General features: G+C 47.3%; 1 protein-coding gene across 1 annotated transcript; it reads left to right on the plus strand.

Moving 5' to 3' along the window:
* The first annotated feature begins 15,717 nt into the window (after window positions 1–15,717).
* Window positions 15,718–38,384, plus strand: LOC146202334 (juvenile hormone acid O-methyltransferase-like). The gene is made up of 4 exons (XM_084588106.1): window positions 15,718–15,806; window positions 26,994–27,628; window positions 33,260–33,425; window positions 38,091–38,384. The coding sequence occupies exons 2-4, from the start codon at window positions 27,086–27,088 to the stop codon at window positions 38,267–38,269; spliced, it is 888 nt and encodes a 295-aa protein (XP_084444232.1). The 5' UTR covers window positions 15,718–15,806; window positions 26,994–27,085; the 3' UTR covers window positions 38,270–38,384.
* The last annotated feature ends 27,969 nt before the right edge of the window (window positions 38,385–66,353 follow it).

The raw sequence follows: 66,353 nt of genomic DNA on the forward strand, positions 1-66,353 counted from the left end.
ATAATTAAAGACAAAGTAGAAGAAAAAACAACGTGCCGATGGTGGGGACCGAACCCACGACCTCCGAATATCGCGTCCGGTGCTCTACCAACTGAGCTACATCGGCCGCTGTCTCCCCTGCTACTTGCTTGGGTATTTATGTTGTCTGTATACGAAGCTTGAGAGTGTTCACCAGCGCCACCCTCAGCCATAGCGGCGGACGTGGTACGTCCTTTGTTACCGCCAGCGTCACGTAGAACGTGATCAAGAGCGAGGGCGAAAGCTGTGCTAGAACCCTCTTACTCTACCTATGGCTTCAAGACTGCCAGAACCGAGACCCCCGTAAGCTACAAGCAGATCAATCAAGGGGAAATGAGGGTGCTCGTTATAATGCATGAAGGAAAGAAGCCAACAGTCGGCGAGGCCAAGGAAAGCGTTGGGAATGATACTTTTTTTTTTAATATTTACTTGGATAATCACAGGAATTAGTATGTAATCTGTTTTAGGGGAAAGATAATTAAAGACAAAGTAGAAGAAAAAACAACGTGCCGATGGTGGGGACCGAACCCACGACCTCCGAATATCGCGTCCGGTGCTCTACCAACTGAGCTACATCGGCCGCTGTCTCCCCTGCTACTTGCTTGGGTATTTATGTTGTCTGTATACGAAGCTTGAGAGTGTTCACCAGCGCCACCCTCAGCCATAGCGGCGGACGTGGTACGTCCTTTGTTACCGCCAGCGTCACGTAGAACGTGATCAAGAGCGAGGGCGAAAGCTGTGCTAGAACCCTCTTACTCTACCTATATATATATATATATATATATATATATATATATATATATATATATATATATATATATATATATATATATATAGTTACCATAATATATTAATAAAGAAGATGCATTATGCATCTAAATTAATTACCTATTTGAGAGAAAAATGAAAATAAAAATGCTCTATAAATAAGTCGTTTGTCTCAGCCAGCTACAAGCTTCGCTTTTTGAAACCCCTTGGTTGAAGTTACGTGAAATACCTTGCGTGTATATTTTTTTCTCCTCAAGTAGCTAATTCGGACACATAGTGCATTATCTTTATTATTCGGTTTTGGGCCAAACTCACTTCACTAAATTGTAGAGGGCTCTAAGAAACAAACTTACCAGTTATCTCTGTTACCGCATATATAATATACCCTTTAAATTACAGGACACTACAATAAAAACAATCATCATGTAATTATACAGCGACATTTCCTCCAAAGTGTATTTATCAAACTTAATTTCGCACAGCAACAATGCGTGCGAAACACTACGCGCGAACGAACACGATACATGAAGCACGTGGCTCCTTGGCCGCGCGCACCAGCTTTACCGAGGCACGGCCGGTCTCGAGGGAGAGAGTGCGCGAGAAGAGAAGCGCTCTCTCCCTCGAGACCGGCCGTGACCGAGGAAACACAGTTCCGCCGAAAAGCTTCCGCCGAGATGCGCGGAGAGCAGAGCCATCTGTTGGCAAACCAAAAAACCAAAATGACACGTGACTGCACGCTGATTGGTGGACGCCGGCCGTGACGTCAGTGGACGCGCCGCGCGAGGCGCTTTTTCTACGAAGCATAGAACCACGCGGCGGCGCGATTTCATGGGAACTAGTGGGAACGCGTCAGAATGACGCGCGCGTCCCACCATCTGCGCGGCAATCGCGCCCTAAATCGCGCCATGCGGTTCCGGCTTTACACAGCTGGTGTCTAGCGTCGTAACAACGGCGCGTCAAAGTAGCCTCTATCTCAGCGGAGTCGGCCGCTGCTTTTTATAGGTTTTTCAGTTCACAGGGAAAGGGTAAACCCTCACAGGAAATGGAGCGCCCAACAAGTCTGGGCAAGATGGGATGACTCAATCGCAGGTGGTCCGAACGCATCTCCTCCACCTCCTGCAGACGGGCGAGGGCGGCGCACTCTCTCAAGAGCTCCAGTCTTGGCCGGCGTTTGCATACACACGCACGCACACACATTTGGCGCGTGGCAAGATCACGTCGAAACTTGTCCGCGGGAGGAAGCGTTCCGCGGCCGATGAACGGCGTCGAAATGGCCGATCCGCTCGCGGTTCTGCCTGTTGCTATGCGGTGGCCGCGTAAGCCGTCCCACTTGTCGGTGGAGAAACGCAACAGACTGCCCCGCCGGGGAAGGGAGTTCCCGAAGGGCAGGGGACTGCATCCGCTGTCCGGAGGGATCGGGATATTGCTGCTAGCCGGGGTCGTCCGACTGCTTCTCTTGAGCCAGTCAGCCCGAAGAAGTCCTTGGCAAGTCCGGTTTCCAAGGCACTCTGCAACTTGTCTTCAGGAGAGATTTCTGACAACCCACAACGTCACAACCACGCTAAAAACTCAACCGTTCAGCCAGCAAGCACGGCACAATCTTCACTAAGCTATGCCAGACTATTTCCCTCTTATGCCCCCTCTACATTAAAGGGCAGCTCAGCAGCACTTGGAACGCGTCCACAAATTTGAAAATTGCGCTTTCAAAAACACCATTTTCAAACAAAAATAATACAATGCAATCTGTTGAAAATCCTATGTCAGGAAGAAAAACACCAACAAGTGAAAACTAAGGCTTCTTCTCACGTTATGGGCTCCGACTTAAGCCATCGGCGTTACCGTTGAGATCACCCTTTGCACTAAAGCTTCGGCTGTCCGTTTCATGGAACAACCGTACCTTCCTGTTTCTGGGCAAAGACCCCCATGAGGATGAATCACTCACTTTTCGGAACAACCTATCCCTCTCCTTACGCTTTGCGCACCAGTCATGCATTTTCTTTGCACGGGCGCATTTGTGCCTTTGGGATAGTCGCTTTCTCTTTCGCGATAACCTCAACTTGCTCCATTCTTTCCCGCGCCTGCCTTTCCGTTTTTTTCTACGGCAGCACTGGAACACAGGCGTTTTGCTTTCTTTTCGCAATCGTTTGAGTTTCCTCTCCTTACGATGGCAGCATTCTTTCTCGCGTCTGCCTTTCCGCGTTTTTCGGTGGCAGCACTTGAATACTCTAGTCCTACTTTCTTTCGGCGCAAGCTCTGGCAAGCTAGCGGTCAACATTCTAGCTGTAACCGGAGCTAGTAGGACATGGTTGTCGTCGAAGTGGTCAAAGTGCGGCGCCGCGTCTGCACCGCGGCCAGCAGCGTATGACTCACTTTCAGTCAATTCTGAACAACAACGGCTGACGTCAGTCGCCCTTCTAGGCATTTGCTCTGGCGGCTCGCCACTCAGTGCGTCGCCTCGCTCAGAGCTAACCGGAGCAGGATCAAGCTCCTTCCACAGCTGGGGCGCTTCCGATTGCGTGAGGGCCATAGGTGCTACGTCCGCGTTCGCACTAGGGTTGCTTTCGTGAATACAACCTAGCATGGTATTGGGGCACGAACGATTCCGACTCTGCTCTGGTCGCTCGCTGTCGCTTTCGAAAGTCTCGCTCTTTACAGCGTCCCTTGCCCGTTGGCACCCCACACCGTAGCACGAACATCGAACACATAGAAATCTGGCAATGGAACTGTAGGGGCTTCAGACGAAAATAGGGTTTGCTGAAACAATATCTCTGCACCACCCTCATCAGACCTGACATTATCTGTTTGCAAGAGGTAGGAGCCGACAGGTCACCGACGCTAGACGGCTACTACACGGTCCGCCAACCCCACATGCCGTCGGTTGCAATCCTCGTCGCAAACGCCATTACTGTAATCGAGCACTCCTTATCCGAACCGGAAGTTGAGCACTTAGCGATAGAAATAGTGCCTAACAAACGAGGTCGAAAGAGTACATTCATCATCAACATGTACAAGCCGCCACGACCCGCAAAGGCCGACTTCACCAACCTCCTTTCCGAAGCCACCCACCTGGCGCAAGCAAATCAGCTTGTCGTGGTCGGGGACTTCAACGCGCCTCACCGGGACTGGGGGTACCAGTCAAACTCAGCCAGAGGAGTGACAGTTGCGCGAGCAATAGAAGCCCTCGGCTTGGAACTCCTCACCGACCCTCTATATCCGACAAGGGAAGGCAACAGCGTCTCCCGTGACTCCTGTCCGGACCTCACCCTGATCAAGAACGTTGCTGAGGCTACATGGACGAACCTAGAAGAAACCCTGGGAAGTGACCACTGCATACTAAGCGTATCCATATCATCTACCAAAATCCGGAGGGATCTGGGCGCTGCCCACATCACCGATTGGCCCAAATTCCGCAACGCATACGTCCCATCAGGTCCAATTCAGTCCATACAGGACTGGAGCGAAGACATCAGACAAGCACACAAGCAAGCCACCGAAATAATACAACGCACACTGGAAGCCCCAGAGGTAGACCGCCATCTTCTCAAGCTATGGCAGAAGCGCAGCCGCCTTGTGAGGCGATGGAAAAGACAGCGCCTAAATAGACTTCTCCGTCTGCGGATTGCGCAGCTCACGGAGGAAACCCAGACATACGCCACCAACCTAGCACAACAAAATTGGCAACAATTTTGCGAGTCATTGAGAGGAACGCTGGGAACATCCCGTACTTGGACAATCCTGCGGAACCTGATTGACCCCTCTAAATCAAAATCCGCATCTACACGGACCCTGAAGCGTATTGCTCACCTTTTTCCAGGGGACGACGCCACGCTGCTTCAAGCTCTTAAGGAAAAATATATCGGCACCAGCCCAGCTCCTCCTTGCTCTTTGACCTACCAGGGCGAGGAAAATCCGGCACTCGATGTTCCCATTTCTGAAGCCGAGGTGTATGCTGCAGTTCGATCATGCACCCGCAACACGGCGGCGGGAACGGACAAGATCAGCAACGCCATGATCCGCAACTTCAGCAAGGCACAAATCAGCGACCTCACCAAGTATTTGAACGACTCGCTGTGGGAGAAGAATGAAATTCCCTCTGAGTGGAAGCGCTCGGAGATAATCGTAATTCCAAAACCGGGCAAGAAGCCGGCGGTCGAAACGCTACGACCCATATCACTCACCTCGTGCTTGGGCAAGCTCTACGAGCGAGTAATCCAGACGCGACTTCAACACTACATAGAAGATAACAGCCTCTTCCATCCCTCCATGATCGGCTTCAGATCGGGCCTCTCCACTCAAGACGCTTTTCTTCTCCTCAAGGAGGAGGTACTTTCTAACATTCCGAGAGGAGGCGAGCACCTCATTATGGCGCTAGATCTAAAAGGCGCGTTTGATAACGTGTCTCACGAGGCAATCCTATCCGAGCTCAATAACCTAAACTGCGGAGAACGCACCTTCCGATACGTCAAGAATTTTTTGTCCAATCGAACGGCAACGATAGGAATAGGTGACATCAGATCGGATCTTCACGACATGCCAAACAAGGGCACGCCACAGGGATCGGTCATCTCCCCGCTCCTCTTCAATATCGCCATGATTAGAATCGCAAGGGCTCTGCAACAGGTTCCGAACATTGGATACACCCTGTATGCTGATGACATTACGATCTGGACAACCACCGGCTCTCTAGGCCAGAAAGAAGAAACACTTCAAGCAGCCGCAACCTGCGTGGAAACAGAGGCCTTTCGATGCGGGCTCCAATGCTCCCCAGATAAATCTGAAGTCATCCGTATACGTGGGTACCACTATACATCACCAGGCAATCTTAGCATCCTCCTGCATGGGGTCCCAATCCGGGAAGTGCCACTCATACGAATCCTGGGTCTCTGGCTCCAAAGCGATAGAAAAGTAGACCACGTGCTCCACCTCCTCAAGAACACAACACAGCAGATCTCTAAAATGATCCGCCGGGTGGCAAGAAACAGAAAAGGCATGCGGGAAGAAGACACGATCCGTCTGGTGCAGGCGCTGGTCATCAGTCGCCTCTCCTATGGACTACCTTACCTCACCTTGCTCCGAAGAGATCTCCACAAAGTAAACGCAATGATACGTGCAGCTTACAGGAACGCGTTAGGCCTCCCACCATACACCTCCAACGTCAAATTGGAAGCTCTTGGACTGCACAACACATTTGAAGAAATTCAAGAGGCTGTCCTCCTGTCCCAAAGGGAACGCCTTCTGTCAACTGAGACTGGCCGGCTCATTCTCGAGCGCGTTGGCTATCCTTCGGACGTACAAGCTATACAGTCAACGACTAACATTCCTGTTCCGTACCGGGCAAGAGTATATGTGTCCCCGCTCCCAAAGAACATGTCTCCAGTCCACAACGAAGGCAGAAGGCACGCCCGAGTGAATTATCTTAAACGTGCAGTGGAACGCAGTCCGAAAACTGTCTATGTGGATGCCGCTCTATACGAGCATACACCGAACGCAGCAACAGCCGTGGTGGTGGGCTCTTCATACACAGAAGTCTCCAGCATGTCTATCCAGCACTCTGCTATCACAGAAGCGGAAGTGGCGGCGATCGTACTGGCCATTACCTACGGAGACGCGACCAATCGAGAGCTGCACGTAATCACCGACTCACAAGCGGCGTGTCGGCTCCTCCTTGCAGGCAGAATACCTAAAAATTATCTCGCTTCACAACTAACGCATTGGCTACAACCTCACAGCTCAAACATCAGATCACTTGGGTTCCGGGGCACTCTGGATTGGAAGGTAATGAGGTCGCGGATAGGCTAGCTCGAGGTCACACAAACCGAGCGGCCACTAATCCCGATCTCACAACCAGCATTACTGTCCCAGCGACTTACGGCGCGCGACTTAAGTACCAACGGGAACAACGTAGGATTTATCCTCCTCCACACAAAGGTCTAAATGCACAAGAAATGCGGGAATGGAGACAGCTTCAAACCAACACTTACCCCAACCTACATCAATACAACATAATGTTCCGAGAACACTACACAGACATATGCCCTTGGTGCAATGACCAGCCCACCGTCTACCATGTCACATGGGGGTGCACAGGCCCCAAACCTCCACACATAAACATGCACCATTCGGAGGCGCAGTGGGAGGCCACTCTGCAATGCTCTGATCTAGAGACCCAGCGTAGGCTGGTAACTCAGGCAAGAGCGGCAGCCCAGGCCACTGGGGTCTTGAAATGAAGACTCCACTCACTGCCCCCCCCCCCTTTTTTTTTCTTTTTGTTTTTGAAATAAAGTTTTCCCTCTCTCTCTTTACAGCGTACGCGCACTTCTCGTCGGTCTGCCCTAGCTGATCACAACTCGCGGACTGCGCTGTTTCCCAGATCAGCACTTCGTTTTTCTGCGTGCCCTGCTCTACGACACAGCTGATTTTGGAAACCGAAAGTTTCTCATTTCCAAGCTGGCTTCCTTCTCCGCCACGCTCTACACAAGCTTCTGCGTTTAACTCGAGAGGCGGTTCAGTTACTACCAATTCCCCACACTCATATGATGGAACTGTATCTCCTGCAGCTACTTGGGTCGGCATGCAGTTCACCTCGCTTAACGGCGTCACTTCGAATTTCTCGCTGATTAAGCCTGTGCTAACAGTCTCAGCTGGTGGCTCGACCAAGGTAACACGATGCTCTTCTGTTCGAGGCTCGGTCGGCTCGCTACTGTGGTCACGTTGCTCGGCCGTTTCCCAAAGCTGTTTCTCACACTCCGGTGCAAGTTCGATTTGCTCCGTAACTTCCGCACTGTCTAGCCAATCGCTTACAGCGGCTTTCAACTGATACGCCAAATCAAAGTACGACTTGTCACAATGTTTCTCGCTCTCATATCTTTTCCAAAGATCCTGAGGCGTTATCCGATATCGTATCAGCAATGACTCTTTTAGTTCATCGTAAGTTTTCAAGCGGTCGCCAACCAATCGCTTGATTTCTTCCGACGCTTCAGCGGAGAGAAGAGCTACCAATTTCTGCGCCCAACTATCTCGCTCGAAGCGTTTACTTCTACAGACATTCTCAAAGTCTGCCAAGTACTCGGCCACATCCTCGGCAATGAGGACAGGTGGCGGACCATCGCGCGGTATTGAACCGTTACACTGAATGGCATTGCAAGCTTTAATCCTTTCCACGCTCCGTCTGTGACCTGAAATCTCCAGCTGCATCGGTTTCCTTACGCGGGCGTCCTCTTTCTCGTAACGTTCCCAACGTTCACGTTCACGCTCCTCTTTCTCTAGCCTTTCCTTACGTTCTTCAATGATCTCAAGGCATTCCAAAAGCTCGTCATCTTCAGCTTCCAACGCAAGAATAGCCTTTAACACTTCTGGTTTTCTGAGTTTGTCTGACAAATCCAGACCCAACTCCTCCGCAAGCTCCAGCAATTTCGGCTTGCGCAACGACTTCAAATCCAAACCCATGGCTGTTCCGAGTGCTGCCTTCTCTACTGCCCACTATTGCCTTGCTGCAATTAACCCAGCAACAACGACAACACAATTACCAGCTCTGTTCTCTACTTAACAAAAGCCTGGCAAAACTCAGTAGAAGAAAGTCCCGCACTCACCAAACCTCGCACCCAAGAATCCAACGCAGTCGTTCCGCTGCAGGCAACCAGTCATCACACAGGGCTCATTGCACTGCTCCCGACTTTCCGCTGAGCTGCTTTGATTCACGGGTCACGCCTGGGACATCTCCTCTCTTCCCACCAGATGTTGCACCTCGGTCAGGCCTGGCTCGTTTCACCGACCACAGTCACTGCTTGGTCGTCCTCGTCTCTCCGCTGTTCACCAGTTGTTGGACGACGGTATCGCCTACCTCGTCTGACTCGTCCCTCCGCCCACGGTTACGGCTTGGTCGTCCCACCGCTGCCTACCAATTGTTAGGTTTGGGGTCGCGAGTGCCTGGGTAGCGTACCGCTGCCACCAGTTATTACGTTCTTGGCTCGCGTGCTCAGCCCACCGCTGACGCCAGTTGTTACATGCGGCGCGCGGCCCCTCGGTAGCGTTGGCCTGGCGGCTCCGTGGACGGCGGACGGCATGAAAGGTGGCAGCAAAGACGAGGCGTCTTCTAACGAAACAACCTTTACTAAAACATCATGAAGTAGCGGGCAGAGAAGCTGACCCGGAGAGAATAGACACTCTCACACAGCTGGTGTCTAGCGTCGTAACAACGGCGCGTCAAAGTAGTCTCTATCTCAGCGGAGTCGGCCGCTGCTTTTTATAGGTTTTCCAGTTCACAGGGAAAGGGTAAACCCTCACAGGAAATGGAGCGCCCAACAAGTCTGGGCAAGACGGGATAACTCAATCGCGGAACGCATCTCCTCGACCTCCTGCAGACGGGCGAGGGCGGCGCACTCTCTCACGAGCTCCAGGCTTGGCCGGCGTTTGCACACACACGCACGCACACACATTTGGCGCGTGGCAGGATCACGTTGAGACTTGCCCGCGGGAGGAAGCGTTGCGCGGCCGATGAACGGCGTCGAAATGGCCGATCCGCTCGCGGTTCTGCCTGTTGCTATGCGGTGGCCGCGTCAGCTGTCCCACTTGTCGGTGGAGAAACGCAACAGCCTGCTACGTGATCGTTTTTTTTTCCAGCATTTAAAAGAAAGCCAGCAAAATATGAACGCTACCGTATTGTCGCGCTGCAAAACGTGTTTTGAATTAACGATGCCTACCCGGTCTCCGTATCGAAATGGCGGCCGATGGACGCCACTGTCAGCACAGTCTGAAAACTGAATCAACACATTTTGCCGGAGAACAAAAAAGACCGAGCCAGAACCAGCGATAACCGTTTGGTAAGCTACCGATAGAAACCTTGGACAGATATTTTATAGAGCTATCACACTGACGAGAAAAAAAAAGAAGAAAAAGCGCTGAAGCCGTCTAATTCAAGGCAGGCTTGCTGGTGTTTTTTTGTGTGTTTGTGTTATTATGGCGCCTGTAAAATGAGCGGCAGCCGCTCACTTGGGCAAGGTTTCCCTGTATGTAAGTTTCGTTCGTTCAAACGATGTTAGGAGCGGTGCAATATTATTACGCATGGGTGGAGTCACGTGAATTTTTCTATATATTCCGCAGACCTTCAAATGCAGGAATAAACGGCCACGTCATAGGTACGTTGGTAGAAAAACTTGATATGTTGGTCGTGAACTCCCGTCCAAAACATGATGAAACCCATTTGGCCACGAAGTGAATCAAGTGCATTTGCAAAATTTCTATTAATTAACAAATTAAGCGACTTGTAAAAATACTGTACGGAGCACTACATGACGGAATACTATGTGCTGTTGGTTTCATCAAGCTTCGCTGCACCGTTTTTGTACAATTCTTCATGTACTTTGTTATAACTAAGTTTGTTCACACGCGAATTTTATTTTGTAGGATTAAGTCCTTTTCTTTGAAGTCTTATCTTTGGAATTAAACTGATACTCTGACCCACCGGAGGTCCTGAGCGTTCCTAATCTGTACCTCCTTCTGTGAAATTCGATTCACGTGCTTAATATGTACCACATGAAGAGTAGTAAAAATTAAACAAAGTTATGCAAACAAAATGTGCCCAGTTTTCTCACGAACAACAGACATCGGAATTCACCACTAACTTTCACCCCTTAGCATAACTCCCTCTTCCCTGAGAAAAAAAAAAAAAGCCTCCAGTGAAACGAATTCAAAACGAGGGATTTCGATTACGAAACCTCAGCGCCGCGCTGTTTTAAGGAGAGCGGTAAACCTATAGCATGCGTGTGTGTCTGACTGATAGAAAGTCGGTATCATATCATAGTAATACACTCTGAAGGGCTAGTTGGTTCATACTAATTTAACGAGTAAAACTGCGCGAAAAAGACGGGACGTAAGGAACACACAGGCATATATTTATGCGCCTTGTTTGTGCCTGCGTGTTTCTTACGCCCCGTCTTTTTCGCGCAGTTTTACTCGTTCAGTCATAGCATATGAAGGAGATATAAAGCCTCGAAGCAAACATAATAACACTGTTCGACGAAGATCACGCGTGTCTGTCCTCGTCAGGCCCGTTAGCAACAACGGGAGTAGCAGCGACAATAGCGGCCAGGGTACGCTGTTGTTGTTGTGGCTGTAGCAAGAAGGAAACGAAAATGATCGGGCCTACCACTGGCTCTGTAGCTGAGCCACCTCCGCTGCCTCGTGCAGACAGAAGACAAAATAGAGAAGAAAAGGAAGAGGGAGAGAAAGACGCTTGCCGCAACATTAGCCGTCGTCCACCACCGAAACGGTGACGGGTGCAATGACGGCCTACAACAGATAAAAATTCTGTGGCAGGCTGGCCCCCGCCGCAAGCGGCGGTGACCCACCTGTCCCAGCCCCATCTGGGCCGTACGCGGCGATATAGCTTGTTTCATCCTTTTCGTCGACATATATCAACCAGCCTTTATTCGACTGCTTCCGAGCAGAAGAGTGGAGTTGACAGCATTCCAAAGGTAGCGCGCCCTCCTCTGCTCTTCTACCCTCCCTATTCCCCTGTGCAGGGTAGCCAACCGGAATTATTTCTGGTTAACATCCCTGCCTTCCGTCCTCCTTTTCTCCTCCTCCTCCCTCCAATAATTAATAAAATACGTTAATAAAAAATAATAAAAGAGGTTGTTTGAAATGACAACAGAAGCATCTTGCAAAGGTTTGAAAAATAGCCACGCCGTCACTAGTGTGGTCAGCTGCTTGCTAAAGTATTCAAACCTTGCTCTTGCAGAGCAGTGCCTGTCATTTTTTGTTCCTGTCTAGTTTTCTAGTGGTAGTATATTAAATCTGCCAGTGTGCTTAACCAACTAGCTCTGATAGCCGCCTTGCGAGCAGGAGCAGTAGACCAGTAATGGATGGGGCCACACGATAATTGAGACCTCATCAGCAACAGCTAGTAAAAGGGTGCCTTAGTTTCTGGGCTTCCGAAAAATGGTAGCGGCATAAAGGCGTTCATGGTTTGTGCTGAAACGCTATATTAAGCTGTGTACGTGTGGCATCAGCCTGGCTTTTCTGATTCGAATAGCACTTGCGCCTAGCCCATAGTGCTGCCCATTTGTCGTGTTCCCTGACCACCATCCACAGTTACGCCCAGAGTTTTTATTGATTGCCTACGAAGCATGAAGGGGGCAGGAATTTCAGACTTGCTGTCACGAATAAATCCAGGTTAATGCAGAAACACTCTCTAAGGCAGATTAAGACCATCTGTGTTTTTGTAATCATGGTTTCAGTGCCAAGTGAGGTGTGAACAAGGCAATTGATTATAGATGAATTTAATGAAAAGAGTTTAGTTGAGATAGAAAGAGAAAGGGATGAAGATAGTACAGGTGTGACTTCGTTTACATGACCGCATGTATTTTTCTTGCGTAATTGTATCTCGACATCGCAGTTACAGCGTTTTTGTTTCATGAAAAGCATTTATTGCACTGACGTATTTGGAAACTGGCGAGGAAATTTATTGATTCATCCTCGTACGGCGTCTTCATTCAGATGCCGGCAGCAGCTCCGATATCCCTCTCCCCTTCCCGATCACTCAATCAGTCGCTGCTAGGCTTAAAAATAAGTTTATAGCGATAAAGAAGCTGTGTGGTGAGTCTATAGACAGCCTTGTGCTTCGAGATATGCCCAAATGAATAGATATTCGCGAGATTCATGAAAGGTGCCGTCGCCGCGTGGTCCCCTCCGGAACGTCGGTGAGATGATACCCTCGAAAGTTTGGTTTTGTTTGCGGGGTTACGTCCTAAAGCGACTCAAGCTATCAGAGACGTCGTGGTGGAGGACTGCGGGCATTTCGTGTCCTGCCCGGTTCTTGTTCTGTCGGTTAGCTGTCCGGAGAAATTAGCGTACTATTGCGCTTAGTGTTGCTTTTTGACACACAGAAACCGCATCTGGCTAATTCAAAATCTCGTTAGCGTGCAAAGCAAGCAATATGTACACAGAACATAACATTAACCTCATTTTCTGCGTTTCACTCTGATCGGTCTGCGCGGTCAAAGGCAACGTAAAGCCGCATGCATGCATTCTCTATAGACTTTTGCAGCATCTCTGCCAATGATGACCGCTGTTGACCTAACAAAAGCAAGTGATCTTGTCGGAATGTTGGTCACTGGACTGAGGCTTTTTCTTTACCCTTTCAAGGCTTTAGCGAGGCTCAGATTTTATTCTGACAGGGGTGCTCGATTTGGAACGCACACGTAGACTTGGAGAGTCGTATTAGTGTTGCCATGAGACAAAAGGAACGTTCAGCTCTAGTTAATTTAGATATTGCCAAGACCTACGACAGCGTAGAATACAACCTTTTGCTTCATAAATTAGCTGGTGTACATCCTCCGTTATATATCTTTGCGTGGATCAGGAAATTTTTAAAGGACCCAAGTAGCACAAAGTGGACTACGAGGTGGGAGCCCGCGTTGGGCCCGTGGGGAAAGCTAAGTTCGAGTGGAAATGTCTATAATCATATTAATAAAAATGAGAAGCATGCTTGAGCTTCGCCTTGAGAATCGACGTGATGGCGTGTGCACTCATTGTCTCAGTTCTAATGCTCGTAGCTCGACATCTCACCTTTGCTTCAGCCGTTAGCTGCCCCGAACCAAGCGTTCTTATCTGGCTCTTCGGCATCCATCTTAAAGGCTCCTTGACGGTCGAGTACCACCATCGCGAGAAGATATACTGCAAGCGAAGTTCTCAGACTATATTACATGCATCTGGTGGAATGTCAGACGTCGTCGCTGCACTGGTAGCAGCAGCAGGTTTCATCACATGTGTTCCAACTTAGCCACACACATATGAGATTATTTGTCTCCACCACGCTGATTTCAATGAATAATTAATTACCAGTAGTTCCTACTCTTAGCCAACTAATGACACCATTGACTACACTCACTCAATCAACAAACACCATATGTATCACATGCACTCGAAGCAAAGCATTCATCATTTTTGCGGTAAGTTTTTCGACTCTTTCTACATCGAGTTGGTAAATTGCAAAGTATCACTGACGGCATCATTACTTAGCAGTGAGCACATGACTATAGATGTAGCTTGCGAGAAACGCAACAAATCGATTTTCTGTGTGGTTACGTGCGTACAAAGCTCACCGCCGGTGCTTGTCAGATTCGCAAAAATTCCGAAAGCGTGCAGAGTTTTACAGAGACGGAAAACTGCCCCCTTATCGGTGTACCCGCAGATATCATACGTGGCACTGATAAAGCAGTATTTATAGTTTTTCTTTAATGCCATGGCTACTTTGTTTTATCGGTGCTGAAAAAGTGTTTCCGTCAAAGTACGTTCACAATTTACGTCAGTCAATAACCTTACTAATCAGTAGCGCTCTAAAAGATATCAGTCATGCTATGCCGAAATCAGCAGGGCTCTGCAGAATGTCTCCTGTTTTGTGCCTGTGCTTATCAGGGCAGCCAGATGCGACCGCACGTGCACTAAAGAAACGGGGCCACTGGCCGCAAGCTCGGGACACATGCTGCGTTTCGATGGAGGCGAAACGAAGTGGCGTCGTGTGCTGTACGATGTCAGCGCACGTTAGAGATCCCCAGGTGGTCGAAATTACACCGCAGCCCTCCACTACCGGCTCCCCTTTCTCTCTTTCCACCTTTCACTCCTAACTTCCATCCGTTCCCTTACGGCGCGGTTCAGGTGTCCACACAGAAAGTGTGACAGATACTGCGCCTTTCCCTTCCTGTGAACCAATTATTATTATTATTATTATTATTATTATTATTATTATTATTATTATTATTATTATTATTATTATTATTATCATCATCATCATCATCATCATTATGTATGCGCACCATGCACATGAATGCACACTTGACGACATACGGATATGCTATAGAACCGACGAGCACGAGAAAGCTGGGACACACGTGAAAATTTTCTTAATATCCCGTGTTTGCTCTTCTCGTACCTGTCGGGTGGTGGTGGTGGTAGTGGTTGATTTATTTATTTTTTTAATAATCAAAAAGAAGGAAAAGAGTATTGCCGGCCGCGGCAACTGCTATCTAAAAAAACTGAAGCACTTGAGCTGCGGCCGGCGGGAAGGGTAAGGGGATAGGGAGAGGATAGCGAGAGGAAGTAGAGAGGGGAGCGATAGGAAGAAATGACAGGGGGAGCTTTGTACATTATTTACAAGGTACAGACGGTCAACGAGTTCGCATCGCTCGCGCGCAAGTGTCCGAGCACTGTCCACAAATGCCTGCGCGCGAGCGGCCACTGCAATTGTTTACAAAATATATATTCTCCGCCACCTTTATTCCCGCCCTTGGAGCCGCTCTCGGTACGTGTCGCACCTGCGTCCCCTTCGCCATCAGCAGCCGGATGCTTTACAGGAGATTCTGTATGCCATCGTAATGTAGCACAAAAATTTACCTACACAGACAGCTCCGCTATCCGCAAAGCAGCGTTCTCTCACATCAATACAACCATTGTGAGGCCTGAATTATCCCTCTGCAAAAGGGCGTATAGATTTCACGAGCATTTTAACTCTGCTTTAGCTAGTGCAGTGCAGCACAACACCAGAGCTGCCCTTACTAGTAGCCTCCTCTATAGCTTTTAATGCTTAGGTCGATGACCTGTTTCCCTAGCAGAAGCCGAGTCCCAGGTCAGGAGAAATGTTGTACTCATTGGAAAACTGGTGAGTACCCGGCGGCACCAGAGATCGAACCTGCAGGGGTACCTCACGAAAGCGAGGTGGATGTTTTACGACATGGTCACATGCTTTTTGGCGGCCACAAACTGGACTTATCCCCGCGTTTTTTGTAGTGCTTTACACATTGCAGGAGAGCGGTCTCACCCTCAATGCATAGCAGCTGGAACGTGGACGCGCGCTATAAGAAGACTGTGATAACAACGGTATCACGTTTGAATAGCCCGAACAACACCAGGAGGCAGACAAGTGTGCTGCGACGGCTTTAAAAGGGCCTGCAGTGGAGTATGCAAGCACTTTGCGGCAACGCACCCCGCTTGGCCTCGCATTTTATCTGCTTCACGCGTTGCAGGTTGGTGTGCTCTTTGTTGTTCTTTCTGCTGTTTTTTTTTTATGTTTTCGTTCCTGCCGCTGCTGGGAATGTGTAACCTGCCTTAAGTTTCTATGTGTTCTCTTAGTCTGAACGGAGTATCTTTTGTGTTGCTGTGAGTGGTCTGAATTAATCCACTCGTCCGGCATGATGCAAATAGCTCGGCGATGAGGACCAGTTCATATCTTGTACAAATGTGGCAAGGGGTACTGAAATCGGCTGTAGGCGAACAATGTCTTAACTTCGGTCGCAAAAAAGAAGCCTGACAGAAAGCTTGAAAATGTTCTCCTAGCGTGGACATTGCGCCAGACACTAGTCAAAGTAGGCCTGAAGTGAACGGCGATGTCCTCACTATGCTGACTGCGATTGATGCGAAGCTAGAAAGGACTACGCTAATGGTGGAGACTGTTGGTAGCATTTGGCATTTATCTGAGCATTTATCTAGCACACACGAAGATGTGCTGAAGAAGCTTTGGGCATAAAACACAGCTGCCATCCGTAAAAAAAAAAAAAAAAATCTCAGCGTCGTTGACAAAGCTGTATTGTATATGCTTCTGCAGAAAAGGTAAAATTCCATCTGAACGAGGCTGGGCAACCGCAATCTGGGAATATATGGAACTCAAAAAACGGAAAACGAGAATCGCCATGATAAAATGAATGAAGTTGTATCGAAGTTAGATGTTCTTCAGCTGCAAACAGGCGAGGGTGCTGCGGTGCTTGGACTTGCAGAAAATTAAGGAAAATGACGTAGCGCGATTATCAGGTTTGTCAGACTAATAAACGGAGACAACTGGCTAAAAGAAGGAAGAAATCTGAACGTGTTTTTTTTTATGATATAACGAGGTACAACACGAAGCTGCTGTCAAGAGTCAAACAATGGGCGACTGAGCATGATTACCAGTACCTGTGAAACGAAGGTGGCCGAGTGCAGTACGTCAGGCGTCAGATGTGGACTAGCTGTATGTTATCAAATGAAGCGGACTAGTACGCCTTTTATCCGATGTTTTCGTGGCAATGTTACAGTAACTTTCGAGGCAATACCAAACTGTGAGCGAGTTAGAAAACGATTGTTTTGTCTAGAACCTGCCTTCATTGATTTCACCTGAATGTTAATCTGCTGCGAATAAAGCTGCTGCTCTGGAGAATACGTTCGTTGAGTAAGATATGACGCAAGTCTTTATGTGCAGTGAAACATGGTATGATAATGAACAAGGTATTATTCAGATACAAAATTACAATACATAGTTTGTAAGTTGCACTCACAAGAATGGTGGTGAAGTCGGCATTTTAGGGCGCAAGAAATGTGGAAAGCGTCTTATGACCAAGTTTTCTTTGGTAACCGCAGATTATGGAATTGTTTTCCTGACATCTGGTAGTATTTCGCTTGCTGCCTGTTATCGTCTACCTGATGGCTGCCTCGACCCATAGTTTTTACATGTTTTAGACTGATTATTTCACTGCCGAAACAAGGATAAATATGGTGTAATTTTATGTAGTCACATTAACATAACCTGTTCATTGATAATGTGACATCCGAAAATATTTTCTGCTTATGGACGCACGACAGCCATTTACAAGCCGACAAGAGTAATATCCGTTTTCCTGTCTTTTATTGATGTTTTCCGTAGCAAAATTCGGCACTGACAAGTTCCATTCTACTGCTTTTCGCTACGAATTTACTGACCACCCACCCATTTTTCTTCGGTCAAAGCAAGTGTGAATTAGGTACCACCGTGCCCCATGTTTTGTTTTTCATAACATCGCTAGTCGAAGTCTTGCGGCTTTAAAGGTAGGCATTGCTGATGCAAACTGGCATGATATTGTGAAGTTTGATTGTGCAGAAATGGCATGCAATTCATTTCCTACAAGTTGATTCACATTTACAAAACACTTTCCGAATATGGAACATGTTAGAGCAAAGAACGCCTGAAAATAACTGCTGTGCCTGAGTACCCGGGCTCTATCCCGACCGCGGCGGATGGGTTGCGATAGAGGCGAAACGAATTGAGGCGTCCGTGTGCTATGCGATGTCAGCGCACGTTAAATATCCCCCTGTGGTCGAAGTTACTTCGTAGCCCTCCACTACGGCTCCTTTCTCTATTTCCACCTTCACTGCCACCCTCCTCTCTTCCCTTACGGTGCGGTTCAGGTGTCTATAGAAACAAGTGTGACAGATATAGCGTCTTTCCCTTTCTGTAAACCAATTATTATTATTATTGTTGTTATTATTACACTTACTACGAAATATTGAAATAAAGATTATAATCTTCATGTCCTTCCTTGGAACACATGCGTTAGACCTATTCGCAAAATTGAAAACCTGCAGAAAAACTGAATAAGAAATTACAAGTTGGAGATTGTTACTAATTTTATGCGGAGTTTGAATCCTGTTTTTGCGACTTGAGCAAGGCATGGGAAAAACTAGACAGTGTAATACCGTGGAAAATAATCTTTCTCCGACTGATCGTTATTGATGGTAGAAGCGCATAGCAACAGACGGGTGTAACTAGAAACGTGCCCGGAAAAAAAGGCCCCCGAAAAAGAAACTTCCCGGAAGAAACGGCGCCTGATGAAGCGGCAACTAGGAAAAAACGTCCCCAAGACAAAAATCGGCCCTGCAGACATATCACAGGTCTAATACGCTTGGTAATACTGCCCACTGAGAAAGGTACAAGCGGATCGGCGTATGGTTGTCTCGGGGAACCGCCCAAAGCAAAAGACGTCATCATACTCCGTTTCATACATCAGATGCAACGCAGCGAAAGCTACGCAAGTAGTTCGCAAGAAAAAAAAAAAAGTGGAGGCATAGCCCTACGCGCTCGTTTGGTTTGGTTTGTGGGGTTTAACGTCCCAAAGCTACTCAGGGTATGAGAGACGCTGTAGTGCAGGACTCCGGACATTGCGACCACCTGCTGTTCTTTAACGTGCTCGTTTCGTGGCCGAGTGGTTTCTGCGGAAACGGGCTCTATTCCGAGCATACACGTTTGTAATAACTTACTTCGCGTGCTTGGACATCTTCGCAGTGCGGTTCTTGTAGAAAAAAATCCTCTCCGAAGAGGCAGTCGAGGTCGCTGCGTTGCGCAGCGCAGAGGGCACAGCTGGCAGGGTTGCGGGGCAGCAAAAACGCGACACGAACGAAAACGACACACAAAGCTAACAAATTCACCGAATCCGGTCCTTTCTCCCTAAAAAAGGTGCCTCTTATGAATTTGATGGCAAATGTAAGATGTATTAAGCTTACAGACAAAGCAACTATTATTTCCTCTCATCAAGAGCAGGCACTATTTTTCATCGCGGATGCGGAGAGCCCAAATTGAGCTCCAGCTTTGGTAGTGTGGCACTTGATGTATGAAACGGAGTATAGAATTACCTCCCAGATATTCTGGTGACGAGGCTCAACCGTTTCTCTGATGATGGTGATGATGGTATAAGCAGAACGAGGCTTAACCGGTCGTGCATCATAGCCATACTAAAGCATCGCTCCAAGTTTGTTTCGCCGGTAAAGTCGGTGGGGTGTCAGCTCGTCTTTTCCCGGTAAACAAACTGAAGACGAGACGTTGTTACTGTATTACTGATGCCATCATTTTTTCCTTTTTTTTTGCTGTGAATGCCAGCATCTATTCGATGTTCGCGGTCAATTCAAGCAGACAGGTAAAGCAGCTGTAAAAAAGTTAACATGCATCATTTATCTTTGCAGCTCGCCACGAGAAAACGTAGTCTGCGTTCTATAGCGCAAGACTTCAGTACCCGTTCGGAGACAATTTTGCCTACTTCGCAAATAGGGACATTTCTTTTGGGAACATTTTTTTCCAGGAACATTTGCTCCGGGGACGTTTTTACCGGATCCCAACAGACATATATGGAGCCTTCATGTCCTCTTTTGTTTGTTTTTTTTTTTGTTTTTTTTTAGAGCGAAGCGCGCTTATTAACTCATCTGTTCTTGAAAGTACAATTGTTTCCGATAAGTCCCTGTCAATTTCTATAAACCCAACTATATTCAGTGAACTGTTCTCGAATTTTGTGATTATGAAACACAGTAGATCGCGGGATGTCGATGATGAACAGAAAAAAACATTTGAAGTTTATGATAGATATTTTAGCCCTGTGCTGACTGATATAAAAAGTCGCGTTTTAGATTGTGGTTTCTGCCGGCGCATGCAACTAGCTATAGTCGTTGCTCTTAAAAAAATTAAAAAAGGTGACGTGAAATGTTCATCTAATTGCAGACAGTGTCCGTTTTGCCAATAAATGAGTCTTATTTCTGCCAAGCTCATCATATAATCTCTGATTACAAATTTGGTTTTAGAAATAGTAAATATATAGAGCCCGTGCTAATAAAGTAAAACTTTTTGTTGGGCTAGTTTGTCCAGAACGATTTGAAAAACCTTCAGCGCAAATTAAATAGCCCGAAGGCCAGAAGAAGGGACAGGAAAGAGCACTGACTGACAGCCAAAACGTTCGCAATAAATACGAGAGCGGTGGCAGAACAGTCAGATGCATCCAAACGTCACTTGATGTAAAGGGCCTTAAAAGCGTTAAAAAAAAAATTCAGGGGATAAGGCTGAGAGATGCTGGAACTCAAATATAATGTTACGACATTCAGTTGATATGGACGCAGGAGTTGACAATAAAGCGACATAGTAAAAGGTCATATAAGAGCGATAAAATGAAAACAGGACGAAAAACTAAAACAAGATGGACTAAATACATTCTGTTCCTGACAAAGTTTACAACTAACAAGTGCATGGGCGATGAATGAGTCAGGCATGTGCGGTCACTAACTAAAATTTAACAAAGGGCTTCTGAGAAGACAAGATCGTTCTCACAGAGCGATTTAGACGCTTCACTCTCACACGCTGAGCCTTTTAGAGTTAGAGAGCTTTCTTCAATTCACGGCCTACGCTATCTCGACTTCTGTCCATAATCACGGTTTCAAGTAACCGAGCCATACATTTACATTTGCTGCAATGAACCGCAAGATTGGGCTCGGTTCCTTTTCCGAGCTGGCGTTCGTGTTCCCTCAAACGTGAAATAAAGGAAGCTTTCTTTATAACCCTAAAAGGTTCAGCGTGTGTGAGTGAAGCATCTAAAACACTCTATGAGAGCGAACTTTCCTTTTTAGAAGCCCTTTGTTAAATTTTAGTTACTGACCGCGAATGCCTGACTCGTTTATCGCCCATGCACTTATTTGTTGTACACTTTGTCAGGAACGGAATGCATTTGACCCATCTTCTTTTAGCTTTTCACCCTATTTTCGTTTTATCTCTCTTATCACCTTTTACTATGTCGCGTTGACTCAGCTGGTTTTTTTTTTGTTTTCGGACAAGGATTCCGGGAATGCCTGATTCATGCGAACTCGTTGACCGTCTGTACCTTGTAAATAACGTACAAAGCTCCCCCTGTCCTTTCTTCCTATCGCTCCCCTCTCTACTTCCTCTCGCTATCCTCTCCCTATCCCCTTTTCCTTCCCGCCGGCCGCTGCTCAAGTGCTTCAGTTTTTAGAGCGCAGCTCTTTGGCGCTCGTTCCTGGGTTTCGCGTCGGCGTCGGCCTCGTAACCAGCGCCTCCCCACTTTCATCCCCCCAGTTCGAGCCGGCGCTTGGCAACCGAAGCCTCGCAGGAAGCGCGGAGCAGCCGGAGAACACAAGGAAAGGAAAAGGAAGGGGGTTTGGGGGGGGGGGGGGGGAGGGGTCGCCGGAGGAAGCGCTAGCAGCGACTGTCTGATGCCGCTGCCGCCGCTAGCGAGTCAAGACAACGTGACCGCGTCGATAATAATAATAATTGGTTCACAAGAAGGGAAAGGCGCAGTACCTGTCACACGAGTTTGTGGACACCTGAACCGCGCCGTAAGGAAAGGGAGGAAGGTGGGAGTTAAAGTGTAAAGAGAGAAAGAGGAGCCGTAGTGGAGGGCTACGGAGTAATTTCGACCACTTGGGGATCTTTAACGTGCGCTGACATCGCACAGCACACGGACGCCTCTTCGTTTCGCCTCCATCGAAACGCAGCCGCCGAGGTCGGGTTCGAACCCGGGTATTTCGGACAGTAGTCGGGCGTCTTACCACTGTACCACCCCGGCGGGGCATGACCGCGTAGAAAAACTTATTTATTTTCTATAGGAAGGGCAAGGCGCGGTAACTGTCTCACTTGTTTTCTGTGGACACCGCAACCAAGCATAAGGGAAGGGAGGAAGGCGAGAGTGAAAGTGGAAAGAGAGAAAGAGGAGTCATAGTGGAGGGCTACGGAGAATCAAGCATTGGTGTACCAAGTCGAACATATATCAGTCTATTTCTCCGACCACAAAGCTTCCTTCATGACTGTCAAGAACTGTTAGTGGAGTCTTTGTTAAAAGAATACGTGTGAAAAATAAAAAAAAAATTCTGTGATAGCGCATACATGTGTTGCTCGATTTCTTTGCCTCAATCTATCGAAAAGGTGAAACAGCTTATTTGCTGCGCTCAAATTTCGCATTAGGAAGTAACGTAATCGTCGGTAACTTTTAGATAGCAGTTGCCGCGGCCGGCAATACTCTTTTCCCTTGTTTTGATTATTAAAAAAAAATAAATAAATCAACCACTACCACCACCATTTTCGTCCGTGTTTGCTTATTGTTAAAGGCGGAGTCACACTGCGGAAACAGTTGGTCAACTCTGTCCGTCAACAGCGTGTTCGCGCAGTGTTGGCGGCCCTGTCACATCGCGCCAACACGAACTATTGGGAAACATGTCGTTGTCGCCCTCCAACAGCTGCCGCGAACTTGTTCTCCGACAGTTGGGCGACACCGTGTCACACCGCGGAAACTTGCTGCTCGTTGAGGCGCTGATGTCAGGAGCCGCCCATTTTGCTACTATTTCGCCCAAATTCATGCGCTATACACGTGCCTGTGAAAAATTCAATAGACAAAGAGGCTGTCCCAATTACTCTGAGCTTGCTTTAATGATGAACGAGGGCACTGTTATTATGGGACCCTCGGTTCGGCTCTCACTCTGGTCGATCTCCTCAGGTCCCGTCCTGAGAAATGATGAGCAGTTTGGAGGAATAGGCAGAGGCTTACGGCATCTCTGCCGTGATTTATCTACATACTTACAGGAGTACAGGGAAGTCACATGAGAGGCATTTGTGAAGCCTCGACCGTGAGAACGCGAATCCGACAGACCACCACCTTGGCTTGCAACACAACACGAGTGGAATTCCTCGTCCGGACGTCGAGTCGGCGTTCTGACCGCACAACCATACAGCTCGCCCACGCGAGCTTCGCTGATCCGATCACATCATACGCCTTATCAATAATTAACCACTCGATTACAAATACACTTCTTCGTTTCACACACGCACGTTCGCACACAGTTTTCAAACATCCGCTCTCCGTGCTGACGCACCACTCATTCCTTCGCCCATTTCTTCACATGCCCGCTCTCATTGTCGACGCACCACGCACTGCTGCTCGGTGTCCCGTGATCGCACTCTCTCGCATCAAAGCATGGACGCTGTATTTGCTGAGCACTAAGCCCATTTTAAAAAGAAAACACCACTACCAAAACAAGGTAAACACGGATGGCACGGCGCCAGCCACCGCGGCGCCGAATCGTCGGAGGGACGCTGCAGATGGGGGTTGTCAGTTTACATGTTCCCAGGCACACACACGGGACGCCCACGTTTGGTTCAAGGTTCACACAGCCGCCGCCAAGGCGGGAATTCCCGGCGCAATAAGTCAGCCGGCGACGTTACGGCTGGCAGGCAGCAGCGCATATCATCGCCACCCGCGGGAGGCGCCGTTGCCGAAGCTCCGCGCCCTTGCCAACGGGTGAATGCGCTGCCTGCAAGACGCCACAACGGGGGAAATGGTTTGCATGGAAACTCTGCAAAAAAAGAAAACCGTATCTGCAAGTAGGAAATTCGCAGGAATGAGTAATCAGCTCAAATATGAGTACTTTTGGTTGGTCTGTTGTCGTCCGGAAATTCGCCCGGCCAGCGAACAGGCCGAACACCGTTGACGGACACTGTTTCCTGCTTGTTTTGGTTGCCAAACACTGTCACACCGAGGTAACACTGCAGCAACCTGTTTGGCTTCCCGACTGTTCGTGCGGTGTGACATGCTGTTGGGGAACAAGTTGGTTCGGAAACTTGTTGACGGCTTGTTTGGCAAACTTGTTTGGTTGAACACTGTCACACCGAGGCAACACTGCAGCAACCTGTTCGGCTTCCCTGCTGTTTCTGCGGTGTGACATGCTGTTGGGCAACAAGTTGGTTCGGAAACTTGTTGGCGGCTTGTTTGGAGAACTTGTTCGGTTGGTGTCGCTGTTGTGTTTCCGCAGTGTGACTCCGCCTTAAATGCTTCGTCCATATCAACTGAATAGCTTAACATTGAGTTCCAACATCTTTTAGCCTTATCACTTGTGTGAAGTAAGTTCGGTGAACTTTCGCGCCATTCGGTTTCGCGTAAAGAGCGTACGAACCGAGATAAATACTTTGATATGTGCACCTGTCCTCAGTCACGGCGACTGCTAATTTGGTGGAACCGCGGACGCACGACGGAGACGCAAGGGCAGCTATATTGTTGCCGGCGTCACCTGCCGCTGCAGAGCACTCATTTCCTTCTGGTCTTGCCTTTCTACCATAGCTGTCACTCCAGCGCGCAGCTTTGTGCAGTGTACAGCCTTGAATGTCATATTGCTTTTTTTTTTGTTTTTTTGTTTTTTTAGATAGCAGTTGGCCGCGGCTGGCAATACTCCTTTCCTTCTTTTTGATTATTTACAAAAAAAAAAATCAACCACTACCACCACCAGCAGTGGACGTTTTTTTTTTGTATGTATTCTCGTATTGCTACGTGCGCGTCTTTCCCTCTGCTCATGTGCCTACAGCTTTTGTGGGGTAGCAGGTGTGCGGTCGCTGACCGGTGCGCGATGAAGCGCAATGGGTCATTCAGCTGCAAGTGCTCAAGAGAAGGGCTTGGTCGAGTTGGAATTTCCACATAGCGTTTGAGCCCTCACTGAGAGCTGTTTTGTTTTATAAAGAACTTCAGCGGTTGTTCACGCGACGTACGTTGGTCCCGCATGCACGTGTGCGAAAGAAAAGAAGGGAAAGCAGAGGTTCGGAATGTGGTGACGTCAGTGCCGTTCATGTTTGCTTGGGACCTCTCCTTTCCCAAGTGTTTGTTTAGTTAATATCCTTTCCCCAGTCTATGATTGGTGAGAAAGGTTACCTTATTGCTTATTAGCTTGCTGTCCCCGCCAAGGGTGGAGACAGATGGCTTAATAGTAAGCGCTCCGGGTTAAACGAGGGCTGATTTCGTCTGACCAACGGGTCAGTCATGTAAATAGTTTTCTCTTGCTTGTGTCTTCTTGTTTTGCCTATATGTAAGTAAATAGTTAATCGTTCTGTCGTGCCATCAAGTAACGTGATTTTTGCGAGTCTGAATCATCAAGTTGTCAAGAACATCGATGTCAAGTGTTTTCTCACCTGGCCACCTGAAAGGGAAACTCAACTACCTGTTTTGTGTTTTATCGCTTTTAAGGCCATTTACACTATGGGACGTTTGACTGCATCTGACTGTTCTGCCACCACTCTCGTATTTATTACGCACGTTTTTGCTCAATAAAGATTAGTTGTCAGTCGGCGCTCTTTTCTGTCCCCTCTTCTTTTCGCCTTCAGGCTATTTCATTTGCGCTGAAGTTTTTTCAAACCGTGCTACTACATATAAGACAACATATGCGAAAGGTTCTTTGAGAAGATGGAAGTTGTGCTTGTCGTATTTAGCGAATTAACGTAGGAGTCTGACTGCATTAGTAACAGCCAACTTTTAAATAAGCTTGATAGATATGGTTATTAAGGACCTGAACTTGGTGCCATAGTACCTCGGTGGAACAAGCAGCCATCCTTTTCAGTACCGGAAAGCGACGATTTGTCACGAACTGTTCAGCGCCATCGTAGACAAGAACAGACAGTGTAGAACCAGACTCGTCTCCAACATTCCCATTTCAAAATCTTGCTCGCTCGTCTGGTGTGACCACAAGACGGTTTCGAAGTGCCAAATATGGCTTTTACTTGCGGCGGGATTATCTTCGTTCTCATGCAGTAGTTAAAAACGCGGGACTTAATTGCACGTGGAGGCTGCTATGTTTGGTGCACAGAAAGTTACTGCTTGGTTGTTGGTCATGTTACAAAGAACAAAGACCAGGGTAGGAGAAATGGTAGAAGAAAGCGTAGGAGAAGCGGCGTGGTGGTGGTGAAACCGTCGCTTTGCGGAACTGAAAAGGATGGCTGCGTGTTCCACCGGGTACCTGTCACTCACTGCTTCCTCTTCCCTTGCATACGATGCGCTACACTGTCTTTTTAGCCGTTTTCTAAACCATTGGTAGAAATTCCAGAGGCAATAACAGCAAATATTTTTCGTAATACAAACGTTTTAAAATGCATGAGAATGGTAGCTGTATAGTCACGAAATAAACAACTAACGATGTAAATATTTTCTCCCCATCTGAAGAAAGCTTGCGATTACTCATTTTTTCAAACTTTTTGAGGTCACTACGCTGTATGAGCATCGTTTACGTCTCGATATGGCAATGAACTGAACTATCAACAGCGCATTAATTCAGACATGTGAGCTGTATGTAAATGGCTTATAATTATGACTGCCAGAGAAAGGAACTGCGTTTATAACAAATATGTTGCGTATTAAGCCCTCACTCTAAATAACTTCTGTTTTGGGCCTGAGAAACATGCTGTTTCATAACAACGACGCAACATAAACGGCTTTAGCCTTGCTTATTACATTACTGGAGTCTAAAAGGTGACCTACTAAAACACATGGACCCTACATTCAAGGGTAGGTGCAAATTCTGCGGGCAATATGCTGACTTATACCACATGGTCTGGGCCTGCCAGCAAAATACAAAACTAAAAGCAATAAAACAGCCAACTAGGGAGGGCTGGTAGGCGGCCCTGTCCAGCTCGGACCTGGAGGCCCAGCGTGTCCTGGTCCAGAGAGCTCGGGCAGCAGCGGCGGCCAATGGCGTCCCGGAATAGGGTCTGCCACTCAGCTCCACAACGAAACGCACCTCCCTTCCCAAATCATATCATCGTAAATAAATGTTTTCTCCTCCTCCTTCCTTTGTGCCTATTCGGTTCGGTGAGTTCAGGCATTTAACATGACTTTTCGTTATTTTTTTTCCAGGTGCAGCTGTCCAGCCCGCTTTTCCATTTCCGTGCTTTCCGTGCGCCTTCCGATAAAAGCTCACGTCAACACACGCTAACTATTTAGGCATCATGCCGAACCACGAGGAAAGTTATCGTACGGAGCAGAAGACATCTGATCTTGACCCGGAGTCATTCACCTGGCTTAAGAGGCTCTCCTACAAGGTCAACCTAAAAGCTTTGGAGAGCATCCGCTTCAGGCAACCAGCGAGCGACCACAACCAATATCTGGACATCGGCTGCGGACCCGGAAACTTCCTCGTGGAGCATCTGCTTCCGCGACTGCGTCCCTTCAGGCGTTTTGTCGGAATTGACATTTCCCAGGAAATGCTGCAGTACGCTCGAGCTCAACGCGACACGCTGGAGGTGTGCTTCGAGCTCCTTGATATTGACCACGGAGATCCACAAGTCATCGTTGACAAGTACGGCCAGTTCGACCGCGTGTATTCCTTTTTAACGTTCCACTACGTGTGGGACTTGGACAGGGCTTACCGTAATATCCACCGGCTGCTGAAGGATGGCGGTGAATGCCTGGTTGTCTCCTTTACAAGGACCGGCATCACGGACGTGTGGCACAGGCTGTACCAGGACGAAGAGTGGAAGCATTACATACCGGTAAGGGATCGATTTCGCTCTTTTTTAAGAAACATTGCGAACGCCATCAGCTATTACAAAGGGGTAGAGGATGTACAGGGTGTCCCGGGAAGCTCAATACGAGCGTTCAAAGCCAGTGAGCAAAAGAGTGCGCATAGCGGACAAAAAGATCCCCACCCAATACTCATGGGGTAGGGGGTGTAAATTTTCTCTGAACAGATGGACCATGAACTTTTCCCTGCGCTTCTAGAGGGCCATATGGGCGACTTTGCTTATAACATTTGAAGTGGCACAGCATATAGCAAAGAAATTAAAACAACAACAGTGGTTGTCTGGCTCAGACATGAGCATTTCTCATTCGTAGAGGCTGAAATATGTAGTATAAAATCAGATCGCACCCGAGCGACCAAAATATTGTTCACCTTTGTGGTGTCTTGCGCTTTTTTTTTTTTAGATGTTTAAGGAACACATAGCAAAAAGATCTCTTTCCAAACATTGGGTATAGGGCCTTTCTTTCCCGCGAAGTGGTGAACATAAATTGTAAATAAAACACCCGTAAGTGGCAAATGAACGAGTGGAAAGCGTGCGCCTGCTCAGTGTAAATAACTTGTATATCTGCTCCTTGATTTAGACTATGTTATTCAATATCTTGATCGGGGCTCCAAATACTCTCAAATGAATTTTCTGCTGGCGTGTAGTGGCAACAGCACTTGGTTATCTGTTTTTCGCAAAGCAAGATGGTTATACTGTGCTCTCGGAAATAAACAGTTGGTGGTGGCTTAGCTTGGCTAAGCCTGGATATCAGAAGCGAAAAGCTGCGGCAATGCCATGGCTTAGCTTGTGGCTCCTTGGCGTAGTTGTGGCAAAGCAAAGCAAGATGGTTATACTGTGCTCTCGGAAATAAACAGTTGGTGGTGGCTTAGCTTGGCTAAGCCTGGATATCAGAAGCGAAAAGCTGCGGCAATGCCATGGCTTAGCTTGTGGCTCCTTGGCGTAGTTGTGGCTTACCTTGTTGTTCACGGTTGCACCTTGTAGATATTCCATGGCTTATCATCACGGTGAAACATTGATTACAGCCGTACGTCACATAAGATTAAACTTTATTCCGATTCCACATCATCAATACCGTTGCACCTTTGTATAGACATAAACACAGCCCGGTGAAAGCGCGCGGCACCGGCTAAAGGCCAACCGGTGGAGTCGCGGCGGCGACATAGTTGCGGCGGTAGCGGCGGTTCCGACCACCTGCGCCTCTCCTGTGACGTCGTGTGGTTCGCGTATGCGCAGCCATGGCTTTTATTGCGAAAGCAATACTACACCAGGCCTAACCACTCGTCGCTGTGTGCCGTGTCCGGGTGCATGGCCTTGGTCCCCTGGCAGGAGCTGCCAACTTGGGTCTCTCGTTTCACATGGGACGGTTATGTCAGACTCAGCCTGCCAGGACCCTTGCATTCATGTTACCCCTATAGGCCACTAAGGCGCGTTCATACGGCTTGGTTAAAGCGAGGCTTTATATGTGTATCTAATGACGGAGCAGGCGCAAGACTCGGAGTCGACTTGTCTAGCTTTTCGCTTCGAATGTACCTCAGGAGGAGGAGGAGAAGGAAGAATAACTTTATTTGATGTCCGTCAGGATTTAAAGCTACCGGGCCTAGGTCTCCCACGGGGGAACGTCGAGATCTTGTCTCTTCGCTGCCACGAGGGTCTGCTGGACGGCACAGTGTTGGTCGTTGGGGCTAGAGCTGCGCAGAGGGACGGACCACCTCGACGAGAGGGTTTCTGGATTAACACCTGTCAATTGTACCTTGCACTCCCAGAGTATGGGCTTAAGTGCTGCTATGTTTGTCTTGCAGACCTTGCATGTGTTGGGGCCATATACTTCGGGGTAAATCCTGTTGCACTGCAGCGGGTTCGGAAATGAATTTGTCTCCAGGCGATTGCCTGAACTCTACATAGTTTACTGCTAGGCGGGGGAAAGGTCCGCGGGCCATGTAGAAGGCTTTGGTTAAGTCAATAAAATTTGTGTGCCCCCTTCTTTGCCATTGCATTCTCCAGCACGGTATGCGAGACCTCGTGCGACGGAGTGAGCGACTTGGTTGAGGTTGGTCAGGTGCGAAGAGACGTTCCCCATATGAGCCGGTAACCAAACTAGCTCGACCTTTTTTTTTTTTTTTTTTTTTTTTTTAGTGAGAGCTTCAAGTTCTTGATTATTCGGCAGGCTACCACGGACATGGTCCCCTTGGCGTAATTCATTATGGCCGTGCGCGTGCCGCTGACAACCACCCCGCAATTGGGATCATATATGGCAAGTGCGATAGCTAATTCTTCAGCCACTTTAGCGTGTCACGACTTTACGCTGGCGGAGTGGACAAGTACCCCACTCTGATATTTTCGCAAATTATCTAAAAAGTGTTTACATACTAAGTTCCCTCTTTTTTTGCAAGGAAGAGCGCGTATCCCTGTCTTTCCGTGCGCGCTTCCCCACTCTGCCGTCGTGCCGGAGCTGTCCGTCCCGAGGCGGAGCGGCGTCAATACCGGCTTCACGCGTTGCGATGTGCTGACAGTACATAAGATATAGCGGCACAAGACGCAGCAAATCGGCAAAACGGCGGCTCTGATAAACCTGTCAGCGTGTTACCACGAGAGGCTGGTATCGGCACGCTCGGCAGGTTTGAGGGGCCTCGCTGGCGCGTATAGCTTGGTTCGAGGTCAGTTGTTATGCGTCCGTATCGGAAGTCTCAACGCGTTTGTATAGCTTGAAGTTCAAGCGAACTGCAATCGTGTTGGCTGAATATGTTGGCTAAATGAATTGTTCTATCTTGCGCGCGTCTCATAAAAAGGAGGATGGGGGGATGGGTGCCGCATTGTTAACTAATACCCCCTCCCCACTTTGGGCATCGCGATTTTGAAAAAGGGGCTGCTTATAATACAGTAAGTGCGGAATTCTTAAATAAGGATACTCATTATATTCAAAATTATATGCCATGAATCTGAATCTATATCAGTATGTTCAGCACTAAAAACGCCTGTATCGCATGCAAGTGACAAACATGCATTATCTGGGCAAATGGTTTAAAAGAACTTGTAGACGGGCTATCGCATTTCTGCCCCCGACAGAGCGTCAGACGTGTCACTAACACACCCTCCCCGCCTCTTTCTTATACGAAATGCTTCAAGCAGTTTGAGCGCCTTTTTATCAACACTTCTGCTCAGAATCCGTATCTCGTTCAGCCGCGGCTCACACCTACTGCACCAAGCACAATGCTCAGGGAGCCAGCGCCCTTGTCTGAGCTAAAGGAGCGGAAATGTTGAGCCGCGTGGTCGTTAACACATTTGCCTGTCTGGCCTATGCAAACCAGTGAGTAAAGTTGACTTCTGGGTCAGTTGGTACGACATGATTTACATGGAGGCTTAGTGTGAGACAGACCAGAAGATGAGAGGCATACAGGGCGAGCACTAACGAGCTCGAGGAAATAACACACGCTCAGCTATGCACTGAATTTGGATGAAGGAGATAAGCCAAACTGAACCAAGATAATCTCGGGCTACCCGAAGACAGATAAAACATGAAACAAAAACCGGAAGCAAAAAAAAAAAAAATTACACAGCATTTAGAAATAAGGCTTACTTTTTCAACACGTCAACCAACGTATCACTTACGCACTTATCGGTTACTAACCTATGAATAAATGATGCCTCTAGAAGCTTTTTTGCTAGTTGTCCTTATGTCCAAAAAATTTTGTTTTTCCGAAAAGTGGATGGCATTTGCAACTAAAGCAATGATTGGGTAGGTTGTTAAATTGAGACGATTTAAAGGATATGCAGCGTATTCCCTTAAGCGCTCATTAAAACATCGGCCTGTCTGGGCTATAAGACGCGGCCACAGCTTAGAGGAACTTCGTATACAACACGTATTGTGCAAGGAACGAACTTAATTGTATATTTGACGGTACAAGCCGGTTTTTTTTTTTTTGTGGCTTTGGTTCACCAGTGCGCAAAGATGTGACAGTTTTCGAGGTGCCATAAAAACGACGTCTACACCAGACTTTCTTGTTATCCTCCTTATGTTATGCGACACACGGTGAACGTAAGGCACCGCCACGTATTAATTTTTCTGACTAGCATCAGTGGCAGTGCTGGGAACAGGTTCATTCTTTTCATATTTCCTTAACTGCTTAAGCAAGCCTTCCGCGACAGCTGTCAATACAGAAACAGGATAGCCAGCATCTTTGAGGCGTGCGGCCTGAAGTGCGAAACTCGATTCCACTTGGTGAATAGTACACGACTTGGACAGCGCGGACCTAAAAGACAAGGAGACGATACCACGCTTCACGAGTTTAGAATATGATGAATGATACGGTAGAGGGGTCTTCCTTGTGCGTGGTATATAGGCCCACCAAATTTGGCTTGTCATGTTAAAACACAGTCTTAGATTAAAAAACTGAAGCCAGTTAGTTTGTGCCAGTTCAAAGGTACAATTAATTGAACTAGTGACGGCAAAAGAACTCCCCAGGACTGAGTCAGCAAAAATCACTGTTATTTTCTTTTAGTGGTCAAAGGACCAGGAAACCGTAAACCGTTCTAAAAACATGAACCACACAATCTTTACTCACATTCTGGCTTAACTCGCGGTCAAATGTTGCTAAAAAAAGTTTCGCGCAAAACAGGAGCTACACAAGGGCGGATACAAATTCCTTGTTTTTGGACATAACATTTCTTCACACAGGTAATAATGTTAGAATTAAGGTAGCACACAAGAAACTCTGAAAAGCCTCCACTGTGAGGCCGCACCCGTTCTGAAAGGCGAAACTACCGAACAGATAAATGCTGTCACGAACAGCAACAAGGAGCGGCACGAGTAGAAAAGTTTCTCAATGCCCACCGGGAAGGCACTGTTCGCTCCACGCAGGTCTTCACGCAGCACTTCAACCACTTGGTCCCCACTGCTCACTTTGTACGGATCTTGAATTTGAAGCGTATACTGAGGTGTCGTAAGAATTTGCTCACTTCTGCTTGCTAAGAATCTCGTTATCTAAGTATAGCTCTTAATGGGCACCGGAGCCTTTGCGTCTTTGCACAAAAGAGCAAAGGCTTAGCTAGAACTGTATGCTTTCTTTCTGCTGTACTCCTTGTTGCTGCTTGCATTGATCTGTCCGGTAGAGTCGCCTTTCAGAACGGGTGCGGCTTCACAATGGAGGCTTTTTTAGAGCTACTTAAGTTTTACCTTAATTCTGCCAATTAGATCTTTAAACACTTATAAGCAAGGGAGCAATGCTTGTAGGACATATTTCAATAAATGATCAGACGAGGCCGTTTTAGTCCGATTTCCTGACGAGTAGAGCCGCACACACGTCTTTATCGCTATGCCAATGTGGATTCCAGGCGGAGGACAACCTCTGCAGTCTGTCTCCGCTGTGCCAACAAGGCCATCCAGCTGCAGTGAGCCGCGCGCTTCACTTCGACCAAGACTCAAACTCGCCAGCCACAAAAATTAGTGGTTGGTCGTTAGATATATCTACACACTTCTATTTTCGGAACGCGTTTAAAGCATCGCTCCGCATTGACTTCTTTCTTTCCTGCTGTCGTCACGTACGTGCTCTGGCGTGGGGAACTAAAGCTGATTGCCACGACGTGTTTTTGCCGGTGTCACAGGATCTGGCCGCGATGTTTTCTGAACGCTACTGCATGGACAAGCCAGTTCCCGAGGAAGAGATGGTTGCCCGCGAGCGGAGCGCTATGGCTGCGGCGGGACTGGAGTGTGTGGCTTGCCGCACTTATTCCAGCATCTGGACCTTCCCAAGCGTGGATGCCTGCCTCGGTGAGTGAATGTGGCTGCGCACAAAAGTGAAGACTGACCAATTCGGTAGATGTTTGAAACGCTGAAGTCAGCGGAACAGTGTGACATATTTAACGGAGCGCAAAAGTCTGGGGCAAGGGTTGGCTTCGGTTGGTTATTAAGGCGAAATCCTTTTGCGGCTCATGGCTATCCACCGTGTTCGTCCGTGCGTCCACGAGAACTATACCACTTCTTCGCGAGATTCCACAGATTTCCACTTGTCAGTCATTCTGATCATGTCATCGGAAAAACAATCCTGTCTCCACAGGGTATTCCATCCTTTGGATTCCCTGCCGAGCGCTTCAACCAACTGCTCTACGCCGGGGATTGTGAAGCGCACATCATAATTCTCCTTGTGTAGCGTCATCTGATGAGAGGAGAGGAGTCCCTGGAGAAAGCTTTGCTTTGATGTTGGGAAAGGTTGAGGGCTACCGGAGAAGGGGTAGGCAGCGGATGCGGTGGTTAGATGGCATACTCGAGGCGCTGCAGATTATATGTGATGTTAGGAAGATAGCGACAGACCGTAAAGCGTGGCGTGATTGGTCCATAGGGTCACGAAGAGTCGGACACGACTGAACTGAACTGACCGTCAGGATAATGGTAGCGGGATTCCATGTAAACTACTCATAGAACGCCGATGAAATTTGATGCGTTCAACGGAACGCTGGTTGAGTTCAACAAGGGGTGGTGGTAGTGAAAAACATTTATTAATACGTAAGCATTAGATGGCTATGTTGAGTGTTTAGCGTAGGCATGACTTTGTCAGCGCTGTAAAAGAGTGACTAGTTCGTATATCGGAAAAAGAACGGTACCACAGGATAGAGCGTTAAGAAAAGGTGTGCAAGTGACAAAAATGGTTGATGTGGTTTAGTTAGGTAATTAATTAGAGCCAGTAATATTAATAATTGGTTCACAGAAAATGAAAGGCGCTCTGCTTGTCACACTTGTTTTGTGGACACCTTACCCGTGCGGTAGAGGGAAAAAAATTGATTGATTTATAGGAAGGGAAAGGCGCGGTAACTGTCTCATTTGTTTTCTGTGGACACCTCAGGGAGGAAGGTCGGAGTGAAAGTGGAAAGCGAGAAAGAGGAGCCGTAGTGGAGGGCTACGGAGTAATTTGGATCACCTGGGGATTTTTAACGTGCTCTGACATCGCACAGCACACGGAAGCCTCTTCGTTTCGCCTCCATCGAAACGCACCCGCCAAGGTCGGGTTCGAACTTGGGTACTCCGGCACAGTAGTGGTGCGTCTTACCACTGCACCACCCCGGCGGGGAAGGAGATGATGCCGGAACGCAATTGATTCCGGTGGCTCTGGGTGCCATCCATCCAACCCCGTAGCTTTAAATCGCAGGCTAGTTATTGAAAACGTATTCGGCGGAGGTTTGAGTAATAGCGAAGGCAATAGCTACCACCTTGGCCTCGAAGGGGCGCGCGATGTACCGTCTGCGGCAGCAACGTTGAATAATAATTATTATTATTATTCAACGTTGGGGCTTTCGCATTTCTCCACTACAGATTCTGCAGTGGCCTCGCATCGCATCGCACAGTACACGGACGCCTCTCCGTTTTGTCTCCTCTGCAGCTGCAGTGGAGGCGAGACGGACAGACGTCCGTGTACTGTGCGATGTCAGTGCACATTAACAATCCCCAGGTGATCGAAATTACTCCGAAACCATCTACTATGGCTCCTCTTTCTTTTTTGTCACTTTTTTATTTAATGCTTCAATGAGGAAGAAAAGCACCTTTCGTGTAGGACGAGCCAAGAGGGCGTCTACTGTCGGTGCCCCGACTTTGCAGGATGAGGGAAGGATGCCGGGCTCAAATCTTAAAAAACAATGCAGCATTAAAATGTAAGTTTAAATGGCAGATTGGTCATAGGGACTCTTGTCACACCTCGAAAATGAGGCAATACGACAGATCAGCGAATCACGTAGCCTAAAGCACTGATAAACAAATAAGCGGGGATTCCACCAATGTTCATATATCTGAGATTGTCATTGTTCACGCATCACACAAATATTGCAAGAGAAGTAGAATAGACCAGAAAAACCTGAAACATTCTTTTAGGTTGGTCAACTAAACCGGCACTAAGCGATGCGCTCGGCACAACAGGAGGTACGCAACTTTACTCCTTTGTCATTCAAAAGAATGTGAAACGATGCACACAAGTCTTAGACCTGTAACCTCCGCTTAAATATTAGGCTCGTTACGATGTGTAACGCTGCAAAACAGGTTATAATAAGTTATTCTGAGGTTGCTTGAAGTTGTTTATTCATATTTTTAGGAGTTAGCAGCGAAGGAAAATATGAGGGAATGCTTAAGTTACGATTTTAAGACGCGACAACATTCCTTGTTTTCTCCAGTCTGCGGCTCCACTTGAGAATAATTGTGTGCGTATATGGACTATGCTACGCTCTTCATCACTAATCTCTTAATTTGTGCTTCTGGTGTCTCCCACAGCCTCCTTAGCATACATTCGTTCGCTATCATTTTGTACAGAACGCCGGCCAACATAGAGATATAAAGCCACTCCTTAACTAAGCAGTGCGAACTTGCCTGCGTGACCTAGAGGTACATGCCTGACTCTGGATCCATAATGTGCCCTGGTTTGATTTAGATCTCGGTCATGTCACGTGATCTTGTGATGTCACGCAATCCACCAACCATTCAATACTCGGCCATATCACCTGAACACCTGCCAGAATCATTCCCTCACTTTGGCCTTAAAATGTCGACGGCGGTTTTATCACTGAATGTGAGTGAGTGAGTGAGTGAGTGAGTGAGTGAGTGAGTGAGTGAGTGAGTGAGTGAGTGAGTGAGTGAGTGAGTGAGTGAGTGAGTGAGTGAGTGAGTGAGTGAGTGAGTGAGTGAGTGAGTGAGTGAGTGAGTGAGTGAGTGAGTGAGTGAGTGAGTGAGTGAGTCAACCAGGGGGAGGGTCTCCTTGCCGCTCTCCTGCGCCGTGACCGTAGAGAAGGTCTTGGAGTAAGCCTCCTCCGCCAGGCGTAGGACGATCTTTTGTTCATCCACATTTGGGCTGCGGATGTAGGTCTCCCAGGTAATTTGTTCAAAGGGGTCAGTTTCTTTAGCTCCCGGAGAATCGGGGCATGGCCAGATTAAGTGATTTTGACTCAGAGGTACGTTGCAGAGATTGCAAACCTCTGGGTCCACTGTCAACTCATTATGCAAGGTAACATGAGGAAAGAAACGATTGGCCTGAATTTTTCGCCAGGCCCTGCATTCTGAGGGTTGGGGACCTATCTGGTGGTGGATATATCCTTCTGTTAATCTGGGAGTTTCAGAGAGCTCCTTGTAGGTAATGAGGGGGTCTTTGTCTCCGGATAGCGGGGTCTCTATGGTCGCTCGGGTGTATACATCTCGAACGAGGCGATGGGCAGCTTCATTGCCTGGTAGACTCTCGTGAGCTGGAACCCAGATGACTGAAACCTCCCGATTTAGCGGGTGCTTTCTCAGTAGACTGGCCTCTTGCTTGGAAATTAGGCCTTTGCCGAAGTTCGACCTTAACAGCCGCCTTATTATCTGAAAGGATAGTTCTGGCTTTAGTGCCTGTACATGCTAGCGCTATCGCAGCTTCTTCAGCTGTTAAAGCATTACGTGTATTAATGGATCCAATTATTTTCTGGGAGCGGTTCCCATCTACCACTGCTGTGACCGCAGCCCCTTCTAGCCTGCAGGCAGCATCGCAATAGGCTGATTCCTCAGGAGGGTCGTTTATTAGTTTGCTTTGAATAAATTTTGCTCTTGCTGTCTTCGTTCTTTGTCATGAATCGGGTGCATATTCTTAGGGATCGGTGCAATTTTGAATAGTTTCCGCGTCTCAAGCTCCAGGAGTTCAGCGACATGGGGTGGCTCACCTGACTGAAGCTGTAGTTCTTGTGTTTTTCGGCCCACTACAGTGGAGTTGAGCCGCCAAATCTGGGCCTCCCTGACCGCATTAGCAATCTCTTCCAGGTATTATGCATTCCCATAGCTAGAAGCTTCTCTGTCGACGAGTTGGGGGATGCCTAAAGCCCTTTTGAATGACGTTCTGATCATTTTCTCTAGCTTCTCTACTTCACCAGGATTGAGATTGAAAAAGGGGGTGGCATAAGATATCCCGCTGATTACAAAGGCACGAAGCAGTTTTATTAGGCAGTGTTCTTTGAGGCCTTTCTTCCTGAGAGAGATTCGCCTTAATATCCCCGTTCACTGAAGGGTGTCTTTGACTCTATCAGTTTAAAAGCCACCAGCTACGCGTTTCTGCAGGTGTCATCGGCTGTCTAGCTAAGCGTTACGGTCGGATAAAGCCCTGAAGAAAACGCGCGTAGCCAATGCCACAGTCCCTCAGTTGTGCATCGTTAAGCGTCAATATAATAGCTCTCGCTGTAAAATGTGCAAAATAATGAAGCATGAAGATACCAAAGGAACAGTGCACCAACTGCTTCTGGATGAACACCTGATTGTTATCAGGGAGTGGGATGATATGAAAGAGGTGAAGAGAAAGATTTCGCGTGGAAGGTTAATGTGCCCGGTTAGAATCACTGTGCGCGGGATCCAACCAGCGTTGTTTAGCCCTCTGTACAGGCGAAACTACTTGACTGGCCCATGTACACAGGCGTTCCACGCTTTCTCTTGCCTTACGTGCAGACACCTACGTGCCATTCTTCAAGTTGGACGCCAAAGTCCCGACGGATAGACTCGATGCCTTCTGGGACGCCTGGAGGCGAGCCCTCCGGGAGGGGTCCACGACCACGTCGTCGGGCGGCATCGCACTCAACTACGAAATCATAGTGGCGCACTCGCAGAAGCCTGGCGCTGCTGCCTGAAGGAACATTCAACTGGATTTTTTTCGCTGTATCTTTTTTTTTTTTTTTTGCTGAAATCTAGATCTACTAGGCCGAATAAACTAATATCCGTGAGCGGCACTGCGAAACACGACAAAACGCTATAAAACGCCTTTTCTTTCCATTTACGGCATTGCTTTCACTAGGCAGTCCGTGTATACGAACCCTGACATATAAGGGGTACCATGACTGCCGGATCGCCCATGCGGCGTGCAATAACAGTAGTAAGCATGACACCAACCGAGATGCAAAGGTTGGTTGGTTTGTGGGGTTTAACGTCCCAAAGCGACTCAGGCTATGATAGACGCCGTAGTGGAGGACTCCGGAAATTTCGACCACCTGGGGTTCTTTAACGTGCGCTGACATCTCACAGCACACGGGCGCCTTGATTTTCGCCTCCATCGAAAAGCGGCCGATCCCGCGTCCTTGGGAACAGTAGTCGAGTGCCGTAACCACTGCGCCACCCCGGCAGGCTGAGATGCAAAGGAGGGTTTTTAAAAAGATACTTGAGAGCAAGAGTGGGGGGGGGGGTGGGGGGGTGGAGGGGGGGGGGCGCCGCGCCTTGTCGACCTCGTCTCTTGTGGCACTTGGGCGGCGTGAGCACGCTTCCATTTTGTACACTCATATTTCACGATGAAAGGTTAGTCATCAGAGGGCGCTTATTTAGCCCACTCCCCCGCGTGTGCCCCCGCCGCACTCGTCCTCCAGTTTTACCTTACGCTTTCACCCTTTCCTTTAGGCCTCTAATATCCTTTCTCTTCTGCCGCGTCCCAAGCTTCCTATATGCTTTTTATTCTGGACACGCTCTGCCATTCCTTAATACTTTACATAATACTTTGAGTTTAAGGAAATGACCCCAGTGCTCTTTCGTGTAGCGCTACCTGGTGGTTGCGCACTATTCGGAACGCACCATGGTTGCTTCTTTCCCAGGCAGCTACTCTCCAGGTATTTCTCTTGTGCCTTCCACCCTGCTGTGGCGCATGCCTTTGTTCTCGCCATGCCACTAAGCCAACTACTGCACCTCACATCGTATTCCTTTACTCTCATTGGGGGGACGGGATTTTAACTTCCCGCTTTGCAACCTGCCAGCAGTGGCAGGGGGCTGCAAACGCCGGCGTTTCACTCTGCTGCTGCCTGGCACGGCCAGCAGGTGCAAACTTATAACCACGGAAGGTTGCCCAAGGCCGAGTAGAATCTTTCGCACCAGGTTGGTCTTTGCCAGTTGCGATAGGACGGCCCCCCGGGGCACCCTATCCCGGATACACTTAAGCTTCACCTTTGAATGTAGGACGAAGTAGCGTTAAATGGTCCCTTATGGTCCCAACGCTACCATTCAACCCGCTGACAAACATCTGCGTTCCGGATGATCCTGACGTGTTGTGGGAGGCCGAGCAGAACATCGCACCCGAGGTCTGACTGAGAAAACCATGACAGTGGGGAAAACTGGGCCACGCTATAGCTAGCTACCCACGTTTTACGCTGACGATGGTCAAGCCAGGAGGGACGCCTAAGAGCTGCGCTCGAAAACAAACGATTCTTAGACCTGAATGCCACAGGCGTTTCCTTGTCGCTTCGTTAATGCACGTATCTTCAAATGGGTTTTAGCAAAATACCGCCGCTTGCTTTGTAGACTGGTGTATTGATTCGGTCGACAGACTGAAAAGCAACCAGGAAACTATAGATTTGGTGCCTGTACAGGTTTATTGCTACTCGCATTGCCGACCGGTTCTAGTCTAACGCTTGACGTTATTGACTTCATGCGCTGCTGTTTCAGCCATACATAAGGCACCATCTTGAAGCCGCCGATACCGCCCGTGCTGTGATCGAATCCCATTATCATTCCTCGGAAAAAAAAAAAAAAGAGAGACAACTCCCGGTAAAAAACGCAAACCCGTTTAGTGTTATGTCTCTGGTTGTCAAAACAGCTGCAGGAAAACAGTTGGAGTGCTGCGGAGTATCGTTCTTTTTTTTCCTCTCTCTGTTCTGGTGGAACTTATACGAGAGCGAAACAAAATAGCACTGGCCTACGGGCCAGCGCTGTGCAGAGCAGTGCGGCTTGTAAGTTGAACAGGCCAGCATTTTGCATAAAAGGTTTGGCTGCGCTTTCTAGAGCGTATGTACGCTTAAATCTATGACCATATCTGGTGACTTCATTTAGCCCGCATAGGCGCCTATATATGGCATGCAGTGCGTGGAACACGCAACCCCGCCGGGCGTTGTACATAGTATCTTCCACTGGGACTGTGGTTTTCCCGAATATATCCTTGGCATAACTAGCTGGAGAGAATCAGCTAGTTAGATCAGATAACTACAGCTGGAGAGGATCAGATAACTACAGATTTGCTGAAGGACGGGGGGGATATCGTGTTAGAAAAGCTGGCCACCCTGTATACGCAGTGCCTGGTGTCATCGACGGTACCGGAACCATGGAAGAATGCAAACATTATCCTCATTCATAAGAAAGGGGACTCTAAGGACCTTAAAAATTACAGACCAATCAGCTTACTGTCTGTTACGTATAAGGTGTTTACTAAGGTAATCGCTAATAGAACCAGGACAACCTTAGACTGCAATCAAGCAAAGGATCAAGCAGGTTTTCGGAAACGGTACTCTACTATCGATCATATCCATACCATCAATCAGGTGATAGAAAAATGCTCGGAATATAACCAGCCCTTATACATAGCATTCATTGATTACGAAAAAGCATTTGACTCAGTTGAAACCTCGGCGGTGATGCAGGCATTGCGAAATCAGGGGGTAGACGAGCCGTACGTGAAAGTGCTGGAAGATATATATTGTGGCTGCACAGCAACCATAGTTCTGCATAAAGAAAGTAACAAAATTCCCATAAAGAAAGGTGTTAGGCAAGGAGACACGATCTCCCCAGTACTATTCACAGCTTGCTTAGAGGAAGTATTCAGAGACTTGGAATGGGAGCAGTTAGGGATAAGGGTAGATAAAGAATACCTCAGTAATCTGCGATTTGCTGATGACATTGCCTTGCTAAGCAACTCGGGGGATGAACTGCAAATAATGATTGGTGACCTAGACAGGAAAAGTAGAAAGGTAGGCTTGAAAATAAATATGCAGAAGACTAAGGTAATGTTCAACAGCCTCCGAAAGGAACAGCAGTTTACATTAGGTAGCGAAGTACTGGTAGTAGTCGGCGAATATGTCTACTTAGGACAGGTAGTAACCGCAGATCCGGACCATGAAAAGGAAATAACAAGAAGAATAAGATTGGGATGGAGCACATTTGGCAAGCACTCACAGATTATGACTAGCAGCTTGCCGGTATCGCTAAAGAGGAAAGTATATAACAGTTGCATCTTACCTGTACTCACCTATGGGGCTGAAAAGTGGAGGCTAACCAAGAGAGTTCTACTTAAGTTGAGGACAACCCAGAGGGCTATGAAACGAAAAATGGTAGGGGTAACATTAAGAGATAGGAAGCGTGCAGAGTGGGTCAGAGAAATAACGCAGATTACCGACATACTAGTGGAAATTAAGAAGAAGAAATGGGCATGGGCGCGAAGAGAGAATAACCGATGGTCGCTTAGGGTAACAAACTCGATTCCAAGGGAAGGAAAGCGTAGCAGGGGGCGCCAGAAAGTTAGGTGGGCGGATGAGGTTAAGAAGTTCGCAGGGGTCAAGTGGATGCAGCTAGCACAGAACCGGGTTCAGTAGAGAAATATGGGAGAGGCCTTCGGCCTGCAGTGGGTATAGTCAGGCTATTGATGATGATGATGATGATGATGATAACTAGAGAAATTCATTAGAGCTCACTCGGGCTCATCCACACGATTTTGGTCATCCTGTCATTCTGCGGGCTTAAGCAAACTCAGGCTCTCACACGCTCGGGCTCACCGGACTCGTGAACTCAAATCTCATTTAGAGTCACAACTCACTCGTACTCCCTCAGACTCACGACTCACATTGATTCAACCAATCGTTGCAACTCACGACTCATTTCGACTCACAATTTATTTGGGCTCACTCATTCACCTCGACTCACGACTCACGTTGGCTCACTCATTCTTTTAACTTGCGACTAATCTCGACTCACTAACTCATTTGGCCTCACTGACTTCGACTCGGGAGTTATTTGCACTCACTCACTCTTAAGTGGCCTTGGTTAAACTACTATGTAATGATTTTTATTTGGCAGGCTTTGTTTTTTGTACGATTTTGTTTTTTCGTTTCCCTCCACTCCTCTGGCAGTAATTGAAGAATAAAGGCGCACACTGCAGGAGTCACAAAAAGTAGATACCAATATAAATGCCTTTATTTAACATCATCAAGGATGTTGCAAGTGCTTCCAAGAAGCCTAGGACTCGCTTGACGGAGGTATGCATTCCCACATAGAGGAAAAGTGGCAGCAACAGAGCATGGACTGAATAAATAAACAAACAGAACAAAAATAAAATAACTATCTTACATGGCTAAGTATTATAAACAAAATCCTTTACAGAAAACTACACAAGTGATAAATGAAAGCAGAGAAGTATAGACATGCAATACAGATCAAATAATTGAAGAGAGAGCAGACTAAGTAAAAGGAGCAAACAGTACTTAAAATCTCGTATATTTAAATTAAGGGTGCTTGGAATTATGAAGAAGAGCATTTGACGACCGTTATTCGTACTAAGAAATGGTACATACCATTCACGCATTTTACGTGTTGTAATAAAGGCTTTTGTGATTTGGATAAGCTAGACAATCGTAAAAAGTGCAATGATTTTTGACAAAACAAAAAATTATAAAGTTTATTCACGGGTGTAATTTTTAATGATGCGAAAAGAGGTTGGCTGTGAGCTTTAAACCGGGCACTTGCATTGTACGAACAGCCTTCTTTTGTATTTTCTGTATCTTATAAGTTATATGTATTTCACCATGTTGTTGTGCCCAACACCATATGACAGTAGCAGATGCTTGAGGTAAATATAGTACATTATAAAGTATAAGCCTGACACTAAGAGGTATGAAAAACGAACTTTGCATAAGATGACTGTGGCTCTCGCTAGATTTTGACAACGTTATCGGTTCTTCAGTTCCTGGACAAGCTATAATGGAGCGTGACTCCTAGACACATTACACGGGGAGCTATTTCAATGCGTTGGGAATCAAGTGTAAGTATGGGTAATGTAAGGAGTGATTTGTTTTTCGGTCTCAGAATTGCTGCTTTTGGTCTCGCTGTGTTGATATTTAATAAAGATTCTGTGCTCCACGCAACTAATCTGTGCGAGGCTCCATTAGCGTTTAACCGTAAAAATGTCCTCCTGTCACCTGCACACGTGACATATTTAGTGCTATAGTGATTATTCACAAGGTAGTTTATGCAATGTTTAAACGGGAGGTCCAAGAATATTGCCTTGTGGTACACCATAATTTTGTGGATTTTAAGTGCAATGAATAGTTGTTGGTTACCACCAACTGCTGACTACCAATTGGTGACGGTGCTGTAAATAAGTTTTTATCAGCTGCAAGAAATTCCCCCAAAACCATAATACTGAAGTTTAAGAATGATATTTATATGAAATATGTAATCAAAGGCCTTTGAGATATGTACAAAAACCCGAAGAGTAATATTTTATTCCTCAAAAGACAGTAAAATAATTTCCTTCATAGTTAGCAGCGGCGTTTCAGTATTTGATAAATCAAGCTGTGCTTCCGATATAAATTTGTATTGATGAAGGTATTAATACGAATCTGTAGGAGCTTTTTAAACATTTCGAGAAGACTTGAAAATAGATATAGATCGCTATTTAGCGAAGTTATTTTTGCCACCACCTTTAAAACACACCCTAATCTTAGCAATGTGCAGTTTTTTGGGGCAAGTTTACAATATATTGTAGTATTGGAGCAACTGTGTACGATGTGTAGTTGCGGGGGTTATTTTGAAGTCATCGGTGTCCTTACGTTTGCTCTTTTTCATAGACTCTGCTACCGAGAGTATTTCACTGGTAGTAACATATGTGTGAAAAGGGCTTTGGCGAACCTTTAGAATCATACTGTTTAGACATGGAATAACATGTGTGCTGTCTGCAATGGATAAACATTTCTTGAAAGCATCTGTCAATTCACTACCGGGTGAGCGCCATCTACTGTTATCTAATTTGATACAGGCTTGGGTTTTAAACAGAGATCGGGTTTGGGTGTGTTGGCGATTCATTCTAACCTGGGCCCGTAATCCGCGTTTGCGTCGTTATCGAATGTCGCTATCTCCCGTGACCCCCAGCCATCTAATTTTTCGAAACGCCGGAACCGGGTGTTGCCATTCTCGGGAAGAGCTGGCTGGAAAAGGTGGCAACGTTATGTTCCGGCGTTTCCACCAATCGGATGTCTCGAGGTCACGTGAGATAGCAACACTTCGATAACGACGCATGCTCGGAATACGGGTCCTGGAAATAACAGCGCTTAAAGGAACACGGGGCGACCGAGTGGACACGGACAAGCGCTATCAACTGAGATTTTATTTCGTGATCTGGTGCAAATATATACATTTTCGGAAAATACAAGAAGGAAGAAAGGAAAACAACACTGACACCCTCATCCGAAACCCATACTCAGCACGTGCCGGCACCACCCGTTCGAGCGAAAAAATCAAGTTCTCTTACTGGCAAAGATAGTGACTGCGTGCTGACACGCCCAGTTCCAGCTGGCGCAATCTTAGACGCTTCAACAATCTCCCGAGTAAGTTGGTCGCGGTAAAAGTAGACCGCAAAAAAAGTATAAACCTCCCGGTGAAGGTAGAAGTCTGCGTGATTTCGGTCGACTGAAGTGTAAGGTTTCCTGATCCTATTAGCGGTTATCTTACTAAATTTCCTTGTCGTAATGGATAGGAAGCTGACTGATTTGTACTTTTTCAAGTCCTTAGCGTTTTTTTCTAAGATTAATATAATGTTAGCACGCCTTCATGATTGCGCTGCTAAAATAAGTAAAATTCATCCACCATCTCGCTAATGGAAGCAGAAAACGCATTGTATCTCCTGCCAGTTGTTGAATGAGCCAGCTTGCCTTGCAGCATGTTGTGCAGATACGTTTCTTTCCGTCATGATGAGCCACGTACACGCTTCTAACCTTAGCACAACCAACTGTATATCTTTCAATTTCTAGCACACCTTTATAAATTTACCCCCTGTATTTGTTCTGTATTTTAACCACTGTATTTGTTCTGCGACACGCCATCCTCCTTGACCGCCCGCTATGTATACAACAATAGTACGAGTAGCTGACTTGCCATTATATACCGTCAAATTCCTTCAATCTGCACGACCCACATATTTAACTTCCTTCATTGCCATGTTACCCGATCCACTCAGTCAGTGTACTGCAGTGTCCACTGCTTCAGGAGACGACAATTACTGTTAGATTTAAGACATACCATGGAATTTGAAAACACGAAACTTATATCACCGTTAAATTGGTGCAAAGTATTGATCCGTTAATTTTAAAAGAAAAATGAAACGACTTCTCACTGCCATTTTGACTAAGTTAATTGTGCTTTTGCAGAATGCCCCCTCCACGAGTCTGCAATCTTTCCTGTCTTTAACACGCTGATAACTGTTTGATCTCCATGCGACTTATCATAACAATGTAAAGTTTCCCACCTTAAAAGGTCGCTTAAACCTGTATCTATGATTTTCTACCAAAGAAATGAACAAAAGTTGCGCATTTCTACACTTATTTTAAATCAAACCGAAGGCCAGGCAAATAACTGTCCGGACAAACTTCGCAAAAAAAGACCATTGGGAAAATAATAAATGAGAACAGAAAGTTCAGAGGACGGAAACAACACAAAGCCCACCATGCCGCGCTGTCTTCTCTTTGAATATTTGGCTGCCGTTGTCTCACACACCATGCAGAGAAAAGTGCTATCCCCAGCAATCTATATTTACCAGATACACACAATGGTCCCTTAGCAAAAAAGGCCATTGTATAACATAAGTTCATTATAAGGTATCCTTTTTAGGAGGTTAGGCTATCATTCAGTTCTCCTCGCAAATACCTTCAATGTTTCGAGTAAACGCACTCGTCCAGTCGTGTCCTATTTTCAAGGTCATCTTCCGTGTGGTCAGCGCTAGGCCGATGTAGTCTCGCCTCCTCTCGTACTGGATCTTGTGAGTCATTTCCTAGTGCATCATCAATGATGGATCCTCATCTGGCGCCAGATTGCCCCTATTTCGTGTCAAAAGTGTCATCAAATGACCTGTGTACCTTTTATTATATTTCATGAAATAAGGACATTTAACAACTTTCGAAACTTGCCAGTGTCTAAAGGTTAAACCACTAAGCAATACCATCAAGCGGACTCTGTGCATCCTGAAGATGTCGCCAAGCGACAAGATACACTAAAGAGAGAGTATACCTTTATGCGTGTATAAAACTGCTCTTTTGCTAACATTGACTGTATGCTTTAAATTCTCCATTCAATTTGGTACACGCCTGCTTATCAAGTGCAAGACCACAGCTTTTGATCCTTTCCACTCTGCCGCACCACTATCATAGGGAATCATTGTGCTCCAACTTTTCGAAGCAACTGAACATTCTTGCGAAACATGGCATGACCATAGAAAACATGCAAAATGATTAGCTGTAGTGCCTCACCTTTCGATGTAACGTTTTTCTTCCCGTTTTTGAGTCTTTTGCTCCGCGCTCAACTTTTTTTTTTTTTTATGCCGCATGTTTCATCTAACATTTTTTTTTCTTCCAAGTTCGGAGCGTATGATTCGTAAAATGCTACTGACATATACGGTATGCAATTACTTTTTTCTAATACGTTGCTTTTTGTGTACAAACTAGAAATCTCGCACTACCTACACGAATTGTTCAAGCCCGGTCGCCTTGTGAAGAATAGGTACAGGAGAGTTTTTCTAGCTGCGGCTGGCAGCCTTTTAATCTTTGTCGTACGTTGTAGTATTGAGCAAAGTAAATGAAATACTTTGATTTCATTTCACTTTTGAAGTAACTGCATTCCTCATCTAGGGATCTAGTAGTACTAATGTGATTTTATATAAAATAAAATATCCTCGTTACTTCATCTTAAACCTGTCTCCGGCTTCCTCGTGCCTTCTCCTCCCCATCCACTCTACCAGAGTTCAAAACTAACAATGCACATTGAACCCGGCTGCGGCGAAGGAGCGAAGCAGCCCAGACACCCCTCGCTACCTCTCCACCCGTGTGAATGCGAGAGCAAGAGAGGGAGTTGCCGCCGCACCCCCTCCCCGAAAAGCTCTTTCGCTGCAGCAGGTACGATTCCGCGCTGTCTGAGTACCCATAGCTGTTTCCTACACCGTACGATATTCTTGCCTTCTTGCCCAATGCAGCCAGGCTCTCAGCGCCCAATAAAGCTGAGTTTACTGCCAATAGCTAGCAGCCGGGATGTTCAGAATTATAGATTTGGCATTTCTGGTCACGTGATGGGTGCACATAACAACCATATGTAAACCGAGCAGCGAAATGTAAATTGTGGAAACAGATCTTGCTTTTTTTGAATTCGAAAAGCAATGTTTGTTTAGATTGCAAGCTTGATTCGTACTAGTACACGCGTTTTTTCTGATAATAATCGCTGCCTCCTTCTATTCCACTCGGCTTTCCAACATTGTGTAGATTTCTGATGTTTTTGTCGTACTGGTATTTAATGATATCTGCACCAGTATTTAATAATAAAAAGATGGTCATTGCAGAATTACTTCTTGAGCTAGGCGGAGTTTTAAATAAAAAATTAAACATACGCGTCATGCGAAACTGGATCCCTAGAGGCGGCTGAGTGATTAAGACGCTGGACTACTGATCCGAGGTACACGAGTTCGAACAGGACCGCAGCGGCCGCGTTTCCATGCAGGTGAAGTGCAAAGGCGTCCGTGTATTGTTGCAATATCAATGCACGTTAAAGGGACAGTAAAGGCACTCAAAGATGCTATGAAAATCTAATACACTACATTTGGTGACACTGTCGCCGCATATCCAGCAGCAAAACTCGAATAATTGCTGAGATACTGCGATAAGAAGTTGAGGTTTTTTTCTTGTTCCCGCCGGTCGAATTCAAACTGTTTCCTCCGACTACGTAGTGGGGGTAGAGTGACGCACACTATGACGTAAGCGGAGACTCCGTGATTGCTAGCGAGCCGGCGAGGCCCGCGGCGTCGCATCCCTCAGGGGTCAACATGGCAACAGCCTACTCATAATCGACCATCGGCTCACAATAAGTGACGGCTATAGCCGAAATAAATAGAACGATGACGAGAATAAGAAAAAAAAAAAAACATAGAGCGCTTGTAATGCACAATACTTTACATGTTTCTCAAGCCTTTGCGCTCCTTCTTGCACTGAGTATAAACAAACCGAGCCCTCGGTCATCCCAACGCTTCCCGAAACGTTTACATACAAATAAGATTTAGTTACCGGCAAAATAGTGTCCTCGCTGCTGCGCTTGCGAGTTTTGAAGCTTCGTCGCACTTTTTTCTTCAAGTTTTGTGCTACAGCTCCGTGTTCGGCAAAAATTATACGCCCACGGTAGCAGAGCATGACTGAAGAGCCGGCGCCCCTAAATTTGCCAGCGCTGTGGAATTCCACATGTCAAAATGGTTCCAGTGCGCATTTTTGTTTTTGTTTTGTTTTTCTTTTTTTCACTATAGTGCGCACAGGCATACAGAACATTAGTTGCAAGTCGTGAGAGCAGGCAGCATGCTCTGATGGTCAAGAAGTTGTAATTGTTAGACCGGCAGCAATGGCCTGTACACCTCGAAACATGTTCCTTTATAAATGTGGCCATGGCATAATATGCAGAAATATTTCCCAGCTCCCATATAGACATTGCTTTACAACACAGTAAGCAATGCGATGAAGATATTGCCGGACGCGGCTGCATGATATGATCGTCTTTAAAGCGGGCTATGATTTCATCACGCGGTTACGGAGCAAGCAGTGGTGAGTTCGAATCCCGCTAGTGGTGCTTTTTTCTTTCTTTTTCCAGAAATCAATTTTTTTTAGCATTTTTAATGCATTTGTGGTGCTTCGTTATTTTTAGCTTTTGCTTTTTACCCGAGGCCCTTTTTTTCGCCGGGCGACCAGCGCAATTGATCGACGCTCTCCTTGGTATGAGCGGCAAGTATGCCCCTTTTGTTTACGATGCCTGCAAATAGCACGTTGAAGCTCTTGTTGCCGCAGTATGTGGGTCAGATGTGCCATGATTTAGTGAACAATTGATTCATAACGCGTTTTAAATTTCCTTCGGCACTTAGCATATGTATGCTTTTCGTGGCGTACGTAGCTGTAGTCGATCGGTCAGGCCAGGGTTAACGGGAGCTCGCAGTCGAAGCGGCGACAGCGGCGATATGTTGGCTCAGAAATGTGAACGAAGGAGCCTGTCGGCGGTAGCAGATTTAGCTCGCTCGCGCCTCCGAATGCTCAAATGTGAACGAGCCAGGCGAATCTGCTGCTCCAAGCTCGTAATTCAGGCGCTTCAGGTTCAAACTTAAAAACTATCCAAGCACGCACGTAGTGTCTAAGCCGAAGTCGCTTTGACAACACGTTCTTCTTCTTCTTTTTTTTTTTTACTCATTCACTCCACTTTCTATACTGCGCTGTTCAAGTGTCCATCGATAACTGTTGCAGACACCGCGTCTTTCCTATTTATCAAATGATTTACGTTTATACTAAACAGCTTAATGAAAGCTTGGCCTCTGCGTCGTTCGTGGTGTATAGGAAGCCAAACACAAACAACGGTGGCTAGATGGGTATAGCGTGCGGACAGGCGGGTATAATGCGTGCTTTTTGTTTTCTTTTTCAGGACGTGGGGTGGCGCCATCAGCGAAAACCCGAGTCGTGACCGTTGCTTCCGGCTGTTGACATCCATGACTGCAAGGCTCGCTCCATTCTTTTCTACGGCGCTCAACTACTGTTCCCAAAGATGCGGGATCGAATCCCGGTCTCGGCGGCCGCTTTTCAATCGAGGCGAAAAGCAAGATGCCCGTGTGCTGTGCAATGTCAGTGCACGGTAAAGAACCCCAGGTGGTCGAAATTTCCGGAGTCCTCCACTACGGCGTCTCGCACTGCCTGAGTAGCTTTGGGACGTTAAATCCAGCAAACCATACCAAACCAAGTGCGAATGCGTTTTTCTATTTTGCAAACAAGCCATCTTACGGTAATTAGAAATTAACTTAAATATGTTGCAGTGGGAAAGGAGCCGACTTTAATACCCGGGCGTTTTCAACGGCCGTTCAGTGGAGCGTCAGTTGAACGCCGTAACGATCGTGGGAACGGAACGTTGGTGGCTGCGCTCACACGGCACTTTCCATGTTTCCAGCGCCGTCATCCTTCCGTACACGGACGTATTGTGTTTCTGCGCTCGCAGTTCGGCAAGGTGATCTTGCCGCAAGTTTATAAGTAAATGCGTCAGTGACGCTGTCCAGGCAAAGCGTTCTTGCGCCGGAGCGCTCGCCTGCAGCGGAGACACGTTGCTGCTGGGGGCTGCCATCTTTTCTACTTCACGACGAAACGGACGGAAACGGCGGCGGAACGGAGAACGGCCGCCTCCGTTGGTGTCAATCGCCGTTGGATTTCCAAGGGCGCTCGCGCTGCCCTGTAACTCCGCCTAACGGCCGTTAAGGCCAACTGCCATTTCCCTTAACGGCCGCTAACGTGCACGTGTAACAGGGGTATTACATGTCTACCGAAAATATGTGAGCTACTGTGCCTTTCCTTTCCGACAAACCAACACACAATGTCATGCGCGCTCATTTTCGGACGATCGCCAATGCTGCGTCATCGCTCGGCTTCCCGGACACGTGTCAAGAGTGGAGGCTTGTACGGATACACGCGCCTGCACGAAAAGCGCCTCACTGCATCGCTTTTTCATTGAAATGTGAAGGTGACGTTTTATTGCCCTCAAAACGCGTGTCGCATTCTGCAAAGCCTTCGTTCGCTCTGCTCCCTTTGCTGCGTGTTTTGCATATACTGCGTCCCATTAACGCAACGTCAACTGAATGGGCTTTAGCGTGTGTCACAACGAGGTTCTTATTGTCAGCGGGATATCTGTTTTGCAGATATAATAAATGCTGAATTTGCTATCTGTTTGTAGACGCACATTAACTCCTATTCGCAATAAATGAAGCGCGGGCAAAGGATTGGAATCGTGCAGAGTGGGACGAGATTTTAGTTGTAGGGAACGGATCTGTTTGGTTTGGTTTTGGAGTTTAACGCCCCAAAGCGACTCAGGCTATGAAAGACGCCGTAGTGGAGGAATCCGGAAATCTCGACCCCCTGGAGTTCTTTAACGTGCACTGACATCACACAGCACACGCGTGCCTTGCTTTTCGCCTCGAATGAAGAGCAGTCGCCGAGGCCGGAATTCAATCCCGCAAGGCTTGGGCACAGTAGACGAGCGCAGTAACCACTACGCCCCCTCATCGAGGCGGGAACGGAGCTATATCACAGTTGATTTTCACTCCAGACATTAATTTCTAAGTAGTAACTATCGCACTTTTGAGTCTATTACCTAAGCACTTACAATGTCGCTATATGTTCTAACGCTATAGCGTTACGGTTATCCCGTTCGCGTTTCTTTGACATTAATTATATTTCGCCTGCTTGGAAGTCTCTGGCCCGTTTATAATCTCGCCGCGTCTCGTTTGCGGGCACCACACTCAGATCATTTTGTCAGCACGAGGTTTGCATGAAGACCATTACAGACGAATGAAGGGTAGTCAGCTTCCTACAGTTGAGATTTGCATGTCCTGGCACATCTATGCATGTAATCATGAGTTAATAAAGTTGGCTTTCCCTATAACCCTGCTTCGTTCATTTATGCCCTTAAGTGAAATCACACAAGCCATGTGATCCATATTCATGTTATCTTAGAACTCACTTGAGAAATTTGCGTGCAGAACTAAGCCACAGAATGCGCTTGTATGACGCACCACAAAAGACAAGGCCAACGATGACGGGGCCAGAACGATGCTATAATAAGGCGGTTGACGACGCTGTAATATTTCAGTTAACGTAAAAATTGACCTTCAAAATTAATGTCAAGTTGGCTGAAAAGTTACCGTGCCCTTCTGCCGAAATACATTTTACGAAATTTTGCGAAATGCCAAGGTCGACGGAGGCATCGTTCTGCCTCCGTCGTCCTTGGCTTTGTATTTCGTCCAGAATTGAAAAGAAAATTAAATTCCCCGCCAAATATACCTCACTGGCCGTTCACGTGTTTTCTTGATGAAACTTAACACCACGGGATGCGACGTCATTTCCTTGATCAGGCACACAGGGATGCCATGATTCTCGAGACTCGCTCACTCGCTCACCCTAGTGCTGCATTACTTAAAGACTTGGCTTGTAAATATAATGTTGTGGATGTGGGACAGGAAAAAGGCGACAGTATTCATTTCACTTATTTTCAGTTCTCCTCTAATGCCCGCCTTGACAGAATTTGTTTCTGCAAACAGGTTAGCAAATGTGTTTTGTTACTGGGTGCGGCCCATCTTCTTCAGTGACCATTGTATGGTGTCTCTTCAGGTAGGGAGATACAGTTGGCACATACTTCACCCTCGGTGGGAGCTTTGGAAGATGAATAACTGTCTGCTCTCAGATGAAATCTTTAAGCGTGTTGTACCAACTTGTTTGAAAGACATATGGTCACGCCATGATCTGTCAGTTTTTTCAAAATTGGGACTTGTTTAAACAGAAGACCAAAAACTTGGCAATTGAAGCCTCAGCAAGAATCGCGTTCCTAAAGAGACATCACCTTCGTGAGCTTGGGCGCACTCTATCTGAGCTACATGAGTTAGAAAGGATTAGCCTGAGTACCTATGTTGAAGAAATTAATAACCTAAAGGCAGAGCTTCAAAATTTGCGACGGAAAGACACAAGGGGGCCCTAATAAGATCTAGGACTCGAAGGTTTCTTGACGAGCAAACTTCACGTCGGGCCCTCAGTGATGAAAGAGAGAATGCTCTTACGAAGGAAATATTGGAAATTCAGTATGGTGACTGCACATACAGTGATGCTCCCAGTATTCTTGCTGCTTTCTATGACTATTATCGAAAGCTATTCGGCAGTTGTGAAGATCCAAGTTAGAGTTTCGATTATAATTCCTTACTTGAGAGCTTTCCTCGACTAGACGATGAGAAGTTAGCTGTAGATAGAGGGACCCATCACTTTGAACGAAATTAAATCAGCAATTTCAGTCCTTCTGCCCAGATGGTATTACTAGTGAATTCTATAAAACATTTTCTCCTTGCCTAACACCTGTTTTGATAGAAGTTTTCCAAGCATCCTGTGATGCCGGTTTCCTGTCTCCCAGTTTCTATTCAGGCCACACAATATTAATTCCCAAAAGCAAAGATACTAATCGGGTGAAATCTGTTGAAGGATATTGTCCAATTTCCCTCTGTAATGCTGCTTACAAAATTTTTGCCAACGTTCTTTGTTGTCGTCTGCAGCTGGCCATTATGGACTTGACTGGTTCGCATCAGGTATGTGGTATCAGAGGGCGCAGAATTCAAACACACATCCATATCGCACGTTCAGTAATCGAGACAGTATCAGATGAGACGGGCCAAGTAGCTGTGATTCAAATTGAGCTGGCGAAGGCGTTTGATAAAGTTCGGCACGATTTCTTGTTCGCAGTCTTGCAGCATGCAAACATTGGTGACGTTTTGCTCAAAGGCATAAGGCTGTGCTGTATGAACTCGTATACAAGCCTAATTGTTAATCAGGAGCTAACGAAAGCAATACCACTGGAATTATCTGTTCGTCAAGGATGTCCACTGCCTCCACTGTTGTCTGCCTCATATCTGGAACTCCTCTGTCTCAGTATAAGTAACAGTGCAGCCATCCGTGGATTTTCTCCTGGCTCAATGTGAAGTTAAGATTTTAGCCTACGCGGACGATATTGCCCTCTTTTGTTCTGACAAAAAGAGTGTACTTGAGGCTTTTGCACTTGACTGAACAGTTCTGCGATGTGCCAGGCGCGGCTCTTAATTTAGATAAATCCAAAGGCTTTTCTTTGGGCTATTGGGGCACAAGACCAAGTCAGTTTGGAGGCATATGCTGGGACTGTAGTGCTCTTCAGTATCTAGGGGTTCCGCTGCACCAAGCTCGCAACAGCGAAGCCTACTGGGATTCACAAATCGTATACCTGTGCGGCGACAAACCCAGGCTTGGATGGGTAGGGAACTGTCAGTGTTTTCTAGGGCATAGGTCTGTAACATATTTTTGTTTGCAAAGCTTGCGTATGTCCTTCAAGTCCTGTATTGTGCGAGGAGGAAGGTACAAGTTATACACAGAATATTTGGAACATTTTTGTGGCGCTCTCAATGAGAGCCCATGCGGCGTGACAACTTGTTCCTTCCCTTAGAGTTTGGTGGAGTGGGCCTTGTTCACTTGTTTGTGCATTAACTTGTTTCCCGTTTTTTTTTTTCTTTTTCAAATCGGCAAACCACCCGTTTCTTGTAGCTGTGCTCATTAGGCGTCTTAGTACCCTCATTCGCCTTACTTATTCGCACCGAGTGGGCAGGCTCGTGAGGGGGTTTTATAGGGATTCCTTAAGGAGGTTGCTGACACTTTCAATTTTCTCACTGTGCGTTTCTCTGTAGATTACCTGGATAGCCTCTGGAGAAAGCAGATGACCCATGCTCTCACTGAGTCTTTGTTCCCTACACCGTTGTATCGGCAGCCTCATCTTTGGTTTTTGGACACCACTGTTCTAAAGCATGTTAGGCAAATGTGCATTCAGGCAGCTGCAAAAACGTTCTTTTTAAAATTACAGACAGCGACGTTGCCTGTCAAGACATTTGTTCATGATAAGGAGATGTTTTTGCCCTGGTCGGTGAGTTGTCGTCTCTGTAACGTGCCTGAGACAATTGATCATTGCTTTATTCTGCGCCGTGATGGTATGTTCTTTTGGGACAGACTGCAAAGAACTCTTAAAAAGGACATTGAAATTACACCATATACAATTAGATTTTTGCCTCCTGACAAAAACTCTGCCATACCTTACGATCTATGTGTTGATGGGACTGTTCAGACTTTGGAAAAGCCGCATCATGGACAGGCATGTCACCAAGATCGTCCAAATCCGTGTTTCGGGAGCAATGTGCTTTGGTGAGAAGTGTGTATGCTGCACGTGAAGAACCTCCAAACTGGATGCCGTATCTAGATGCACGTGTCTGCCGCCCAAAAGTTTGATGTTTTGATGATAGTGCATTGTCGGGCTAGGGATATGGCGGGCTCGTATTAAGCAGCCCGGTAACTTTAGACATGGACAAGTTTAAGTAGACTTTTTCCTTTCTTTACTGAAGTTTTCCCATGCATAAAAAAAAAAAAAAGCTGTGGCGCAATGGATTAACACCACGTACCTGATTGTAAGACATGTGTTCAATATCTGTAGGTACAATGTTTTATTTTTTTTTTAAATTCGCAACATTCAAATAAATTACGACCACATTTCTTGCGATATGTTTCCCTATAGGTTGCATAATACGATGTTTTTTGTTCTTAACAGCCGCAAAACCATCCGCGAACGCAGCCAGGATGTGACGCGTATGACAAGGGTTACACTATACAATTACCTTCACCGTAGTGAATTCCTATCTTCAGTGAGTGTATGTTACCTTTAGGTAGCGTTCAGAGACATCTGTCAGCAACAGTCGCCCTTTAACATGCTTTAAACTGTTTTTTTACGGATTTACGCCACGGAGATTTTTCAGGTTAACTTACTCAACGTACCAAAGACGGCGCGACGGACGCCATCGATGTAATACGCTTTTTACAGTAAGTAATTTCAAATCATAAAACTATTGAATTAATATTGCATTTCAACTTACATCGGTAGCAATGCTCATTGGGTGATGGGCAGCTAAGGAGACAGATGTAGGATTATGTGCGCGACAGTCTCGCGCATTCTATTCTACTACGACTGAAAAGGTGCACGTGCTCCGACTCGATGTCTACCTTTCGAGCATTTTGCTACTGCAAGAAGTCCATAACTTTGCGCTAATATGGGCAAGAAGTGCTTTGTTCTGGGCTGCAATAACGACTACACTTCCTGCATTGAGCAGGCGTCGCTCTTCAGCGCTCCAAAAGACGGAGTTCACCATGGCGAAAAGCCACTTTCCATGGTGACCAATCGACTTCCCGAATAGACTAATCACCTGTGGGAAACGCACTTCGTCACTTGTTACGTTAGCAAGACGTGGTGTGCAAGCACGCTCGCGTTGTGGGGGAGAGCACAACTCGCCATCTGTTTCTAAAATCCGGATGCAGTTCCAACTATCTCTCCGAACTGCCCCTGCTACCTGTCAAATCTGTGAAGAGGAGGACGAGTCTCGCGAGTAGAGAGACTCAAAGGTTCCCTTGGTGTCAGATTGTGAAGGCAGTCGGACGACAACATATTAGGAACACATAGAAAAGGATTCCACACCTGCTATCGTCTGTGACAAGGACACTGCAAATCATGGCTCGCCATCCTGTGGCCCTTCGTGCAGCCGCAACCCCGGTGAACACAGGGACACGGGCTTTATGTGTGACAGTGTTCACCACTCTTCTCGCGTCTTGACAAAGTCCGTTACGTTAGGGCCCGCCTTATAGGCTCTTAGATGCGGAAGCACTACAGTACTTGAACTCAGCTGCTTAGTGAATGTCTGTGCCGTGATCCTGGAAGAAAAAGATACATTTCGCCGCCACTGTTTTTAGATCCCGCGGTGGCACGAAAACATAAGTTTCTCTGGCCACTGCTTTAGAGATGTGTCATTCCCGCAGCGGAACACAGAATGAATGATGCCGGTTCCTACTGTTCCGCCGCAGCAAGTGCGGCGCCGTATGATGTCGGCAGGCACAGGAGTTCTCTGCGATTCGCTCACTTGCCATTGTTTGTAGATGGCAAGCACTGCGCGTGAATAACCCATATTCCGCTCTTTTGTTCCTTCCTTTATTTCAGCTCACAGTCAGAAGGACCAGAATGCTGAAATAAAAGCAGTCGGGTTCTGTTTTTTGAATTTGCGCATTTTTTTTAATACATTTTTTTTTCACTGGACGTGTTAGGGGACAAAATGAATACAGGTTGAAGAACAAAGCTGTTGGCACTTGCGACGGTGGGCAAAAAAAAAAAAAAAGAAAAAAAGAAGGCAATTTACTATCTTCATTTTGTCATCTTTGGACGGAGAATGGAAGGCGCGGTAGAGGGGAGGGGGTGAAGGAATCAACGACTATGATAAACAGCCTCGGTTGTCACTTCTCCGTAGCTGGTAGCATTGACATTTATTTTCAGGAAAGAGCCCTTGGCTCCAACCTTGGCCGTCTCGTAGCCATGGCCTCTCCGAGCCTGAAGCAGAACTTGACGAGCAGCGCTAACAGCGGAGTGACTGCTCTAGATCTTAAGCAGACAACCTAATTAGTTTGGAGGACGTTCAGTACTCCCAAAGTAACACTTGACAACAGAAATACTCATGTAACAAACGGTGCCGCCTCTTCATTCCTTATGCTCTACATAACAATATATGCATTAAACGTGCGCTACAGAGGGCCCGTTTTCGTGCAGTAGCACTACCGTCCGCATCGTGAGCAAAATCTAATGCTTGTCTGAAGCCCCAACTTCGGCTTGACAAATAAATAAACAAACAAAAAATAGATACATTCAGGACTACTTCCGTGCAGGAATGTGAAAGCTTTGTAGTCGCCCAGTGGAAAGGTTTCAAGTGAGGCTGATGAATGTATCAGATTTTTTCTCGTTCTATTGTCTTCGGTGTGTGTGTTTGCATACTGGACGCAGACTGCCATATACTTGGAGGCACATATGTCGTCGTTTGTAATCCTTGTCCCAAAAAGCGTGAAACTTGGCTAGGAGGTGGTAAAACAGCGCGTCCTGAAATGATATGACACCACCACGAACGCTGTGCAGGGAACGGTTGCGTCAAAACTCGGAAATTGTGAGATCACGACGATGTACTGTATATATATAGAGAGAGAGGTGCCGTTTTTCCAAATACAGTTGTTGGAAGTTAGCGCCGTGTGTGTCCTCCCGTTCTCAGTCTCTCGTCTTGTGTGCGCTACAGCTTGGAAGATTGCACACATACTTTGTGACTGTCCTCAATTTGAGCGTGAGCGTGCCTTCCTGGCTGATACACTCCGCCGCTTGGACTACGTACGGCCCTCTTACACAAGCTAAGATTCTGAGCCCTTGGACGACACCTTCATCAAAAAGGAAAGCAGTGAAGGCGCAGTTTTTAAAGCACTCGGGGTTGAGTTCTAGACTTTAAGTGTACGCTTTCTACCCCCTTTTACATAGATCTCTGGACATGTGACACACCCCTTTCCTTGGCGCTTTTTATTTCCATTTTCTCCCTTTGTTCCCCTCCCCAAGTGTAGGACATTCTATTATACATCGCCTAGTTAACCTTCCTGTCTTTCTATTATATTATCTCTTTCTGTCTACATCCATCCATCGTCTTCAAAACATGACATGGGGTTTAAGTACAGCGGAGAAAAAACAGACTACAGATTTTAAGCTGGAAGAAATACCCAAAGAGAGGTCATCTGATTTGTAGTAAAAATCAAGACAGGAGTTCATTTCAACCTGCACTATACACAAAAAAATAAAGGAGTTGTGTGTCATGAGAGGTATGCCGTTGTGAAGCCGAAGAGCACGAAAAGGCGATACGAACGGGACCCAATAACGGTTAAACTCTCAAAGGCGAAATTTAAGCGTTCTTCTGTTGTTTTTTTTTTTTTTTTTTTTTTCATTAGTTTATAATACTTTAACACTGTAACTGCAGAAAGTTCTGATATTGCTACAAAAATATCGGTTGTCACAACATCTTAATTGTCAAAAACCGCGCTTTCTCGTGATCACAGAAAATATGCTGTACCTATTTCCGACTGAGTGCACAAAAGACTATCGAAGCTCAACAAGCAGATGGTAGGTTGCGGCCGACACCAGAGTGCCTGCGCTATTCCTTGTAGCGGGCTTCTAGGTTTTCTAGGTTCTAGGACCATGCCAGCCCTTGTTCACGCACCCTTGGTGTTTAACCGCTCCGCTTTTAGTCAGCTGCATAGCCGTTTATGTGTGAGTATCTCTGGTATCTTGAAAGAAATTAAAATAAATATCGCCGGGAGTCGGTTTCTGTCCTGCGGTAGCGCGACCGATTGTTTCACTAATTAACACAACACAATGAAACAAGACACGAGAATAAGGTAACACAGAAGACAGGATGTGGACGTCTTCTGTGTCGTCTTCTTCTCGTGTCCTGTTTCATTGCGTTATATTTGCTAAAAACTATGAAACAACTAGCCCAGCCCAAGCTCCTCATCGCACGAGAAAACTATGGCCTCAGAGCATCGTGTAGAAAATATAGGAAATTCGCGGTTTTCGAGCTAATGCAACGGGAATTGTTCGCTTAAATGCTATTAAGCTAAATCGTCATTAATTTCTTATGAATAGCGCAGATGTATGTATCATTCATTTCTCTGGTGTGTACTGGCTTTCTGGACGCCGGCTGCGTGCGCAACGCGGCCAAACGCATACCACTAAGCGTGTAACAGAAACGACAGCATAAGTCCTTCTGCATGCCAGGGAAACGAAGAATAAAGGCTAAAAATGAGGGTCGATCAAAGTAACTTGCTCGAGAAGCAGAAGGTGCCACAACACATACACCACAAAAAACCCGCTGTGAGGCCAGCGTTCGTCGACCACTCCGCCTTAAATATAGTGTGGGGCGGGATAAAATTTGCCAACTCAAGTTGTTTCTTTTTCTCATTATTGAAAACTCTTGAAATTGTTTAACAGCACCTACCTTGACATGTTAGCTAAGTGGTCCGTAAGACTGAAACGTTTGCAATAATAAAACTGAATAATCATGAATTATATAAAAAAGTTCCATTCGTCTGATTTTTCCCCGCCCCCCCGGGACAAAACTGGACACGAGGTGGGTCAAGACGAGGCATTTTTTTTTAAGTATTAAAAATTAGTTATTGCCCTCGGAGCACTTGAAGTGCAATCCATTGGGCCCCTACACACCTTTCGTGAGCCCATTCGTTGCACATCGTACATTGGATCCACACGGAACCACGCGCTGTGTTGCTCAATAATACTTTGCAAACGACGCACTCCCAGTCACATTTGTTACTTGCCGATCACTTTGGAAAGTTTTCCTTTCGCTGAAACACTGAAACCAACGACCTTCGTTTTCACGGTGCCATTCGTTTTTTGTTTTGTTTTCTTCGACCACGTCTGGCAGCTTTTCTGGAACTATTTTCGCCTCAGGCGATGACCTCATAATAGCTCTTGCTTCTAACTTCCTTCTTACAGTTTTTCTATAGAAGGCAAATGAAAAAGTTCTGAAAGTCCGTCCAACTGTAAGCTGGCTGTTGACTGCCTTCCGTAAAAGCAGATGGGGTGCAGTTAGCGCGGAAGTCTTTTGGTTCACTGCGTCTGCTGGCCAACTGTGCTTGGTCATGGCGCTTCAACAAAAGCAGGATCATCCAGCGGTGCACGAAAAAATGGCAAAACACCCCACTTCCGAAATCGCTTCGTTATGTTACTGGTGTTTCCTGATCGGTCACTGATTTGTTTACCAGCTCACCTGCGAAGGAGGAGCAGGAAGATGAGGAGGAAAGGCAGGGAGTTTAACCAGTAAAAGCAACCGGTTTGCTACCCTGCACTGGGGGAAGGGGATGAGTGGATATAAAAGTTGTGAGAGAGGGATAGTTGAAGTTAATACAGTCACATAATAGACACGCCACATCATATCACGTTACAGTCATGTCATAGCAAACTCATAGTCTTTCGACTAGGCCTGTGCTTCTCATAAAGCGGAGCAGTGCCTAGAAGGCCTTCATCGCAGACGATCGCCGTAGCCAGGGACCTAAAATCTTAGTTTCACTCAATGGGCGTCCATCTAGATGCTCCAGCGAACGGCACAGACACTGCCTTTCCTCGCTGTATATCGGGCACTCACAAAGAATGTGTCCTATAGACTCGTCGCATCTACAGTTTGTACGTGCAGGGCTGTGTACCATGCCTATCATAAAAGAATACGAGTTCGTGAATGCTACACCAACCCACAGGCGGCACAGCAAAGTTTCTTCGCGTCGGGGTAGGCCAGGTGGACGGCGGAGCTTCAGGTCAGGGTCCAGGGATTTTAAGCGGCAGTTCGCAAACTGGCCAGAATTACACAAGGAGAGTGTGTGTTCCCGCGCAAGTGCGCGAAGCCTGCTCGCTGCGTCTGCCCTGGAAACGGGAATCAACACACAATCGCCGTCTTGGTGGGCTGTTCGTGCGACTTCGTCCGCCCGAAGGTTGCCCGCCATGCCGCTGTGTCCTGGAAGCCACTGGAAGATGATGTCATGTCCTCACCTGCATTCTCCGTTGTGCACAGTGGAAGAGAAGAGATTGCAGGCTATACCGAGCGATTAACTGTAGTGTTTTGCCCGTTGCAAACATATAGAACACTATAACTTTTTCCACAGTTATCTATACTGAGATGCAGTAACCAGAAAAATACGCAACTTCTCACTTTTCGCTGCTGCACAGCTCCAAAAGAACGGAACATCCGAATTTCGGCCCTTTTTGACGGGACAGCCACCCTACAAAAGCCAGTACATTTTTTTTTTTTTTTACTCGGAAATGCGCTACGCGTGATTTCCGCGGTTTTCGACCCGGATTCGGTCGACAGTTAACGCCAACTTTTGGTTCTTTACCAAACCTACTCATTGGGTGACGTTAGGCCAAATACGCCTCATTTTACCCTTCTCAACCCAAAAATAGTTTATATGAAAGTAAGGACGCAGTGCATTTAACGCTTCAATCTCCAGCAGCACCTGAACCGCTCCATAAGGGAAGGAAAGTGGGGCGAATGAGCGAAAGTGATGTCGTAGTGGAGGGCTACGAAATAATTTCGGCAATTTGGGCACCATTAACCTGCTTTACCGTGCACTAACATTGCAAAGCACACGCACACCTTTGTGTTTCACCTCCAGTGAAACGCTGCCGTCGCGCTCCTGTTCCAACCTATAAAAGCCGAGCGTCTCAATAACTCAGAGACCTCAACTGGTCCACTTCCGCTTCGCATAGCCCCTCTGGGGCTCACTTTTTCATTAAAAACAACTTCATTTCACCCACGAAGCAATTCAGTAACAACCACTTTCGAATAAAAACAAACTCCACCCCATTCAGCAATTCCGTCTAACTCATGAAGGAATTCAGTAGCCCCATGACAGGAAAATCCGGTCGCCAGCGTGTGGCCTCGATGGTACCCCAAAAAGTCTTAGGTGTCCACAAAAACAAGTGATGGTGGTAGAACATTTATTCCCACTATTACAGAGGGTGGGGGCGCAGCCCTCTACATGGCATTTGAGAGCCTCCTCCATGTACGGAGAGCCCTCTATCCTAGGGAGAGCGCTAGTAATAATCTTGCACTAGTCCTGATCGGAGGTACCGGTGAGTAGGTGCTCCCAGTAATCTAGGGCGACCTCTTTTGAGGGAGGGTATGTGAATGAGGGACATGGGAGTAATGTGTGCAGAAAGTCACCAGGTTCGCGACAGAGCTTGCAGGAAGAAGGAAACTGATCAGGAAAGCGGGTATGGAGAAGGATGGGGTATGGGGCTCTGCGCGTTTGTAGCTTGCGCCAATGGCCTGCTTGTGTTTTAATGCGAGAGCATTACTTCGCTATTTTCACAGATTTTTGTCTGCTTTGGGCCGGTGGGGTTATCACACAGTAGCCCACCGTCAACAGGGTTGTGCCAAGGAGTTGGTTGCGTAGCGCTCGTCACCCGTTCACCCGTTTCGTTAACGAGGGCTGTCAGCTCCCTGGGCGGTAGTGATGAATCCGAGTCGGCGCTGATGAGATGAAGAAAAAGCTTTATACACTATTTACAGGCATTTACACAACGAGGTCGGCTCTGGGGCCGAAGGCTAACATAGCCATACGCGACTGTCCTCGCGCAGCGACGGCCGGGGAGATTCCGCCGCGTCCGCTCTCTCACGGGGCGAACTGCTCCCGATGGACGCTAGTGACGAACTCACACTCGGAGTCTCAACGGAAGCACTTGAGGCTCCGTAAACCGAGAAACCGTTGACGCTCAAATGGTCCAATCCGACGGCAGCACTTTCGCAGGGCCAATGGGAGAGCTTGCTGCGCTCTTGCTTCAAATATGCCGCGGGGCGAGAAGGGATCCACCGCCAGGGCCGCGACGGAGAGCTGTCTAGATGCTCAGCTCATGTTCAAATTAACACGTCGCTTCTCTCCCCTTGGCACGGCTCGCCTCCAGTGCACCGGTGCTTTGCACAGAAGTATCCAGATTTTGTGAAGGAGGCGTTCGCCGGAGAAGTTTGGCGTCCGCATTAATTTCTGGGCGGCTTTGGCCGGGCACAACAGCACCCCCACCATCTGACAATGCGCCGGGAAGACGAGCTGCTCGCATGTGGCTCGGATGCCGGGCGCGCTCGTTCGCCAGGTTCCTCCAAGCTCACGTCCAGTGTCCGGACACCAGGTAGCCTCACGTGCCTCGGGTTCCACTCGCCAGGTCAGGATCTCTGCCGACAGCCTTGTTGCCGGGGCACGTCGATCAGCTTCGCTCGGGTCACTTCGATGACCTTGCCTCTCGCCACTGGTTGTGGTATACTATTTTGCGGCTTGCGAAACCGACCGACAACAGGCAACACACAACACAAGCAAGTACCCTCGGTTACCCGTCAAACACCAGACAGAGGCAAAATTTCAAAGTCAATTAGCTAAATTGTTGTCTCCTTTTTGCTCCTACTACAACAAGAGACAAGTGTATAGGATGCAGTACACAAGGTTCAAACAACAATTTTGCACATTATAGATGCATTAAATAGCAGGGAAAATTAATAATGAATAATGAAAAAGTCCCCTTGAAATCACTTGGACCGTAAACAACAACTGAGGAAGCAAGGAGGTCATTCAATTTGGTCCTGATCTGCCTACAACATTACCGTTATCGATGAAACGTTCGTCGAAGGTAGCTATGTCTCGAATGCATGACTCAAAGCATTCGAATTCGCACTGTGCTGCTCTTCCGCAAGCGGCAGAACGACTAGCAGCATTCGGGCGGTTTGGCTCTCCTCCCTCCGCTACAGCTTCGGCTGTCCATTTCCCTATGAGACCTTGCTTTTCACTTTGTGCGGAAAGAACAGACGAGCACAAGTTACCGGTTTTGTTGAACGATCTGTCTCGTTCCTTACGCTTCGCGCACCAATCACGCATTTTCTCAGCACAGGTGCATTTGTGCCGCTGGGATTGCCGCTTCTTTTCCTTTCGCGATCGTTTGCGTTTTCGCACCTTTCGATGACATCATTCTTTTATGCACCGGCGTTTCCGCTCTTTTCGGTGGCAGCACTTGAATGGTTACTTTCTTTCTTTTGGTGCCAGCTCTTTCAGGCTGCCGGTAACCGGAGCGGGTATGGCGCCGGCATCGTCGGAGTGCGGCACCGCGCTTGCATTGCGGCCAGCAGCGCATGACTCACCGCCAGTCGCATCCGAATAAGGCTCGCTCACGCCAGCCCCCGAGCTAGGCATATCCTCTGCAGGCTCGCCACTCCAGTTACCCTGATTCGTCGGTGTGCCGCGTCGCTCAGCGCTAAGGGGCGTCCGATGAAGTTCGTTCGACAGCTGGGGCGCTTCGGATCGCGTGAGGTCCATGTTCACACTAGGGTTGTTTTCACCAATACAATTTGAGCGCGTCAGGACACGAAAATTCATGGCTCCTGTCATGCTCGCTGTGGGCTTCACAAGTGTAGCTCTCGACAGCGTCCGCGTCCTGGGTGGTGGTGGTGAACTCTTTTATTGCGCCCAAAAACAGGGGACCAGCCAAAGAATCGGTTGCGCTGACTTAGAGGAGGTCGGCGGGGATCCTTTGGGATGCCGCGGCCTCCACCGCGCGCTGGATAAGCCAGCGTTGGTCTGCTGGCTCGGAAGTACACAGGAGAGACTCGCACGTCTCTGGGGTTTTTGAGGTGTCTGTGTTGTAATGTGTACAAGTCCACACCATGTGTATGAGTGTGGCCGGAGTTGAGCAGTGTTTACACATGGGGGCTATATCTGATCCGGAAAGATCCTGCTGTATAAGAGGGGGTGTGGGAAGCTGCCAGTTTGTAGTTTGCGCCATTGGACGGCCTCGCATCTTGTTAGATCGCGGTGTGCGGGAAGATATGTGCACCTTTGGAGTCGGTAGTGCTGGAGTATGTCCGTGTAAGTGGTGAGTAGAGAAGCGCGTGAGATATTAGTGTCAGCGGAAGCAGGGTGCCTGATCATACTCTCGGCTCGGCAGCAGAGATCTCGAGCGAGAGTGTGTGCCTGGGCGTTTCCGCTGAGCGACTCGTGGGCTGGGGCGCAAAGAAGTAAGCGAGATGTGGAAGAAGGTGCTGTAGAACGTAGAGTGTGTAACGCCTGGCAAGAGATACGGCCAGCATCGTAATTGCGAATAGCCTGTTGAGAGTCACCGATCTCGGCGGGGAGATCCCAACTTGCTGCAGTACCGCTCGGCCAGAGTGTGTGAGTGAGAGCCGCTCATACTGGGCGGTGAGGGTTGCCTCGATCAGTTCGCTCACGGTATTGGAGATTCCGAGAGCCATGAGCTTATGGGTAGCTGTGGACATGGGAAGACCTAGGGCCGTTTTGTATGCTTTTCGAAGTGACGCCTCTAGCTGTTCGCTTTCGGCACGAGTGAGACGTAAGTAGGGTCCAGAGTAGGTGATGCGGGAGCAGATGAAAGCTTGAACGAGGCGCAGGAGGTTGGACTCTCGCATGCCATGATGCTTGTTGGAGATTCGCTTAAGGAGGCGTCCGATCTGTACAACCGACTGGTCGATGCGTTGGATCGTGATGTTGTTGCTGCCGTTGGCTTGTAGATGCAAGCCCAAGATCCTGATGTTGTCTGTTCGAGGAATCGGGTTTCCTTGCACCTGGAGGTTGATGTCAGGAAGTATCTTTGAAGGGCGTCATCCCGGGGAAGGGATGATGATATACTTGGACTTTGTCGCCGAGCAAGTGAGGCCAACTGTACTTAGATAATCTCCAATCCGTTCGATCGCGGTCTGTAAAGTCT

This window comes from Amblyomma maculatum, chromosome 1 (genome assembly GCF_055883805.1).
Source record: "Amblyomma maculatum isolate TAMU_Amacu chromosome 1, ASM5588380v1, whole genome shotgun sequence".
Taxonomy (NCBI): Eukaryota; Metazoa; Arthropoda; class Arachnida; order Ixodida; family Ixodidae; genus Amblyomma; species Amblyomma maculatum.

Bases quoted from the DNA above. Each gene is read 5' to 3' on its own strand.
- LOC146202334 (XM_084588106.1), top strand. From the start codon at position 27,086: ATGCCGAACCACGAGGAAAGTTATCGTACGGAGCAGAAGACATCTGAT. The intron at 27,629-33,259 runs GTAAGGGATCGA...CCGGTGTCACAG, and splicing joins AGTGGAAGCATTACATACCG to GATCTGGCCGCGATGTTTTC. The intron at 33,426-38,090 runs GTGAGTGAATGT...CCTTACGTGCAG, and splicing joins AAGCGTGGATGCCTGCCTCG to ACACCTACGTGCCATTCTTC.